The sequence below is a fragment of the Thamnophis elegans genome, chromosome 8 (assembly GCF_009769535.1).
Source record: "Thamnophis elegans isolate rThaEle1 chromosome 8, rThaEle1.pri, whole genome shotgun sequence".
NCBI lineage: Eukaryota > Metazoa > Chordata > Lepidosauria > Squamata > Colubridae > Thamnophis > Thamnophis elegans.
Window position 1 is genome coordinate 52,306,698 of NC_045548.1, and position 72,089 is coordinate 52,378,786.

At 39.0% G+C, this 72,089-nt stretch overlaps 1 protein-coding gene across 1 annotated transcript; it reads left to right on the forward strand.

The window, feature by feature from the left end:
- Positions 1-928: 928 nt before the first annotated feature.
- Positions 929-58,715, forward strand: SLC26A7 (solute carrier family 26 member 7). Its single transcript, XM_032222283.1, has 18 exons — positions 929-1,121; positions 10,620-10,730; positions 12,929-13,098; positions 17,244-17,408; positions 19,825-19,977; positions 22,646-22,728; positions 26,648-26,795; positions 27,277-27,390; positions 29,023-29,100; positions 31,885-31,980; positions 34,038-34,144; positions 36,299-36,365; positions 38,330-38,470; positions 46,269-46,321; positions 48,593-48,695; positions 53,481-53,535; positions 53,633-53,736; positions 58,680-58,715. Exons 1-18 carry the CDS (start codon positions 929-931, stop codon positions 58,713-58,715), a joined length of 1,977 nt encoding a protein of 658 aa, XP_032078174.1.
- The last annotated feature ends 13,374 nt before the right edge of the window (positions 58,716-72,089 follow it).

Below are 72,089 nucleotides of genomic sequence, written 5' to 3' on the forward strand. Positions count from 1 at the left end.
GGACTCAGATTCTGGCATAAGGTGACTTCTTGTCCTGGCAGCTTTTGAAGCAGCTTTTCAAGTTGTTCCTTTATTGATACTTTAATCAGTGGCAAATATAGATACATGACCATATTAATATTGAACTGGTCAAGATCAGAGCATCTGACAATTTCTTCATAACAAGACTTTTTTTAAATCCGCAGAAACAAGCCAGGTGAGAGTTCATCTTTTCAGACCAAATGACAACCCCAACATTTTACTTTTTCTTCCAATTTACCAGAGAAACTGCTGTGCCTTTTCAACAGGTATCAACTGTGCCAAGAACAAAGTAATCTCAACTCTTTTTTTCCAAAAGGGAATGCTTTAAGTAACCTATCATGTTGCAGGAAAGAAAGAAAAAAAACGAGAAAACAGAATCCAGCTAAAGTTGCAAAATATGTTTAGTAGCATTGGAATTTAATGCACTGATGAATCTTTGCCATGGGCAAATTTTTGCTTTTGTTTTTTCTCACAGTAACAGTTTTTTTTTTAAAATAATGGTTGGCAAGGAAACTCATGTCTAACTGGGCACTTCCTGATTACATTAGCATAGCTCATCCCACATGAACAAACGCCCAGCACAACTTCATTTTAATTCTGGATCCAGGCCAAAAGCATAAGCACTACAGTGAATATAAGGAGGAGAATGATTGCAAAGAAAGCCATAAACTGTAATAGCACTGGGAGTATTTCTGTTCTATGCTGTCTATAAGACTTTAGATACTTACACAGTTGAAAATATACTTAGCAAGCAAGCAAATGCTGTGTTTCTCTTGTGGTCTGAAACTATAATCTGATAGAAGCTTCACACAAATCTGGTGCAATTCCATAGAGGTGTGTTTTCCCTCCCCCCTTCTTCACAGAAAAAAGGAATATACCAAGGGAAGGAGGAAAGTGGAAATAAAGCATGACAGAAGCAAAGAGGAAACAGGAAAATGCCATATGGAGGAAGATCCATGCCTTTCGCTACAAAAACCTCAAACTCTGGTGTGTAAACAGGCTGCCTCTTTTGGAGTGGGCACCACACTATTGTTGGAAAATGGACCTGCTGCCTGATATAGTTTCTGGGATGATGTTGGCAGTTCAACAGGTGACACAAGGTACTGTGTTAAAAACTGTGTCAGTGACTTGTATTGTTTAAACTGAACTGCTCTAGCCTTGAAAGTAGAAGATCTGTTTGCTGACTTAATGGGGTTTTTAAAAATGGAGATGGGCACCTTTGCTTTTCCAAACCTCTGTTTCTCTTGAAGCATCTCGCATTATATTTATTGGGCCTTATTTTGGGCGATTTTAATTTTAAATGGGAATAATTACTTTTGATTCTGTTGACTTAAAACAGTTTTATGGACTGGCTATTGAACAACAGTGTACCTCTATAACTTGCAAACAATGTTCATCATACATTTCTGTGTACATACATGTACACGCATATGATCATTGTGGTGGTTTACATAATAGATGTAGCTTGTCTTTCAATTTCTTCTCTTCATATCTGTGCAAAGAGGTTTATCTTTGTTTTTATAAAAGAAAGGCTCACTTCAATAATAGTTTATTAGCCAGTTACATAATCTTATTACTTTTATTTTATTTGTGGTTGAAAAACTGCATTGTGCAACATCAAAAAGAGGATTGTAGATACCTAGCATTATGCCTTTGATCTAAACCTTAGTGAAAGGGCTTATGCTTTAGGTTGAAATTATACTGAAATAGTGTTTGTCTGTGTGTGTGTATGTGTGTGTGTGTGTGTGAGAGAGAGAGAATGTTGCAAAACACTGTTTTATGAATATTCAGCATTTCATTCTTAATGTAGTAGTTTTCCTTCTCTTCCTCAAACTATGAAAACAATAAAATAAAAAAGTATTACTTTGAGCATTATCTGGTATTCCTTTGAAAATGGTGACCTTCAAGCCATAAACTTTCTGGATATAAAAGGCCAAGGCTGTGATGCCTTATTTTTTCTAAATAACTACCCTATATCATCATCACAATGACATCTTTTCTTGTAGAACTAAACAAAGATAGCAGTCCAATTCAGTTAATCACCATTGATAAGAATAATCCTGGCCTATATATGCCATTTTGTGTGTGTGCAGGTGATAGATAAAAAAAAATACAATAGCTAAAGATTTCTCACATTATGGTATTTTGGGGCATTTCTGCCTGGGATCAAAAATTAAAATGGAATATAAATCATTCAGAAGCAAAAGCTTTCTGATGGCTGCTTTTTCAGATTCCCTAACAGCTTGGTCTAGTTTTCATTCATGTCTTGGAAATTATAAGCACTCCTTTAATTGAATTATTCTGCAGCTGGAATCATCTGGTTTGTGTACGTACTTGTACTTTTGGAATAATTAGTAACATCTGCATTGACATGATTTAAGTTGAAGACCTTAATACTGTAGTACTATAAAAAAAACTTGTTCTCTGATATATTGATACAAAGAATAGCATATTAAATGGTGCTAGTAATGATATTTTAGAAGCCAACTAAAATAATGAGCTTTAAAAAAAGGCAACATGGGTACTTATTTCTGTCCTTTCTGTGAACTTCCACAGAGCAGGATTTTTACTAGTTATGGCAGCTTTCCCCAATTTAATTCTTCCCAGATGTGCTGGGACTACAACTCCCAGAATTCTCAGCCAGTGAGAAAGGCACTATAGGAATGGAAGAGTTAAACTTTAAAAAAACATATCTGATACCTGAAAAAAGTGATTTCCTTAAAAACATAGAAACTGATTTATATACTTACATTTATCTAGTTCAGTGCTGTTTACTCTGAGTTTGTTTCCTAACCATGCCATAAACATTCCCCAATAAATGTTTTATATCATATGTCCTATGATTTTGTTATAAACCCAGCCTGTAGATAATGCAACCGAAAGTTATATTTAGCTGTCCAGTTAGGAAGTAGCATGGTCCTTTTTATCCCCAACATAGGTTTTGCTGTAAACCCAATTTAGAATAAATATGGTCATGGATTGGCATTTATCTAACCTTTGGCAACTGGGTTGCTATTTTGGATTATTGTAGGTATCAAAACATACACAGGTTCCTTATACAGGTAGTTCTTAACTTATGTCTGGTTCAGTGGGAGATCACAGTGGGTATTTCCTTCTAGCTTAATACAGAACCATGATCCAGAATGCAGGTTAATGAGCTCCTTTGGGATATGCTTTTTTTTTAACCCATTGTAAATCTATTAACCTGCAGTACCATATGCTGGTCTGTAATAACTACTTTATGCATCTTGCCCATCAGGGTATCATCAGAATTTTTTCATATGTTTTATTGCCATCAAGGAATATTATGTCCATATCATTATCTTAGTTTAGTAAACTAATCAGTCTCTTGTAAAAAGAGAAGAAAATCTGACATGACCTATTTTTGATAAACTCATGCTAATTCCTGATAGTAATAATTTTATCCTTTTCTAAATGTTCATGGATGTGATGCTTGACAATCTATCCTAGTAAATTGTCCTGTATAGATGCTTAAGGTAATTGATTTGTAGTTTTCAGGTCTTTTTTGAATATTAGGTTTATGTTTGTTCTCCAGTTTTCTGACATCTCACCTGTTATCTAGAGAATTCCAGCTGGTGATTATTAGATTACACCTTCTAGTTTCCCCGATGGCTGAAGTGTAATTTGTCTGCCTTTATAATTTGGATATGGTAGCAAGGCAGGTACATCTTTATCAGTCTTGGCTCAGAATATGTAATATGTAAAAGCTAATGAAGCACAATGAAAAGTTAATGTGGGAAGATGGAATTAAAATACCTCAGATGTTAATTCTCAAATCTGCAACATAAAACAAGTTGCAAGGACACTCTTTTTAAGAGACTGGTAGAAATGAATCCTCTCTCCAAAGAAAATTGGTAAAGTTCATGGGAGCAAGTAAAAAAAAAAACATGTACAAAAACAACTTATTCATTTTGCCCTTGTAATTAAATCTCAGTGCTTCAACTTTTCATATCTTTCCTGTCTCTCAAAGTATCCTCATCTGTTCTTGTTGACCACAGTCACTTATGTCTTAAGTAGTGTTTTCTCTGCTTGCCAGTATTTGCTCTCCCAAGTCCTTTTCTGTATTAAAACAGCTCCCTTTTAAGTATTTCTTACCTGATGAACCATTGATTGATATCATCCAAATTAGCTTCTGAACACAAAGAACCATAGCCATCCACTATGTTTCAAATCCTCTCGTTGTCTGCTGCAAATGTTGATAAGCAATCAAACGCATACAATAGTTACCATTCTCCTAGCCTAGGCATATGTTCTGCTAAGGTAATTGGTAAAGAATTGAGATTTAAGGCAGATATTAAAGATACTGTGAGGTCAGTTCTTTTGCTTTCCTGGCAGAACTATGGAATAGAATACAAAAATTAGTAGTACCTGAATGGATTTAATCTTTGGTTAGTTACAATAGTTTTGAAACAAATTAAAGTCTATTGGTGCATTCTTCCTTCAGCAAAATCATACATAATAAATGAAGCTATATGCCTCAAGAAAATATAACATGCTCTTTTGCATGATTACATTTCATCTCTTGAGTTAAGATTTTTTTTTAAAAAAATTCCCAACTAATATTCTTCCTCTGTCTCTGTCGCCAGCCCCAAAATCTTTGTGTCATTTTGAGAGCTATCAACATGCTTACATCATCAAAACTGTTTCATAAATACTATAAGAATAGTTGCTAAAATAATCTTGCTGCTTATCTTTTAACAGATAAATGATGCACTAGTCCATATTTTTTCAGTCTCTAAAGAACAAATTTTGATGCTGCTTGGTGACACTTTCCATAATCAGAGGATTAAATTAATTTGGATTTTGAACAAAATGATTAATTCATGGAATAGAGACCCAAGAAAGACTGTTTCCACCCATGAGAGGTATCTTTGAAAAGGATATGAACAGGGATATTTTAATTTGCAATGTGCAAGTAGTTGGGCTTAAATATTTTAAATGAATATATTATTTTAACTTTTTTATTATCATATATCATTTTATTCTTAACTAAGTAGATTTTTACAATTATACAGTTCTACAAATCTCTGAATCATTTTCTTATCCAAGAAAAATTATACAAACTGTTCCAATAGAATGGTGAAGGTAAATTGTTTGAGAGATTCATGTTGTGCATCATTGATTGACCTATGATTAGAAAAGTAATTAATTGTATATGTTAACTTGATTGGAGTTCACTAGATTCCCAAACACTTGTTTGACCAGATGTTCTGACTTGAGAATAAAATAGAATTGTTTTATATCTCTCTTTGATTTTTCTCTAAATCACTTTCTCCAAGATCATAGTCCAGTGATGGCGAACCTATGGCATACGTGCCACAGGTAGAACACAGAGGCCTCTCTAATGGCATGCGAGCCGTCACCCCAGCTGAGCTCCACCTCGCATGTACCTCCTGCCGGCCAGTTGATTTTCGGGTCTCTGCAGCAAGTGCTGTTTAATCAAAATACAGTTAAAACACTATACAAGCCATCGAGAATATAACCATATACGTCCAACAGGAACAAGAAGTGCCTCACAGGAGCAGATAGAGATAAATCCTAGAGAGGCAGGAAATGCACCACTGAACAATGGAGATGAATGCTAGAGAGGAATAAAGCTGCATACAAGGCGGACATAACACATGTAACAGTGTAGGCATGCAGGTGGGGACAGAGTGAGGCATCCCATTTTTGGTCCCAGGAGGCTTCAGGGAGGCCTGCTAGGCCCAAAACAGGGTGCGGGGGGTCATGCACACATGTGCGGGGTGGGGTGGGGAGCACTGAAGGTTGCATGTACATGTGCAGGTGGTGGGGAGCACAGTAGGGTGTTGCACACCCATGGTATTATGGGTGTGGGCACATGCACACATGCTGTTGTGCGCGCACATGCACTTTCAGCACCTGAGGACAACAAGGTTAGCCATCACTGTTATAGGCTATAGGTGCCAGAGACAAAGGTTTATTTTAATCCCCAGATTCCTTTGAAGCTGTTCATTTTAAGTAACATAGCGTATTTTTCAGAGTATAAGATGCACCTTTTTTCCTCTAAAAAAAGGCTGAAAATCTGGGTGTGTCTTATACACTGAATACAATATTTTTTGCCTCCTGAAGCCCCGTCCCCTTCATCAAAATGGCCATGCATAGCCTTATGGAGGCTTTCTGACAACTGGGGACTGGGGGGGGGGCAGAAATGAGCAAAAAACGGCCATCTTTTGCGCCCCCCCCCAGCCTCCAGCAGCACTCTATAAGCCTTCATAAGGCTATGCATGCAATTCTTTTGACCAAAAAATGACCCATTTTTGTGAAAAACGGGCTGTTTTTTGCTCGTTTTTGCCCCCCCCCACAGGAGCATTCTGCAAGCTCCCCAAAGGCTATTCATGCCTAAAAAAAAAACGGGCCTGTTTTTGCGAAAAACGGGCCATTTTGGGGAGGTTTGCAGAGTGCAACACCCCACCCCCCTTTTCGGAAAGCTGTTTAGTAAGAGTGGTTGATGAGAATTACATTGATCAAGTGCTGTCCCAGCAGGAACAAAGTTTTAGGTGCTACAGGTTGTCAGCTATTTCCTTCTCCAGCACATGGATAAATACACCTGGAAACATCTGCCTACCTACCTACCTACCTACCTACCTACCTACCTACCTACCTACTCTCTCTCTCCCTACCTACCTACTGTATTTCTCTCTCTCTCCCCTCTATCTACATATATACCTATCAACCTACCTACTCTCTCTCCCTCCCTCCCTCCCTCCCTATCTACTGTATTTCTCTCTCTCTCTCTCCCTCTACCTATCTACCTATCTACACACTCTCCCTCCCTCCCTACTGTATTTCTCTCTCTCTATTTCTCTCTCTCTCTCTATCCTTTTATCTACTTACCTACCTAAATACTCTCTCTCTCTCCCTATCTACCTACTCTATTTCTCTCTCTTTCTCTCCCTCTCTATCCCTCTATCTACCTACTTTTTTAAAAAAATGCCTCTTCAAAACTTGGCTACATCTTATACTCCGGTGCGTCTTATACTCTGAAAAATATGGTAGCTTATTAATATATATATTTAAAGTTTTCACTAGTTCCTATCCCTGCTCTTTAGTAATTTCCACTAAATTAAAAGCACCTAATCTGTGCTTTCACAATAGAATTTTCTAGCAAAGGATTTAGTCATAGCTACCTAATGAAGCTCACTTATCTTACCTTTGGATTATGGGTTTCTTAGAAAGTCAAATAATTTAAAGGCTTCATAAGTTGGCAAAGGCATTCTTTCTTGGGCCACTTGAAATGTGTACTTTAAAAAAAATCAGAGAAATGGATCACATGTATTCATGAGAGCTTCATTCAATCTATAAAAAAAATCAGAGAAATGGATCATATGTATCCATGAGAGCTTCATTCAATCTATAAATTGCCTTGTGCATTGGTCATCTGAAACATGTGTAACCAAATTGTCAGTTTAAGCACGGTACTAACATGTACGTCCATTTAAAAGAGAACTGCAGAACTCTGTATACAGAAAATGAAAGATGGCATATACCACTAAAACTCTTCAGTTTGTCAGCAAGGGGAGAAAGGATGCATTGTTGAAATTTTGAATTAAATTTCCTCAAATAGATTAATTTACAGCATGTGTCTAAATCTAGAACCCATGACTCGGCTGGAACTGAAATTTAACCAATTTTCTAAAATACTTTTTATAATACAAAATATCCTAAAACATTATGATCAACTCCTGATGTTTGATTGTGATAAACAGTTCACCGTGGGCTACTTTCAAGATAGATGCATCTCTGTAAATCTCCCTGAATTTTAAGGAATTTTTCCAGTGGAGGCAGTACATTAGAAATTCTGACATTGTTGAAAACATTGAGGAATATGGTAATTCAAATATCTCTGAAATGATGACTGAACAAGACATGGGTTGCCTAGAAACTTCTTGACATTTTAGAAGGTGAGGACTAAAAAGCTGGGGAATCATTTGAGTTAAAACTGGAGAGGAATATTCTTTGTAAATACTAGCATTTTTGTTAGCTGTGCTGGCTCTCTCATTCTTCAGTGCATCACCTGCAGGAAGTTAGGAATGTTTACATTTTTCTGAAATTGGTTGGATTAAATATTTAACAGTGCATTTCTATACTTGTCTAAGCAAACAAAAATCCCTGTTAAATTTAATTAGATATACTCCATTGGACTGAGCCCTAGCTTAAACCGAGCTTGGTTTTAACTGGATTTTTAAAAATGATGTCCTAAATGTGCATTAGGTTGTTCAAAGTTGTGGTGCCTCCCAGGTGAGTTTTTAATTTTTTTTTTAGAAAGTTAAATTGGCCAGGGCCAAAATCAAAGAGCCTGGGATCATATAAGCCCCTTATTTATTTCTGCATATCTCACATTTATTATTTTTTGTAAATAGCTCAATAATCCTGCTGAGATGCCCCCAAAACCATCCACCGACTCCCATCAAAGTTTACCCAAGTTCCAGCGGTAACAACTAGGTCTTTATGGCCTTCTAGGGATCCTGTTGAATCAATTGGGGGAAGGCGTTCCACAGGATGAGGCGACCGCAGAAAAAGTGTTTCAGGAATGGACCTGGCACATGTACCAATTAAGAATAGAATAGAATAACAGAGTTGGAAGGGAGATCTTCTAGTCCAACCCCCATCTTAGGCAGGAAACCCTACACCACTTCAGACAAATGGTTATCCAACATCTTCTTAAAAACTTCCAGTGTCGGAGCATTCACAACTTCTGGAGGCAAGTTGTTCCATTCTAGAGATTGAATGAAGTTTCTTGGATGAGAAACGAAACGTCTTCAAAGAAAAACCTCTTGAAACAACCATCACCTGCATAACTGAGAATCTCTATAGCAGTGACGTGCAGTCAGGGGAGGCAGGGGAGGCACAGCCTCACCACTGTCAGTCATGAAAAGGGAAAAAAATGTAAACAGGAAAAGGCGAGTGCTGAGGTTAGGCTAGCTAGCTGCTGCCACACCGTGAATAACTGCCTGTTTAAAAAAGCCTCTAAAAAGCGTCCTCTACTATGAGGCAGGAGAACTGCATGCCTCATCTAGTCTGATTTTTAGGCCCTTGAGCAGAGTTAAGCGAGGGTTAAAAGCCTAAAAAATCCCGAGGTAGTTGAGGCACGCAGTTCTCCTGCCTCATAGTAGAGGGCGCATTTTTAGAGGCTTCAACTCTGTCATTCTGTTTAAAATTGCAGCATCGCACTCACTCTTCCTCCACTCTTTCTCCGTTTCTGATGCCCACCACCCCACACTCCCTCTTTTCCTTCAAATTTCCTTTTTTCTTTTTTCTTTAATAAATGCAATGCTCAGGCATTCTCTCCTCTCCCCCGACACCCTACTGACTAAAGCACTTTCTTTCGCCCGCCTGTGCTTGCGGCAGAGCTCAGGCGGGCTGCCACGAGGTCAGGCGGGCAAAAGAAAGTGCTTTAGTCAGTGGGGTGTCAGTGGAGAGGACTGCCTCACCAGCCATAAACCTCACCACACGTCACTGCTCTATAGACATTAAGAGATTGAATGTAAATTTAAAACAAATTTAGAAGATTCCCCTTGCTCCTAAATTATACCTGGTTAAGCTTTTGATTTTTTTAAAAAATTATAGAATACAAGGCCAAATTCCAGATTATGAATGACTAATGTGCTCCTTAACCCTGGATGTTGTTCTAAGTACCGTAGATTTTTTGCCCTTGTAGTTATAACTTTGAATACGGACAACTTGGAAGTATTTTTCAGCAAATTGCATTGCAGTTTTGTTTGGCAAGTGTCCTGATTACCACAGCCTTTTTTTTTTCTATTGTTGCTTGTGTCCCAACTTCATGAAAGTTCATTACTTGGCATTTTCTGCAACTAGCAATAATACAGCCAGAGGTTATTTTCTTGTCAGGTATACTATGGTTAGTGGTTAGTGTTCTATCATATAGTACAGCAGTAAGTAGTAGCATTCTAAGTATTCCAAGATAACAAAGGAACATATACTGACTTCATTTTAGCGTGCTATTCTGGTGTACACTAATGGAACTTTTTATTTGTGAGTTACTTTCTATCTTTGCTTTTCCCTTATATGATTTATATAAACAATTTACATGCTTTTCCATTATGTAATTTAGAGTATTCATTCACGCATTTAAATCCTTACAGAATGAGTAACTTTGCATGTGTCTTTCTTTAGAGAGAATAAGGTGTAACTATAATTTCTTTTGCTTTTTCACATAACCTGCCCTTGTATTTTTAATATTGAATTTAGGATATTAGATCTGGGCTGCAAATATATGGTAAAAAATATAGGGCTAGTTTGAGAAATAGTGCAGCCTTATACATAAAAATATTGGAATCTGGAGTAAGTCATGGAATGTCTGTGTGCAATATCATGCAATGCCATTAATTATTCCAAATAGCAAAAGTTTTCAAGGGCCAAAAATGATCTTTTATTAGAAAAGGCCAGACTGCAGGAAATATGAATTCTCAGGGTTATAATATAGCTATTTATACCTCTTAAAATAGCCCTTGAAGGGAATTCTTCCCATCAGTTATGTTTATATTTTCCTAATGGCTTATACTATATCTTGTTCTCCCAATGTACCTTTTCTACAGGGCTGGCTTTTGCTATTCTATCATCAGTGCATCCAGTGTTTGGTTTATATGGATCATTCTTTCCTGCTATTATATATGCCATATTTGGAATGGGTCGTCATGTTGCCCCAGGTAAGTCCTAGTGGTTCAGTTTGAAAAACTTAGCAATCTTACCTCTTTCTTTCCTTTTGATATCTTAGTATGTAATGAAGACCAACAAGCACAGATCAGTTAGGTTTGTTGCACTATTCTGTATTTCATTTATTCTGAAACAATGACAGTCTTCAACTTCATAATTAAAGACATTGACTTCTTAGCATGTGAAGCAGGCTTATTTCATGGAAGAGGAAACCATCTGGTCTTAGTTGCAGAAAACAATGGATCTGGGTATGGGGTCATGTCTCCCATAATTTGATATGGGTTGAACATGATGGAGGAAGATAAAGAATTGTGTCTTTCTGATATTAGGGACCGTGTCTCTTCACTTAAAATGCCGAACTGTATGGAACCTCCCACAAAGCCAAACCCTCTGGGGCTGAAAAGCTCAACTACATGCACATTCTCTCTGGTTATTATTATGCTTTCTGAGAAGCAGTTGTGTTCTTTTGAGTAATTGTGTGGCTCTTTGCAAATAGCCTGTGTGCCAAAAGTGCATTCAGCATTACATTTAACAGCCCTGTGGGAGCCATGTGGTCTGCTAGGATAGCAACACCCCATCCAAAGTACATAGAATTTGCATCGGAATGTATCCAGAGCATTTTGTTAAAGGTCTCTTGCCACTCACTGGCAAGCTGGATTTGAATTTTGTGGCGAGTTCTTTGGAAGTGATGATAATGTTGAGTCAGCAGAATATGTTATATGTTCATATTTATATATGAATATATATATGTTTTTAACTGCTATGTTTTCTTAAGTATCTATTGGTTCATTAAGGATGTGCTTATTGTAAAAGTCTCAGATATATCAGAGATGAATAGCCCAAGGCCTCAGGGCTATACAGGGGCTTCAAAATCCTTGACTTTACTTCTCAAGATCTTTAAGAATTACCAAATTGTAATTGTCTGACTAGAGGAAGGAAGGAAGGAAGGAAGGAAGGAAGGACCATATTAATGATATTTGATTTTAAATGAAGCAAATATAAATTAAATTAAATCTTTATATGACTTTTTTTCCTATAGGTACCAACTTTCATAATTTTCAGTTAACATACTTGTTGGCCGTGCTATAAAAAATGTGCAGTTAATAGCTCCACCCATTACGAAGGGACCATATAAGAAGACATTCTTGCATCCATGATTGATGGATGCAAATTTAGTCTATAGAAAAGGGAAAGGTGTGTTTTGCAAGCTAAACTATTTGTCCACCTTGCTCTGCACTGTGTGCCTGAACCCTCTAAAAACTGAGATAGAAGTCTTTTCTGTTGCATGCTGTTTCTTTTATACACACAATCAGCAACTGATTTCTCATGCAAAGAATCAGCTTCTACCTATGACATTCTAAACTATTTCTTTTGTCCTTATTTTATGCTAATATTTATGCAGTCTAGACCACTGCTGGACATCCAACTATCCCTGGAAATTTTTTTTAAAAAAATTCAGATAAGCTTCAGCAGAAAGATTGCATATATATGCAGTCATATGACTCATGTACATACAAAAAAACAGTGAACAGTTTGTTGTCTAGAATTTGTATAACGTACAACGGAGTTCTCAATATGGAAATGAATGTCTATGGCAAGAGAACATGTATAAAGATGATGTTTGCAGAAAGCAAAATGATGATGATGTTATCCATTCAGTCTTGTCTGACTCTTGGCGATTCTCTGAGTCAGGTCTCTTCACATCTTCTGATCTTGGCCCTACTTCTATGCTCTGGCTGGCGTCAGCTCTGAGGGAGGAAAGAAAAATATGCCGGAAAGACATAGGATATGTGGATATAGCTATGGTGTACTGACAATAATTAGAATTCAGTCAATCAGTTAATAAATCAATATCACCAGATCTTACAACTTTCGGAAGTTCAAAATGGTTATAAAACATAACATGTTCAAAGAATTCAAGTGAGAATTAGCATTAGTTGGACATAGTCTGGAATCATATAGCTATGGTTTATTTAACCATGATTTTGTTAAATGTGCTATAAATGAGAAAAATCAAACATCATCATAATAAGACATATTTAAATGCAGAGGTTGGGTTCACACAACATGTCATCTCCAAACCAAGCAAACTGAATCATGGCTTAGCTGTAAAGATATTTCTTTCTTCCTAAGCAACTTAAAGTCATCTTATAGGAATTAAACAGATGAAAAATTCTTTCTTCTTTTGCAGGAACCTTTGCTCTGACCTCCTTGATTTCTGCAAATGCTGTTGAGCGTCTTGTTCCTCCCATAAGCAATTTCACTTCAGACAATACATCTGAAGTATTGGGCTTATCTGAGTTTGAGATGCAGAGGATTGGCGTTGCTGCAGCAGTTTCACTACTAGGAGGACTGATTCAAGTAAGTTTTTCAGAAAGCTGAATTTTATAAATAGAAAACTAGTTCTTGTACTAAAGTAGCAATAGCACTTATATACCACTTTACAGTACTTTGCAGCCCTCTCTAAGCAGTTTTACAGAGTCAGCATACTGCTCCCAACATATTGGGTCCTCATTTTACCAACCTCAGAAGGATGGAAGGCTGAATCAACTTTGAGCCAATGAGAATTGAATTGCTGGACTGCTGGCAGCAGTTAGCAGAAGTAACCTGCAGTACTGCATTCTAACCCCTGCACCACCACAGTTTCCATTAGAAACAGGCCACATAATTTGGGATTATATTCCACATATTATATTGAAACATTATTTAATCATGACTTGTAATTTAAATTTAAATTGATTTGTTTCATTTAACGCAATAAATATAAACATGGCACACAAATCACAGTACTTAGGCTTTCACAACACACTGATCTAAAATTGAACAAAGTCTGCTTGGTGGGAGTACAGTAGATAATCTGTGCATTCCAGAGGCTAATAAATGATATAGAGTATTTAGAGTATTTATTAATACTTATAGGCCGCCCTTTTCCCAGAGGGGACTCAGGGCGGCTTACATAAAATGAGGGGAAGGGATATACAAACAATAACACATACAATACATAAAGTAAAATAATAAGCAACATTCATTCATCATTCGGGTGGGGGCAGTTATCTTTGTCCCCAGGCCTGACGGGCTAGCCAGGTCTTAAGGGCTGTGCGGAAGGCCTGGACGGTGGTGAGGGTACGAATCTCCACGGGGAGATCATTCCAAAGGGTCGGAGCTACTACTGAGAAGGCTCTCCTCCTTGTAGTTGCCAGTCGGCACTGACTGGCAGATGGAACTCGGAGGAGGCCTAATCTATGTGATCTAATTGGTCGCAGGGAGGTAATTGGCAGAAGGCGGTCTCTGCCATTCTTAGGGAAGATAGCCAATGATGAGGTATGATGGAAGCTGTAATTCTCAATATCCTAAATGCCTCTGCTCTGTATACTTTTAAGCCAATTCTCTGGCTTAGCATGATTTATAACCCACCAATGGGGCGACTGTGTTTGAGAAGAAGTGCTGTATCAGCAATGTTAATTTGGATGACTTTTGTACATGAAATGAATGGAAAAGCCATCTTCTCTTTCACCTTGCATAGTAAACATTAGTGTAGTGTATGACTGCATGTTCCACACTTACCATGCACAGTTTCATAAAAAGAGGTTAATCATCTCAATAATTCTAGTGACGTTGCTTATATCATTTATAAATAACCTCAAATAATCAGTTGCATGTATGCTCTTATATCTGGAAATGATAATTATGCTTCTTCCATTTTCCTGGTACAGATTCAGTCTTTAAAAAATGTGAATATGTGAAAGATGAATGATTTGTGTTGCTGAATGTTATGTGTGCATGGATCATATCCATAATGAACTATTAGAGTATTCCAGTTTTGCAATGAAAACTATTTTTATCAAAATCTTATAATAAGTGAGTCTCAGAAGCTTCTATTTATATGCTTTCTTTTGGGTCAATTAGAGGCTTTGCAAATTATACAACGTCCAGCTCAAATCATCGATTGAATTATGAAATATTTAGAATTGATTGGAAAAGAAGTGTATTTGTGTAGGCGCATCTACATTGGTTTCAGAGGCACTCAGATTTTCTAATATGAGATTCAACTGAATCACCTTTGAATATAATATCTCAATGAAATGTTATTGTAATAGAAGTTGAAAATATATTAGCAGTTGAACTGGCTATCTTTTTTGTTTTCTATACTAGGTCCGGGTATGTTTAAAAGACTTATCATTACTTGCTGATAAATATTATCAGAAAGAAAACTTATTTTATTCTCACAAAAACTAATCAGCGTTTTTTGTTCTAATCTTTGTTTATCCAATGGAGAAATACTTTTGAATTGACCTACACTGGGTACGGAATTATGGAAATCTTTATTTCTTTTTTTATTCAATCTTTCTTCTCTCAGCATTTTGGTCTTTTTCTTTTTATCTTACTCTCTCTTTTTTCATCATCTACAGCACATCTTCCCAGAGATCTCCAAACGGTGATAAGCACACCATAGTTTTAAACACAGCAAAAGACAATTGTTAAACACATGTGATTGGAGAGGGATCATATTCACTAATCCCCGCTGATATTTGTTTTGGACATCATTTTCATGGTTAACCTTGTTATGCGAACCCGATCAACTGCGGCTTATATCACAAATCATGTTTTAACTTCTCATAGCCCAGATAGCGCAATGCACAAATGGTAAATGATGTTTTTGTTCTAAAGGAAGGCCAAAAGCCAAACTTGTCGAGATGTTCTGAATAGCTGCATTCATGCTCCGCTGAGAGTTTTTCTTTTAAAAAAGCATCAAATAATTCAAAGTCAGTATGGCAAGGATCTGGAACAAATCCAAGCTGCTAAAGCTCTTGACTTCCCAAAATATGATCTTCATATTTTAACTATGAACAGATAGATGTGTGTGTGTGTGTGTTTGTGTAAATGTATATTGCATGCAAATAAATTAATAAAATATTATCTCCTGAAAGATGTTTAATAAAATTCATATAAGCTTTCCATCCACCCTTGAATTCTGTTTAATGGGCCTTGATTTAGTAGACTTTGGGCCTAAGGGGCCATCTCAAAAATGGCTCCTTAATCCAAGCTCAGGAATAGATTGAAAATGTTTTTTAAAAAAAAAAAAAAAAAAAAAAACCTCTGCTTTAATGAACTCACTATCAAATTAGGATTGGAGGTTTCTAACACACATTTTAGGATTCTGTATTTTGGCTCTAATTATTGCCTTACCGAAGTCTGTGTGATTCTTCTTTCCTTGATGATACCCTTGGTGCAGGGCTTGATAAAAGTACTTACATCACAAGGCTGTTGTCGAGGAAAATGAGTGGAAGTTATCAGGGGTGGGTTCCTACTGGCATTGCTAATGGTTTGCTTCGCTTTCACACACAGTTCAAATTGTTCTGTGCAAGCATGAAGAATATGAAAAACTGCTAAAATACATGCTGGCAACGGCAGGGCAACTTCTCTTCTATCCCTCCAGTTGTGATATCTAGAAATCTAACCTTTTACATTTCAAATGGGTTAGTCTGAATTTTATAAATTGAATACAGTCAGTTCTTAACTTACAACCAATGGTGAGATTCAATTTTTTTTACTACCGGTTCTGTGGGCGTGGCTTGGTGGGCATGGGGTAGCTTGGTGGGCATGGCAGGGTAAGGATACTGTAAACCTCAATTCCCTCCCCACTCCAGGGGAAGGTTACTGCAAAATCCCCATTCCCTCCCGATCAGCTGGGACTTGGGAGGCAGAGAATAGATGAGGGCAGAGCCAGTCAGAGGTGGTATTTACTGGTTCTCTGAACTACGCAAAATTTCCATTACCAGTTCTCCAGAAGTGGTCAGAACCTGCTGAATACCACCTCTGCTTACAACCATTCGTTTAGTGACCTTTCAAAGTTACAAAAAAGTAATTTATGGCAAGTTTTTACACTTAGGACAATTGCAGCATCCCCACAATCACATTATCCTGTTATCCTTATCTATCAGATTATTTATGACAGTTGTACTGTCCTGTGTCATATGAGCACCATTTGTAACCTTTCCAGCTGGATTCTGACAAGCACAATTAATGGAGGAATCCAGATTCAATTAACAACCACATGATTCACTTAACAGTTCCAATGATTCATTTAACGACTGTGGCAAAAAAGATCATAAAATGGGGCACAGCTCATTTAACAATGGTCTTGCTTAGCAACAGAAACCTTGGGGCCATTGTGGTTGTAAATTGAGGATTATCTATATAGTAACTTTTAAGGTTAACGCGTTATATACATACATACATACATACATACATACATACATACATACATACATACATACATTTGTGTAAACACAAGAGAGATAGCATTTAATAAATGTATGGAAGTTAAAATGGATTGAAAGGCTATTCATGGGTGCAATGAGTAATGAACTAACTTCTACTTGACTGGCTCATGGAACTTTCTTACCTCCTTTTTAAATAAAAAATAAAAAATGCCAGTCTCATTTTTACATTAGAATCAGTAACTGTGTCTGAAGGCAATCTCTATTATATTTCTGGTTTCTCAGGTAGCAATGTTTATGCTACATTTGGGCAGTGCTACCTTCTTGCTAACAGAGCCAGTGATAAGTGCAATGACAACTGGGGCAGCTACGCACGTTGTGACTTCGCAAGTGAAGTATCTCCTGGGAATGAAAATGCCATATATCTCAGGGCCTCTGGGATTCTTTTACGTGAGTATATATTGATAAATGTTTGCTGTGCTGTTTTGCCTTTATTTGCATGCTTATTGAAGTTGCAGGATAAACTCTAAATACTATTGTGACCTTTTGGATCAGGCCTGACTCTGTTATCTCTAATTGAAGTCAATTCTGGATGCAGTTCTAGTTTTGCTATCTGATGCTATCTGGAACTTGCCATGAGTTCTGAAGCCCAGGTATAGGAAAAAAAGTGATATTTTTTTTGTAATCATAGAGTAGGAGATAATTTTAGGTATAATTGCTGTAAAGAAAATTGAAAGCAACTTATTTTTATTTCTTTTCATTCTCTAAGAGACATACAGGTGGTTAAGAAATATGAAATATAAATAAATAAAATTCTTATACTTTTGGCTTTCTATTTTTTTCTTTCTTTACTTTATGTTTGTTCCTATTAGTTTTTATCTTTGTCTCAAAAGACTTACTAAAAATTATATATATAAAAAAACAAAAATATGAGCTCATTAGCCTGGCAAGTATCTTCCAGAAAGATACCACACTTACATGGGAAAGGATCATGTCACATCCATTTTTCAAAGTAGCTTTTTCCAGCTGTACTTGGCTATGCAGAATGTTGAGATATGCAATATTAAAAATAAAGTATACAACTTCCAAACCAGCTTTTTCAAGACAAGGCATGGCAGGATTCCACTTGACAGCTGAAATGCTGCGTAGCACATTTTCTAAAAATAAGAACAAGCTAAATAATATATAAATAATTCTTTAAAAATGAATGTTCATATTTAGGACCTGATTTCTTATTTTTCCTAGGAACAAGTTTCTGAATTAGATGATTCAAGTCTTAGATTTAAATTATGTTTGTAAAGCAATTTCATTGTAAATCAGTGTTGCGTTTGGCTGCCAAATGTTGGAGAAAAGTACTTTTTAGCAATTTAATGGGGGCTTTCTGCATGTAAAATTGGATTTGTTAGTATAGGTTCCAATCTTCTGAATAAATCTGTTTGCTTTGATAGCTGTACCCATTTAGAACTTCAACCTTAATTGCTTTTCTTTGCAGTTATACTTTTTGGCATACTAACTCTATGATGTCATTTGTATGTCTTAGTATACACTATTCAATGATGTGGCTGAATTATAAAATTGTTGGATCTCTAGTATGCATCTCTGTTGGGGGGGTTACTCTGCCAATTCAGTCTTGCCATGTTCATCAGCCACAGATTTATCCTTTGTCTGTTCAGAAAATTTATTTGGGCATTACCATTCCAAAAATAAACTTTGATTTGAGGTCCTGAGATCAATTTGCTTTTCTTTGGATGAATATCACATGTCTGCATTAGTCTTGAAAATGTTATCTATGCAACAGGTGATTCTTTTTGTGTTGCTGTGACGATCTGTTGAATTGATTATGATTTAATTAAATGTCAACAAGGAACAAAAAATAACCTTGCTGTCCTTTGGTCTCACCAAGTATTGTCCTCAAGTGTCTTATTGCATTTTTGTTGAAAAGTCCAAAATTCTCCGCAACAACTTGCATGGGTTGACAAAGAGATTTTATCCCTCTATAATTCAGTTCTGGAAAACTAGAAATGACAGTCTCAGTTTCTTTGTGTTGTTGGACAAGAGCAATAGCTAATAAGAAGAGTAAGCAATTAAGCTTGATGGTAGAATTCACAGCAACCTAAAACCCACCAAATTACCTTTTTATTATCATTAGGATTCTATCTAGGTTCATTTTGCAGCCATTTGTCTGGAATGATATAGTGTCTTCTGCTTGAACAGTAGGTTGGACTAGAAGACTTCCAAGGTCCCTTCCAGCTCTGTTATTCTGTTTTGCTCTGAATTCCCATGGAGCTTTTGTCTTTGCTTAGATCCTATTTGTGTGTATGTTGAAGGTGAGCCTTAGAGCTTGATATTACTGCGTTTCTTAAACTAGGCATTCTTATTTCTCTGCCATTAATAGCAGATTCTTCTGTTGCTAGTTGGCTATTAGCCCTGCTATTCTATGTCATAATTATTGATGCTTTTAAAATTAATATTAATTTTGGAAACTGTTTCAAGCATAGTTGATTCAACTTACCATGTCAGTTATCTACCATATATCTTTCACCTATTAAATAGTATTTATTTGTGTTCATCTAAACTTCTATAGGCATATAAAGCAAATATCAAGGATTCATACTATATTCCAGAAGATTAAGGAGCCCTCTGGAAATTACAGGAAAGATAAAACATTTAGCAGAAGTTAAGCTCCTCTCTTTTCTCTAATAAAGATTTGAACTGAATATGCACCTCTTCAGAAAACAAAAGAAACTCTACTGTTTGTGGAGGGCATTGCTGGATCCAATTTGTCTCAGTATCAGTATCTTCTCCATACCTGAATGTATCTTTAAATATTGCTTGTTTATAAGGTATGATCTTTCTTTCTATTTAGATTTATGCCTACATTTTTGAAAACATCAGATCCATTCAGCTGGAAACTGTGCTATTGTCTATATCTAGTATTGCCATACTAGTTCTTGTTAAAGAGCTAAATGAAAAATTTAAAAAGAAAATTAAAATAGTGCTTCCTATTGATTTGGTTCTGGTAAGTATGACTTTTTAGGTACTGTATTGATAATTTGCTACAGTTCCTGATGCCTTCTGCTTATTTCATGAAACAAATATGTATAGATTTATTATTATAATGATGTAATAAATTTGCTGTGGATCAGTTCAAGTCTATTCTCAGCCATGGCAACTGCCAGAATGACCGACACGCATACATGCACATGGACATATATGAAGGTACTCAACAGGGCAGGAAGAAAGAAGGAGGGAATGCTATGCTATATATCATTTCTAAAAGGAAAGGCATGATTTAAAAAAATATCTAACAAATACACAAACCAGCTACAATTTTATTTTATAATATAATAAATCATGTTGCTGAATAGTAAAAAATTTAAATTCCCAGGAAGCACTGTAAGTAAAGAATTCTAGAAATCTTGACCATGAAAACAAATATTTTCCTTCTGCCTGTAATAATCAAATAAAATGATGTTGATAAGCAGCATGTCTCAAAGTCCACTGCCACAAGATTTGTATATTGTTTCTCATAAAACTTCTGAGAAAAATATTACATTCTTATGAAAGAAAAAGGTAATAAAGATTTAATCCATACTGTTTGTGCCCATTAATGTCAGTCAGGCAATGTTCTGATATATAAGCTAAGGTAATTAATTTGAAGAATGCCCCAATTTGTTTCTCTTAAAAATGTCAGATGAGCTAGCTACATTGATACTTTTTATTTAAATCAATATATATTGTGGTTCCAAAGTAAAGATGTATAAATTTATTGCCAAATCACCATCTTCAGGCAGGCTAGTCTAGGGCTGCCCAGGCAGAGATTTTACCATATCCTTCCCCTGGATTTTTACATATTTAGAAAGGATGACTGTACTATGACTATATGACTTTTACCTTTTGGAAGGTCCCACAACCACCTAGACTCCAGAAAGTGTCTCTGAAAGGCTAGAGATTCTCTTCAGTAATATGAGTATCAGTGATGTGCGGTGAAGCTTATGGTTGGTGAGGCACGGTGCTGGGCTGGCTGCAGGCCGGGGCAGCAGGCGGGCGGCGGCATCGGCATCGGCGTGAATATTGGCCTCGGCAGCGGTGGAGCACTTTGCATCGCGGGAGCCGCCAAGTGCCTTTGCTGCAGACCCGGGCCAGCCCAGCACCATACCCGGGTCTGCAGCAAAGGCGCTTGGCTGCTCCTGCGATGCAAAGTGCTCCACTGCCGCCGAGGCTGACATTCACGCCGCTGCCACTGCCGCCGCCCACTCGCAGCATCAGCGGCGGCGTGAATGTCAGCTTTGGTGGCGGTGGAGCACTTTGCATTGCAGGAGCCACCAAGCGCCTTTGCTGCAGACCCGGGTCTTGGCGGCTCCCGCGATGCAAAGTGCCCCGCCGGACAATTATTTGGAATACATTCTAACATCTTATCATTTTCCATAGCCATAGCTGTATGAATACTTTGAGAATCATTCTCTGCAAATATTAATTTAAACTAAAATAGATATTGATATATAAAAAATCTTGTAAAACAAATATTTCAGTACAAATTTAAATGTATATTAAATGTTAGCTAGTTAAAGATATTGCAGGTTAATGGGGAAATAAGGGACCTCTAAGTCTTCTGATGGTTCTGCTCCCGCAATGCAAAGTGGAGAGTTGAACTTGCTCACACAGGCACATTTTACAAGCACGGCTCCTGCTGCTAGATTGCGCAGTCGCTTAAGTGCAAGGCATGATTCGCTGCTCCCAGATCAGGAGGCGGGAGAATCAGTGCCTCCTTTTCATATGAAATTTTTCACTTTTTAACCCTTGCTTAACTTTTAAAAGGCAAAAAATTCCTTATGCAAAGGAGGCCCCTAGTTCTCTTGCCTCCTCCTATAGTTAACACTAAGCAGACTCCAAACCACTGTGACTTGGAGTCTGGTAGCAACTACCTTGGCTTTAATTATTTTAAAAAAATTCTTTAAAATTCTTTCCTTTTCCTGAGGAGACTGGTGAGGCCCCGCCTCCCCTGCCTCTAGTGACTGCATGTCCCTGTATGAGTTATAGGTTCCCTTCACACATATTAGTCATTCCTGACTCTAGGGCGCAATGCTCATCTCCGTTTCAAAGCCGAAGAGCCAGCACTGCCCAAACATGTCTCCATGGTCGTGGCTGGCATGACTAAATGCCAAAGGCGCATGGAACACTGTTACCTTCCCACCAAAGGTGGTTCCTACTTTTCTACTTGCATTTTACATGTTTTCAAACTGCTAGGCAGAAGCTGGGACAAGTAATGGGAGCTCACTCCGCTAAGTGGCTCAATGGCTAAGACACTGAGCTTGTTAATCAGAAAGGTCGGCAGTTCAGCGGTTTAAATGAGTTATGTAAAATGCTGATGAATATGGAGGGAACACCTTTGGAATTCTAAAACATATTAAGACATGTCACTGAAGGAAGTATGGCTACAAGGCTCCCATTGTTTTTTTACAAGAAACCATATGGCCTTTGGATCAAAGAACATTCCTTTATGTCACCCCTGAACCTATAACCTGAGTTGATCATTATGGTATTCAACAAGTGATCCCATCTCATAGTTGGTCTTAATCCATATTTCAAAGAAAGTAGAAAAACAGTTATGCTACTTCTTGTACTTTAAAATATATATATATAACCTTGTTTCAAATCAATTAATCTTTATTGTTGCTTGACAATAGGTAATTGCTACCTCTTTCATCTGCTATTCTGCTGACATGGAGCGCAGTTTTGGCCTGGAAGTTGTGGGACATATTCCAAAAGGGTAATGAGTCTTCTTTAAATAGGTTTTTGTGTTTATATACATGTATCGGCATATGGAAATATAGTTATTTCTTACCCACATTTTATACAGTAGGTTTAAGTTGTTAATGTGAACTAAGCAACAAAACAATTGAAGAATTAAAATAAAAGTGCACAGTTTGTCTTAATACAAATGATAACATCTCAGGAGAAGAAATGAAATCAGAATCTGGTACCTAATAATTTTGTTTTTAATAACATATCACTATTGGCAAATGTTTTCTGCATCTTTTCGAGTGTACTTTCTGTAATTCATACAGAGAGTTTTCAAAGGGATAAATCAAATGTTTTTAAATTTATACATTCAATAATAAAATAATCTGTCCTTTGTTTTTCACTTATAGACTATTCTCTTTCTGGTCACAGATGGGGCTTAATCTTGGGTGGAGAAATTTGACATTAGATCTACCTCTTGTGCCTCTCTTCTTTTACAGTAATTTATTTCAGTGGTGGGAAATTTGAAGGCTATGGAATGTTCCCTGCCCCCGCACATACCCAGTACCTGAAATGCATTGAAATAAGCTCAGGAGTCGCTATAAATATATTTCCTTTCATTGCATCTTGTGGGGGCAGGAATGTTTTTTGAAAGAAGAAAAACATAACCAGACAAGGGATTGGATTTATCAGAACATTTTGTTTTCCTAGCACCCACATTTAGGTTTTATTAAATGACACTTTAAATTTAAAAATATTTGACAAAGAATAAGATAAGAATACAATTTTTATTAAAACTTGTGTGCAGCATTTGAAAGAGACGAGTTAAAGCTTTGGCTTCTTAAAAACTTTGTGTCCTTTGCGTGGCTTGCTTGGCCACTTTATTTAAAATTACATACATTCTCTGTGTATATACAGGTAGTCCTTGAGTTACAATAATTCATTTAGTGACTGTTTGACGTTTTAATGGCACTGAAAAAGTAACATGACTGTTTTTCAAACGTACAACCATGTGATTACCTTTTGCGACCTTCTGACCAGCAAAGTCAATGGGGAAGCCAGATTCACTTAACAGCCGTGTTACTAACTTAACAACGTGGTTCACTTAACAACTGTGGCAAATAAAGATGGTAAAATGGGGCAGTTGGAATTGGAATTGGAAAGTTTATTTATAGGCCGCCCTTTTCCTTGGGGGGACTCAGGGCGGCTTACAATTCATGGGGAGGGGAATACAAACAGTGAGACATAAAACAATACATAATTAAAAATAGAACACAACATTCATCATTCGGGTGGGGACGGATTACAATCTAACCCCAGGCCTGACGGGATAGCCAGATCTTAAGGGCTGTGCGGAAGGTCTGGAGGGTGGTGAGGGTACGGATCTCCACGGGGAGATCGTTCCAAAGGGTCGGAGCTACTACCGAGAAGGCTCTCCTCCGCATAGTCGCCAGTTGACACTGACTGGCAGATGGAATTCGGAGGAGGCCTAATCTGTGTGATCTAATTGGTCACGAGGAGGTGATTGGCAGGAGGCGGTCTCTCAAGTACCCAGATCCACTACCATGAAGGGCTTTATGGGTGGTAAGTAGCACCTTGAAGCGCACTCGGAGATCAACAGGTAGCCAGCGCAGCTCGCGGAGGATAGGTGTTATGTGGGTGAACCGAGGTGCACCCACAATCGCTTGTGCGGCCGCATTCTGGACTAGCTGAAGTCGCCGGATGCTCTTCAAGGGCAGCCCCATGTAGAGCACGTTGCAGTATTCCAGCCTTGAGGTCACAAGGGCACGAGTGACTGTTGTGAGAGCCTCCCGGTTCAGGTAGGGTCGCAACTGGTGCACCAGGCGAACCTGGGCAAATGCCCCCCTGGTCACAGCCGACAGGTGGTAATCAAAGGTCAGCTGTGGGTCCAGGAGGACTCCCAAGTTGCGGACCCTGTCTGAGGGGTATAGTGTTTGACCCCCCAGCCTGAGTGATGGAACACTTGCCAAATTATTGGGAGGGAAACACAACAGCCACTCGGTCTTATCCGGGTTGAGTACCAGTTTGTTAGCCCTCATCCAGTCCCTAATGGCTTCAAGGCCCCGGCTCATCACGTCCACCGCTTCATTGAGTTGGCACGGGGCGGATAGATACAACTGGGTATCGTCCGCGTATTGATGGTATCTTATCCCGTGCCTCCGAATGATCTCGCCCAGTGGTTTCATGTAGATGTTGAATAGTAGGAGGGATAAGACCGAACCCTGTGGCACCCCATATGTTAGGGGCCTAGGGGTCGATCTCTGCCCTCCAACTAACACCGACTGTGACCTGTCCGAGAGGTAGGAGGAGAACCACTGCAAAACAGTGCCTCCCACCCCCACCTCCCGCAGTCGTCGCAGAAGGATACCATGGTCGATGGTATCAAAAGCCGCCGAGAGGTCAAGGAGAACCAGGATGGAGGCATGGCCTCCATCCCTGGCTCTCCAGAGGTCATCGGTCAATGCGACCAAAGCGGTTTCTGTGCTATAACCAGGCCTGAAGCCGGACTGAAATGGGTCAAGGTAACTAGTTTCCTCCAAGGTCCGCTGAAGCTGGGAGGCCACCACCTTCTCAACAACCTTCCCCACAAAGGGGAGGTTGGAGACTGGATGATAATTGTTGAGAATGGCTGGATCCAAGGATGGTTTCTTCAGGAGGGGTCTCACCACCGCCGCTTTAAGTGCGGAGGGGAAGAGTCCCTCCCGAAGAGAGGCGGTAACAACCGCCTGGATCCAGCCCCGTGTCACCTCTCTGCTGTTGGCAACCAGCCAGGAGGGGCATGGGTCCAGTACACAAGTGGAGGCACTCACAGCTCTCATGGCCTTGTCCACATCCCCAGGGGCAACATCCTGAAACTCAACCCAGCGATGGTCTGCCAGATTATCCTCCTGTGCCTCGGCTGGATCTGCAAAGTCGGAGTCCAAATCCGATCGAAACCGAGCAACTTTGTCCACTAAGAACTGGACATAGTCCTCAGCCCTACCCTGCAAGGGGTCCCCCGTATCCCTCCTATTTAGGAGGGAGCGGGTTATCCTAAACAGGGCGGCTGGGCGCGACAGTTGAACCCAAAATTTATGTTGTGAAGTGAGACATTTGTTAAGTGAGTTTTGCCCCATTTTATGAGCTTTCATGCCACAATTGTTAAGTGAATCTAATGCAGTTGTTAAGTTAGTAATACGATTATTACCTGAATTTGGTTTCCCCATTGACTGTGCTTGTCAGAAGGTTGCAAAAGGTGATGACATGATCCCGAGACACTGCAGCCATTGTAAAGATGAGTCAGTTACCAAGTGTCTGAATTTTGATCATGTGACCATGGGGATGCTGCAACGGTCATAAATGTGAAAAACGGTCATGTCATCTTTTTCATTGCCTTTGTAATTTCGATTTTCGAAATAACTGTTGTAGGTTAAAGATTATCTGTACTAATCGCATACTTCGTTCACACAGAAATACTATGGAGACACCAATGAAACAGAGCAAAACTAAACAATCAACAAAAAAGCAAGCTGCAAGATACACCAGTTAAATTATTTTAACATTAGAAAAAACATGGTGGCATTTGACGTTGAGACTTGCATACAGTTATCAACAAATTAAACTGTTGACTGAGTTCAAATTTAAACTGCATAATCCAGATCATGATCTTTAGCCATGCTAATGTTTTAACAGTTTTAAAGAGTACAGAACTGAGCAGATAACTGATAAATAGAGTCAGTTTTGAGAATTGGACATGATTGAACAGAAGAAAAAAATGCAGTACCTGTAATGCATGGCGCTTTGCAGGTTCTAATGATATTTGTAATAGTAGAATAATGTACAGTACATCTGATTAATCTGGGATATCCATTTAATATTCACAACAGTTTTGCCACATTCTTCAGTGGGACATTTTCTGCCACCTAAAAGTGTCCTTACTTTTGCAGGATACCAGCACCAAGATCGCCACCTTTGAAGATCCTCCCTGAAGTAGTGACAGAGGCTTTTGGAGTTGCATTAGTCGGTTATGTGGCATCTCTAGCTCTGGCCCATGACTCTGCACAAAGATTTCATTACTCTGTGGATGATAACCAGGTTAAAAAAAATAGTAGCCTTAAAATTTGCCTTCAGGATGCATTTTTTTGGAGATGATGGTATAAGACAGGGGTGTCAAACTCGATTTCATTGAGGGCCGCATCAGGATGGTGTTTGACCTCGGGAGGCTGGGTTGGGAGTGGCCAGGGTGGGCATGGCCAGCCTGACATCAGTCGTGTTGGGGATGGCTATGGTGGGCCAAGCGCTATGTCAATGAAATCGGGCTCCCAAACTGCAGCCTTCTGCCAGTGAAAATGGAACTCCCCCCGAGCTCCACTTTCATTGGCAGAGGGCTGTAGGACGCCATTGTGGCCGAAAATGGAGCCTGGGATCTAAGCAACCCGGAGGCTGGATCCGGCCCATGGGCCTTAACTTTGACACCCTGGTATAAGAGATGGGAAGGCAAGTTGATTTCAGTTGAGGATATTTGATTGCACTTTGACCTAGCCCCTTCCTTATTTTTTTGAAACAACTTTTTTAGGAGTTCTTGGCTCATGGCTTCAGCAATGTGATCCCTTCATTTTTCTTTTGCATACCAAGTGCAGCAGCCATGGGACGAACCGTACTTCTGTACAACACTGGAGCAAAAACACAGGTATTCCTACTGCCATGATAAATGGGTAGGGACAGTGGCCTATATACAATGATTATTCAACTCAGAGAGAAGTATTAGCTTTTAATACATCATCTTTAAAAATCCTGCAAATCATAGTGTAGAACCAAATCAGCATGACAAAGAAACTTTAAAATTTATAGTACTTATTCATTTGGCATTTAGAGCAGAGTCACATTTATGAAAAGGGTGTATAGCTATAAAAAATAGAAATTCCTTTCCTTTCCTTACTTCTTTGCCAAAATAATACTCTATATGTTGGAGAAACATTTGACACAAAAATCATCACATAGTCCTTTTTTAATATCAAAAAGAAGAAAAAAGAGGAAAAAAATGACAAGAGCTACTTGTTTTTGATGACAGTCATATATCTTCCATAATGTGTCATCCAATGTAAAATTCTTAAAGTCAAAACAAAGTTTACTTAAAATGAAGAGTGAGTTGGTCATATCAAAGTACTCTACAGTCTGCATGGTCCTTGGTGCTCTCTGATCTTGGTTGTCTTCTTGCAGGCATTTCACTATCAAACTAGGGATTATCATACTCCACCGCTTGGTATACAGCTTGATCATGATTTCTCACTTGTGGCTTGTATGTACACTGAGAGCTTATGATGCACTGGAGACAAATTCCTTGTGTGTCCCATGACATTTGGCCAAATAAAGAATTCTATTCTATTCGTAGACAGAGTAAAACAAAGCAAAAGGGAAACTTCTTTAAGAAAATGTAAATTATGCTCATACAAATCAAATCTGAAGCATATTTTTTTTAAAGTAAAGATTTAATTCACTAACATCAGAGGTGGGTTCCTATTGGTTCGGCCAAGTAGGTAGTAATTCAGCCGGCCATGTCCCCAACCAGTTGTATCGGTGGCACCTATGGTGCTGCCATTTTGTTTTTTCCTTGTGCTCATGCGCATGCGCACATCCCTGAATGAACCGGCAGTTACAGAAGCAAGAAGCCACCCCTGACTAACATATAGAAACATTGTATAGCTCCGGCATTAGTTTGCTGGGATAACTAGAGGTGGGTTCTCTATCTGAAGACTTCCAGATAGATATATTAGAACAATATTTCCCAGATTTTCCACCACAGTCAAAAGCCATGGTAGCTTCCAAGAGATGGTTTTGTTACGTTTGCATCTGTACAAATGCAAATCCACCCTACATGATTTAAATGAAATGGGGGTATAGACCAATATCTGTGGATTTCAACATTTATACAGATGCAAGTAGACAGTGAACACATTGTTATTTTTTTAAAATACAACTTTACATCCTTGAGTTTTCTCCTTTAAAGCTCTTATTTGGTAAGGTATCCGAAATAACATGTGCCGCTTTTAAATTTATGTTGTATATCCTGTTATTTGATACAAGCATTTTCTTCTTGCGTAATGTAGGGATAACCTATAACAAGAAAAATATTAATTTATTCTCAAATGTTTCCAATTCTAGATTGTGAGAGAGCCAAAAGTCCCTTTCTCATCTCTGTTAATTTTTATATGTCTGCAGTGGTTTGTTATGCTCAGCAACTTTGAGAAAACCAAGAACTTTTATTTGTAGGAGTTTTGGAATCTGAATAATATGATACTTTTTTCTTTCCAACTCTTTTTAGGTGGCTTGTCTGATATCTTGTATATTGGTTCTTGTGGTTATCTATGCAATAGGACCAATGTTATACTGGCTACCAATGGTACAATTCTTTTTTTTTCCTTTTAACTATTATTATGTGCTTATTATTTAATTACTATTCTACTTTTATTACTATAGTTCTTTACTATTATTATTTGGATTGCATAGCTACTTAGCTGAAATTATTATTTCTGAAAATGATCATTCCACTTTTCTTTAGGATTCCATGAAAGGACATTCTATTGCTGCATACCAAGAACAAAAAACATGTGCAAAAGTACTTTTTATTTTGCTTGGATAAGAAGCTCAGATATTGTGCGCCTACTATATAAGATTAAAATAGGCTGTAAGGCTGAGCTGGGGTTTTTGGCCTCAGCCCAAGAATACAATTTATTCTTCCAGTGTATAAACCGTGAAGCATTTTTTTCTTTTTTTGCTTAAGAAAGAAAATGGTTTTTGTGTAAGAAAAATGCTTGCAAAGAGATTTAGGTGAACAGGAGAAATGAAAGCAACTGTAGGATAATTTACTTCAGCTATTTTCTGGTTTAGGTTGGATTTGCTTAGAACTTTGATGAGAGATCACTAAAAATCCCCGAGCTATAGGCTACATTGGGAAGTTTTTAAAAACAATAATCCCAGAAGCAACCACTTCCATATGGCCATTTGTCATATGTTGTTTTAAGTTTCTGGTGGAAAGATGGGACATCATTGTAGGGAAATAATAAATATTGTTGCACTGAACAATCAGAAATCAAGGTGCACTGAATATAGTCACCAAGAGCCAGCTTTGATTCAAAGGAATTAATACTCTTTATAATATGCAGAAGAAAATCCCTCTGCATTCGATGGAGCTTATTTTTACCTATATAAGTACACATAGATTGCAAATTCATTCAATAACAATCATAAAATTCAAGAAGGCTGTTGTGCACAGGTGGAAGATATGATTGCCAACAGGTCATTCATTATTTTAATCATGAATTGCTTTTGGTTGTCCACCACTGAAGAAAGGAAATAGCTGGAGCTTATAAAACATTTGATTAATTAATCAAATTTATCTAGCTGCTGATCTCACTGCAGAAAGTCAGCACCTACCCGTCCTAGAAGAATGAAATATTTTGGGAAATATTTTTAAAAAGCAGAATATTATATTTCCCCAAAGGGAGAAATGGAGAAACATATTTTTAGAGGCAGAAAGCAGCCCCAATCTCCCTGCCCCAAAGCAGAAACTGAGGAAGCAACTTTTAGAAATACAGACCCATTTAAAGACAGGATATTTAGAAACTCCCTGCAGCAAAGTCTGAACAAAGGCAGAATGGTAGGATTAGCCCTCACTCAAGATCCAACACAGGACAAAGCCATTAAGCCAGAATAGGAATTGCCCAACACCCTTTCAGAACACAAGCCCGTTCATTGCACCATTCCCACGGCAGTCCAAGCCTCAACCAAACTTAGCTCAGACAAACACCTAGGATTTGCATTTCCTCTTTTACCTAGCTATGACCCCTACATGACCTCATAGGAATCTAACAGCAAATAATATACACATTCTTGCACAGGAACAGGAAGCTCAAATGCAAAGCCCAAATAAACTATAAAACCCATCCACTCTCAATTCCATTTTGTCAACTGCCCAGAACCACAAACCCATGTGGTTCTGCTTCATCAATAAACCATCTTTTCAATCAGCCTCCATGTTTCCAGTGTCTTTCTCCCAGCTTGGAACTGAACAAGATGGATATTTCTGACTAACATCACCAAAAGCAGCACAGAAAATTGGATAAAAACAAACATTGATCCAATTTTAGTTGTAAAAACCTATGAAAATTCATCATTCATTGGGAGAATTGTGATTAACCAGCTGAATGGAGCTAGACTGGGTTCACCTATCACATTGAACATAACCTCAATTTCATTAAAGTGTCTAGACATTCGATACTGCCCTGTGGAAATTGTTGCTTGCTGGAAATTGGCATGCAGGGGCCAGGAATGTTCATCCAACCTGTTTTTCCCCCTATGTATTAGAAGTATTAAACTTTTTGTATTTCTACTTTGGTCCTGAAAGTCCAGACAGAGAAAAGGAAGCTATAGTTCAGATACTGTATCCTATAATAGTACCAAAAAAAAAAAAAAAAAAAAAAAAAAGGAAAATAGGTGAACCTGAATGTAAGACCAATCTCTTTCTGATGAAAACCTTTAAAAAAAAGTTCAAACAGAGTTCTGGGGCAGAGCAGAAATAGGGACATGTGGTAGATACAAGTGTAACAATTGCATTCAGCTAAATATATTTAGTTATTTGGTTAATTTTTAATTTTGCATTATGTATATTTGGGGAAAGGGAAAGATACATGTATGAACAATATCTGCGCCTGCCTTGTGATTTGCCAGTCCTTTTTCCAAAATACTTCTGTTGGAGTTTGTTGCAAAAATCAAATCCATAAAGCACATATTGATAACTTATTCAGCAGGTTTCATTAACTTCTTTATATTCATAATAACACATGAATAAATGTACAATACCAACAGCAGATTCTTCCAACATAGTAGAGAGGAGAGATTGTAAGCATGTTCAAACACAGACAGGGTATACAGAGAATGAGTTCTTTGTAGTTTCAGTTCAGAGCTAAGCCACACCCAGACTCCAGACTGTTTCAGCTCCCATTGTTACAATACCAACAGCAGATTCTTCCAATGTGGTAGAGAGGAGAGATTGTAAGCATGTTCAAGAGTCCAGACTGTTTTATCACCATTATTACCATGTCTCTGCCAGTTCATGAATATTCTGACAAATAACTCCTTCAGAATAATGAACTTCATCTTGTAATAAATGTCTCTTTCATCCCAGGGTGTGCTAGCAAGTATTATTGTGGTGGGCCTGAAGGGAATGCTGATGCAGTTCCGAGATTTAAAAAAATACTGGAGTGTGGATAAAACTGAATGGGTAAGTAAAGCTGAACTTTACTGCACAATCTTTTCAGGATATGGAGTAATCTTAAAAGTTTCATCTCCTTATCTTTATAGCTGCCCTGAGTTGCTTGACAGTGAGATGGAAGGCATATAAATTTAATAAATAAATCCTCCCTTTTGTGTCCCATGGTGCTTTATCAAAAGACAACTGGACTTTTCTTTGTTTTTTTCCCTTGAAGACATTTTGCTTCTCATCCAAGAAGATTCTTCAGTTCTAACAGTTAGAATGAAAGAAGCTTCTTGGATAGGAAGCGAAACATCTTCAAGAAAAACAAAGTCCAATTGCCTTTTGAAAAATCAGCTTTGGGACATTACTGGGAGGCCTCAAAAGTTGCTTTTTTGATCATTTTTTCAACATCAGGTAGCAACTATTACAGATCCCATCCTGTATATACCACTTAGAATATTGTTGCAAAATTAACTTTCTCCTATGGTTCATCTTTAGAGTGTTTAGCCAGGGTTCTTGTTTCAAACTGGGATTTTTATTTTTTTGCTCTTCACAATTTGTATAAAGTTTTCCTGAGCCTCTGTTTGTTGTCTCCTTGTCTTCTACTTGAAATTCATAGTCATCATTTTAATATGTAAGTGCTGAGCCAGTCATTTTCCCAAGTTCTATGCTTCAGTGTTTTTGCAAAGAAATGACTTCACTCCAGATGTGATTATAATTTCAATTTGGCAAATTTGCTCTAAGGACTATGCATTGTGATATGATTTATATATGAATTAATCCACAATATGACATTGAAAATAATCAGACTGCCTCATTCAAATGTCAATTATTCACCAGAGGATAATTTCCCATCATTTTGATTTCCTTAAAATTCCATATGTTAGGGATGAAGTAGATCTTCGTCATAATTCCTGACTATTCCAGCTTCTGTTTTGTTTCTAAACACAAATAGCTGGTTTTTCTGATTAGAATCTAATGTTTTACTCAGTGTTCCCTCTGACTTTATAGTAAAATTTTGACAATTTATGCTTTGAAATGAAAAGCAAGGATTTTGAAATACAGTAGCATTAAAATAAGAAATATATGAACATGTCCAAGCAAATAAAAAATTAATATGGCTTAACTCCAGATTTGTTAAAAGGCACTTTTAATTTTACATTCGTGATTTTGCCTTCTTTTCTATGCTATGACATTTTTGTTTCATAAGAAATCAAAAGGATGTCAGAATGTTATATAGTCTTTGAGTACAAGCAGTCAACCTTATACGGACATGATCTAAGAAAGCAGAAGAGGCATGCATAAAAATATATTGTGAATATATAAAATCATGCTTTCTCTGGTTGTTTCCACATGTATGTGGATCCACATTTGCTTTTCTAATTTTCAGAGGATGCAATTGCTTCAGTGCTTTGAGAAAGAGGGCTGGAGGGCTTCATTAACTTGGTTTGCAAAGCACCCCATTATGAATGCTTTGCACAGCCTTAATTTCATATATGCTTTAGCAGATACTCAGTGTTCTATAGCAGGGGTATCAAACTCAAGGCCCGCAGGCCAGATCCAGCCATGGAGGCAGTGAAAGAGGAGCTCACAATGCCTCTGCCAACAAAAATGGAGCTTGGGAGGGGCTCTCTTTTCACTGGCAGAGGGGTGCAGGAAGCTGTCGCAGCCAAAAACGGAGCTCAGGAGCCCGTTTTTGCTGGCAGAGTGCTCGGGCCACCACAGGTGTCCCTGACACAAGTGACATCAAGCTGGCCATGTCCACCCTGGCCACACCCATCCCATCCCTCTGAGGTCAAACACAACCCTGATGCAGCCCTCAATGAAATTGAGTTTGACACCCCTGTTCTAGAGAATGAAATATTCTTCATTTACCAATTTAGAAGGCCAACATCTTCTGAGGTAAATTATTGTTAAATTATTTAAACTTAAAATACATATCTTGCAAAATATCTTTTCAGCTTTTACATTTGTTTGTTTCTAATTAAAGTAATGAAAAATGTTAATTATATAATAAAACCACCAGCACAAAGAATTGTGTCTATCTAATTATGAAATATGTTTTCCTCTTTTGTATCTTTCAGAGTATTTGGGTCAGCACTTACGTGTTTACAGTTTGCTTTGCTGCTAATGTAGGGTTATTGTATGGTGTCGTCTGCACAATACTGATAGTGGTTTTCCGTTTTTCAAGGTCAGGACTTTTAAAATGTTTTTAGAAGCAAATGATCTCTGGAAATGCTCAATGATTTGTCTTCTGCTCATGACAAATGTATACTACAAATTGCTTTTGTTATGTATAAGTGTTCAGTTTTCTTTTTTCTTTTTACCTCCTACAAATAATCCTGGAAGTTTTAATGAGTTGGAAGTATAATTATTCTGCTATTTCAGTCAGATTTATTCTTGACAGGTTTGATTAGAACAGATAAATAGGCCCATAAGGACCCAAGAGTCTCTGATTTATTGTACCAAAGTCAAGAAGGTATTAAAGAAGAATTTCAGTGACTGCTGTATTTCAAGAGCCAGTTCTATGTATACTGCATTAAGGGTTCAAATTCTTGTGCCTCATTCTCCTACCTGCTCTGTAAAAGAGGTTAGAAATTCCAGCTCTGTATTTGTACATATATAAACACAGGGATGTGGTGGCTCAGTGGGTAAGATGCTGAGCTTGTCGATCAGAATGGTTGGCAGTTCAGCGGTTCAAATCCCTAGCGCCGAGTAACGGAGTGAGCTCCCGTTACTTGTCCAAGCTTCTGCCAACCTAGCAGTTCAAAAGCATATAAAATGCAAGTAGAAAAATAGGAACCATCTTTAGTGGGAAGGTAACAGCTTTCTGGGTCCCTTTGGCATTTAGTCATGTTGGCCACATGACCACAGAGACGTCTTCAGACAGCGCTGGCTCTTCAGCTTTGAAACGGACATGAGCACCGCCTCCTAGAGTTGGGAACAACTAGCACATATGTGCGAGGGGAACCTTCACCTTTACCTATTTTTACATAAGTCCTTAACTTATGACTGTTCAAGCAGAACGGCTCAAAGATATCATGGCCTCGGAAAAAGTGACTTGCCTCACACAATTTGCAATTTAAGGCTTGCTAATCAGCTTGCATTTATGACAGTTGCCATGTCTTGCAGTCAGGTGATCATAATTTGCAACCTTCCCATCTGGCTTCCAACAATCAGTCAATTGTGTAAGCCACATTCACTTAATCACCATGAGATTCACTTAACAGCCACATGATTTGCTTAAGGACTTGCAATAAAAATGGTTGTAAAACTGAGTCTGGTCACACGATGACTCACTTAATGACTGCACCAATTAGCACCAAAATTCTGGTTCCAATTGTGATTGTAAGTCAAGGACTACTTATACTTGTTGTGGGGTGTGAGTGAAACCATATCCATCTTTCCTTGCTTTGGTAACAGACAGACCTGATCCCACATCTTTTACTTTTGATCACATGAGAACTAATTCCCACATTTACTTGTGTGACTTTAGCTACAATGACTAAGAATTATGAGTTGAGTAGGCATTAGTTGGCCCTTGACTCTTTTTCAGAAGGTCAGTTTTCAAAGTGGAGGACCATTGCAAGGATCGAAGTAAGCATTGCAAATGAAATTTGAGATTCCCAAGCAAACACAGACTCAAACATGATCATGGTAATCAAGGAAAAGGTTAAACATCTGCCTGTTGCTCATGTAATCTCCCATCACCAGTTCATATTTACAATTCTTCTCTTTTGAACAGTGTTTTTTATAGTCCAGTGTTAGGCCAACTTTCCAGATTCATGATCTCAGGATGGCCAATTCAGACATCTGTGTAGTGCTAATGCACTATAGTACTAAAGTAAATAGTGATTCTAAATAGCTCTTTAACATCTTAAATTTTTATTACTCCAAGGAGCCATGGTGGCACAGGGTTAGAATGCAGTCATTGCTTAAGGAATGGAGTCATTAAATTATGGGGGTGGGCATGCAAGGGTGCATGCTTTTGGCACCTGAGACGAAAAAGGTTTGTCATCACTGAAGTGCTATTGCTATTGGTAGTACCCTAACAATTGCACGGAAATATAAAAAAGTTATATAAAATCTACCGGGAGACTGCTTATCTTTCATGACCAGCAAGACAACTTAAATAAATATACCACTTCTATGATTAGCTTAAATATTAAGCATTCTTAGAGTATAATATGAATGCTATGGTTTAAACATGCAAGCACCTTGTGCTAGGAAGTAATTTACAGCGTCTGGGATACTTGGAAAAGGACCACAAGAAAAAAACACTTGATTTTAAAAAGATTTTCTGTTTTATGTATTTGTTTCACATTCTTCTATATGTTTGTCATAGAGCAACAACACTGAGCTTGAAGCACATGAATGAAACAGAATGCAGATTCAAAACAGAAGCAGACTTTGTAAGCTTATTTTTTTGTTATATTTTTTTTCCTTTGGAAAAAATTCTTTGCTCCTCTTCCTCCTCTGAAGTTGTATATAGAAATGTAAAGGTTTCAGTTCTTTTTCTAGATGGCCAAATATGCAAGGGCTGTATGTGTTCAGGCTTTGCTCATCCTGTATGTACTCCAAAGTGATGAGAGAAATGTGACTTTATTCATCTCACCTGTTCACTCACAACTTAGTGACAATCCTATTTCATGGCAATTCAAGGCATATCCATGCCATTCCCTCAACTTAAAAGTATGACAAAATTATTGGGGATAAGTCTGGAATCTCTTAACTTGTGGCTGCCAACTTGCTGTGAATTGATATCTCTGCTTCATTTCCTTTGAGTTTGGATGATAATATTTTATATTGTATAGTCTATTGAACTTTATGATAAACAGTAATTTCCATAAATAAAACAGCAAATCTAACTATGAAATTAAAGGAGCTGTACAAAAATGTAGAATTGCAAGCACAAATTCTGAGAGAATAACAATATTATTGAGGAATTTATGTATCTAGAACAATTGCTCAGTCAATAAATGTAGGGATATCAGATTTTGCAAGGCTGCAAAAATCCAGATTTCCAAGAGATATAAAAACTTCTCCACGAAAGGATCAAAAATTGGCTGGAGGCAATAACAGGGGTTAAAATAGAATGGAAACCTGAAGTTTTTTTTATTCTTTTATTAAGAATAATTTCTGCGAAATATAAAAAAGAAATCCAGTATTTAATACTACATATAATTACAGCGGCAAGGATTGCCTTTGCCCAGAAATGGAAAAACAAATTAATTCCAAGCGAATATGAAATAATAAGAAAGGTTATGGATTGTGCTGAAATGGACAAACTAACTAAAAAAATCCAGGGAAAAGAAGAATCAGAATTCTACCAAATATGGGATAAATGGTATAGGTGGATGGAGGAAAGAAACAAGAATCAATGAAGGAATATAACAAAACTTAAAAAATAATAGTTATGAGTAAAATAAGAGGGTTAAGAATGGTGAAATCCAAATGAAATACAATAGAAAGGGAAATAATATAAGGTGAGCGGTATCGATTGATAAATTGCTATTAGAAAGAACAGGAAGCTCCTGTTCGTATTGTATTGTGTACATGTGGTGTACGTCTAGGTTTTGTGTGTGTGTATTTTACATGTTTGTTAATTAATTATATATATATATATATATATATATATATATATATATATATATATGTATGTATGTATGTATGTATGTGTGTGTGTATGTGTATATGTATGTAAGTAAGTATGTATGTATGTATGTATGTGTATGTATGTATGTATGTGTATGTATGTATGTATGTATGTATGTATGTATGTGTGTATATATATATATATATATTTGTTATATTTATGTGACGAGCCTAATGACAGAGAGTGGAAGTGTGACCTTCCTCCCATACTTGGGCATACCAGGGGTTGTGACTTTAAGTATATATATATATATATATATATACATATACATATACATATACATATACATATACATATACATATACATATACATATACATATACATATACATATTTATATTTATATTTATATTTATATTTATATTTATATTATTTATATTTATATTTATATTTATATTTATATTTATATTTATATTTATATTTATATTTATATTTATATTTATATTTATATTTATATTTATATTTATATTTATATTTATATTTATATTTATATTTATATTTATATTTATATTTATCTCCACTTTGGTTTAGTAGTTACCCATTATTGTAGCTCAGATCTCTTAGATCAACCAGTACTAACCTAAATCATGTTGTCATTGGCCTATTTGAAAATGCGTTTGATTGTGCTCCTAATATCCATGTGGATAATGCAGGGGTTGTATGTTATAAAGCATTTAAAATATTTTATTTTCTAAAGTTTGGGGGTTTTTTTATTCTAAAGGAATCTTCACAACCAGTGAAAATAGTGTCAGTGAATAACCCATTAGTCTTTCTGAATGCTAAGAAGTTTTACGCCAATATATTAGAAATAATCTATAAGGAGTGGACATGTGCAAGAGAACTGTCGGAAGATATGAACAAGGTAAGATGCACTTAATAAAGGGAAGGGAAAAGTGAAAATTAATTTGGCCTTTAGAGTTGCATTTAAATGATTGTATTTGGTATTGCTGGGAAGAGGTAATGATTAAAAATTTCACACAAGGTCAAAAGGGTGCCTACAATGCTGAGTTGGACTTATCTTCTGCCCCAGCTCACTTTTGCTTACAGTGACCTATAGCAGGTTCCAAGTTTCTGAAAAGAGTCCTACATGAATCTGTCTGAGATTGCACCTAGACTCATTTGTTGCCAGGCATTTTCTGTCCTTCTATTCACTCTATCCTACTTTCACATTTTATTTCTCAAATATCTGACTAAAGGAGATGTGAGGGGTGCATTGGCTCAGCAGTTAAGATGATGGGCTTGTCAACTGGAAAACTGACAGTCCAGGTTCAAGACCTGAATGCCGTGTGACAAAGTGAGCTCCCGTTACTTGTCCCAGCTCCTGCCCACCTAGCAGAGGTGGTATTCAGCAGGTTCTGACCAGTTCTGGAGAACTGGTAGCAGAAATTTTGAGTAGTTTGGAGAACCGATAAATACCACCTCTGATTTGCCCCACTCCCACCTATTCTCTACCTCCTGAGTCCCAGCTGATTGGGAGGAAATGGGGATTTTGCAGTAACCTTCCCCTGGAGTGGGGAGGGAATTTATACTATCCTTGCCTGCCATGCCCACCAAGCCACACCCACCATTCTACGCCATGCCCATCAAGCCAGGCCCACAGAACCGGTAGTAAAAAGTTTTGAATCCCACCACTGCCACCTAGCAATTTGAAAGCATGCAGATGCAAGTAGATAAATAGGTACCATTTCAGTAGGAAGATACAGCATTCCATGCGCTTTTCGCGTATAGCCATACTGGCCAAATGACCACAGAAATGTCTTGGACAATGCTGGCTCTGTAGTCTAAGAAATTAAGATGAGCACTATCCCCTAGTGTCGGACACGATTGGGCAGGAAAAATCTTTACTTTTAAAGGAGGTATAAATATGGGAGGAGATATAAATAGATAATTATTCGCGGAGCAATGCTGGCTATTACAGAAAAGCATTGGCCTCTTTGCCCTTCTCCAATGAATTCTGTTCTTGTGAAACAGTTCTGGATCTGCATTTAATTCTATTGCTACAGAAATGTTTCTGCTGATTTCACTTAAATATGGTTGAAAAAAAAATAAGATGGATTTTTCAAACCAGCAGATCATCATCATAAGCAAAGACTTTGATTATATAGTACAAATGCCCTCTATCCCTAAAAATAATTTTTGAGGATATGAAATTAAATCAATTAAGATTTGAAATGGCCCTAAAACAGTAATCTGATTAGAACTAGCAGCTAGGATCCAATCGGGCAAGAAATTAAGATAGATAATTCTGATACTCAGCAAGAATACCCATACACAGACACATGCAGATTGATAAGGCCTCTGTTGAAATTGTCCAAATTGAGATGAGTTGTAAAGCTTGTAAAGTCAAGAATTCTATTAAACATGAGGGATGCTGTGAGTGGGTTGTTAATGGGCAGAATTTATCCTCTGAAAATTATTAGGCAAATTCATAGAACGAGAAGCTGTCAGTGTCATTTTCCTCAGGCATAATACCAGTGGATGTTATCTACTGAAGAGACAACAATAAGTGCTTTATAACCTTTCAGAGATTCCAGAAATGATTTAGCTGTTTTCTAAAACTTAATGGATTTGGCATTTAATGTAGTAGATAGCTATAGAAATAGAAGTGAGAGAATCAAATGGAAGCAAGTTCCTTTCTATTTAAAGCTTGAGAACGTAAGCATATTTTGCTGTAACAGTTTTAAATGTGGGTTTTCAATTGTCCAATTATTACCAAAGAAAGCATATTGTACTCCAAAAAGAGACCGAGGGGCAAAATATGAATCCACAAATGGAGATATCTGCCTGCACAACTCCTTTTTGTCTAGAAAAGAGTGCCCTTGAAATGCAATTAGTATTGATGCAAGATACATGTCTTGTCAAATAGGGCATACTTTCAAGGCATATTTGAAAGACCAGGTCTACACATGAAGGTTTAATTAAACATATTTATTATTAAAACCTATATACCCTTCATATATATTCCTTTCCCCCTGGCACGGCATCCTTTTTGTGTTTTGCCGTTGCTTCCACTGGGCTCTGCAACGTTTTATTTATCATCTATCCACCTGGACTGTGATCCCAGGATTTCAACGACAGGCTCTTTGTTGTGTTGGGTATCATCTGTTGCTGCTGCTGCCTCAGGAGGGCCACGTTAGGCAAAATCGTCCACCGGACCATTCTGTATTGGACGCCATTGCTCCGGAAAGGCAGCGTATGTGGACCTCAGACTCCCCCCAGTGGCCATTACTGGCACTTCCTCCATCCTTTGGCTGGTCTCATCATTTTTACCATCTTTATCATCTTTACCGCCTCTTTAATTACCATCTACCCACCCCTCCTATAATTACATCTACAATTACATCTGTTGGGCTTCTTCACGTACGAACAAATTGTACCCATCTGGTTAATATTGCCCCTCGTCGTCCCAGGGAAACCATCTCAACTACCCAGACTCTGCCTTCACTGACATTATTGACAAACCGGACTTTAACATCTTTGACGATTTCTTTTAATCGCCTGGACTTTTGGGACCTTCCCAACTACGTAAGAAGGGAAGAAATGCTACCTCCCCTTCTATATATATTCTTTTATAAGATCTACGCACGCTGCGCAAATTTTTAAATGGTATGGTGAGTGCATGTGACTGTATGTGTGAACTGGATGATCCCACTTTTATTATTCCATGATTGTTGTATTTTTTATGTGTTTTTAATTATTACGTGGGGATTGCTTGAGTGTATAAATGAGTGTGCTTGATTCGGAGGACCTGCCGGGAATTGCGGGGGCTATGGGGGTGGTTGAGGGGACTAAAGACACGGGAGAGGGTCGGGGTATTGCGGTCGTAACAGGGAGGGGCAGATACGGCGGGGACTTTAGGGCAGGCCATTACCGGGGAAGGAGGGTTCGCTACATCACAGAGATCCCTCCTTCCGGCCCTAGGAGTCCCACTCCAAGACCAGATGGCGCAAGTAGTCAGGACCCTGGTCTCAGGCTGTTGTCGCTAAATGCCAGGTCTGTTGTACATAAAGCACCTCTCGTCCGGGACTTAATTTTAGACGAGAGGGCAGACCTGGCATGTATTACTGAGACCTGGCTGGGCCCAGAGGGAGGAGTCCCCCTTGTAGAACTGTGCCCAGAAGGATTTCAGGTGCTACATCAGCCGAGAGCCCAGGGAAGGGGTGGGGGTGTGGCCGTTGTTATCCGGGAGTCGTTAGTTCCTCGTAGGGTCCCTGCTCCGGAGATTGTCGGGTGTGAGTCCTTGCTGTTAAAGTTGGACCTCAAGGGTCAAGTGGGTTTGCTGCTAACGTACCTGCCTCCCAACAGCGTTGCAGCAGCCCTCCCCTCGCTCCTCGAGTCGGTAGCCGAGCTGGCAATTGAGTTCCCTAGGTTGATGGTCCTGGGGGACTTTAATTTGCCGTCGCTCGGTGAAAACTCTGATGGGGCGCAGGAGTTCATGGCTTCCATGACAGCCATGGGCTTGGCTCAAGTAATCCGAGGCCCAACCCATTCAGCGGGACACATGCTTGACCTCGTATTTCTCTCGGAGCAGTGGATGTGTGATCTTGGTCTGAGGGGGAGTGACATCATACCCCTGTCGTGGTCAGACCATTGCCTACTGAGGCTCGACTTCCGGAGGCCAAACCCCCACTGTAGGGAGGAGGAACCGACCAGGTGGTTCCGCCCCAGGCGTCTTATGGAGCCAGCAAGGTTCCAGACAGAGCTTGGGGTTATTCCTGACACTTTCGCCCACAGTCCGGCAGAGACTCTGGCTGCTGCGTGGCACTTGGCAGCGTCAGAGGCCCTCGACCGGATTGCGCCACTGCGGCCCCTCCGAGGCGGCGGATCCCGGAGACCCCCTTGGTTCACCGAGGAGCTCCGGGAGATGAAGCGCCGGAGGAGATGCCTAGAGCACCGTTGGAGGTCCGATAAGTCCGCATCGAACCGAGCAATGGTAACCACCTGCACCAGGGAATATACTAGGGCACTTAGGGCAGCTAAAAGATCACACATAGCCTCCCTGGTCGCATCCGCTGAGTCCCATCCAGCCGCCCTGTTTAGGATAACCCGCTCCCTATTGAACAAAAGGGAGACGTGGGAACCCTTGCAGGGCAGAGCTGAAGAATATGCCCAATTCTTAGCGGACAAAATTGCTCGGTTTCGGACGGACTTGGACTCCACACCTGCAGTTCCAGCCGAGGCACAGGGGGACCAAGTAGAACAGCTCTGGGTTGAGTTTCAGGAGGTTACCCCCGGGGATGTGGACAAGGCCATGAGAGCTGTGAGTTCCTCCACCTGTGTCCTGGATCCGTGTCCCTCATGGCTGGTTTCTAACTGCAGTGAGGTGACACGAGGCTGGATCCAGGCGGTTGTAACCGCCTCCCTTCGGGAGGGGAACTTCCCCGCCGCACTGAAAGCGGCGGTGGTGAGACCCCTCCTGAAGAAACCATCCTTGGATCCAGCTGTCCTTAACAACTATCGCCCGGTCTCCAACCTCCCCTTTCTGGGGAAGGTTGTTGAGAAGGTGGTGGCCTTCCAGCTCCAACGGTCCTTGGAGGAAGCAGACTATCTAGACCCCTTCCAGTCAGGCTTCAGACCCGGTTACAGCACGGAAACCGCTTTGGTCGCATTGATGGATGATCTTTGGAGAGCCAGAGATGAAGGACATCCCTCCATCCTGGTCCTCCTTGACCTCTCAGCGGCTTTCGATACCATCGACCATGGTATCCTTCTGCGACGACTGCGGGAGGTGGGAGTGGGGGGCACCGTGTTACGGTGGTTCTCCTCCTACCTCTCGGACAGGTCGCAGTCGGTGTTAGTGGGAGGGCAGAGATCGTCCCCAAGGCCCCTAAAATATGGGGTGCCGCAGGGTTCGGTCTTATCCCCCCTACTATTTAACATCTACATGAAACCGCTGGGAGAGATCATCCGTAGGCACGGGATCAGATACCATCAATATGCGGACGATACTCAATTGTATCTGTCCGCCCCGTGCCAAATCAATGAAGCGGTTGACGTGATGGACCGGGGGCTTGAAGCCGTCATGGACTGGATGAGGATTAACAAGCTTGTGCTCAACCCGGAAAAGACCGAGTGGCTGTTGTGTTTTCCTCCCAAAGATTTGGCCAATAATCCAACACTCAGGCTGGGGGGTCAAATTTTATACCCCTCAGAGAGGGTCCGCAACTTGGGAGTCCTCCTGGATCCACAGCTGTCATTCGACCATCATATAGCGGCTGTGACCAGGGGGGCATTCGCCCAGGTACGCCTGGTGCGCCAGTTGCGACCCTACCTGAACCGGGAGGCCCTCACAACAGTCACTCGGGCCCTTGTGACCTCTAGGCTGGAATACTGCAACGTGCTCTACATGGGGCTGCCCTTGAGGAGCATCCGGCGACTTCAGCTAGTACAGAACGCAGCCGCGCGAGTGATTGCGGGTGCACCCCGATTCACCCGCATTACACCTATCCTCCGCGAGTTGCGCTGGCTACCTGTCGATCTCCGGATGCGCTTCAAGGTGCTATTGATCACCCATAAAGCCCTACATGGCAGTGGATCTGGATACTTGAGAGACCGCCTTCTGCCAATTACCTCCCTACGACCTATAAGATCCCATAGATTAGGCCTCCTCCGCATTCCATCGGCCAGCCAGTGTTGGCTGGCAACCACAAGGAGGAGGGCCTTCTCAGCAGTAGCCCCGACCCTTTGGAACGAGCTCCCCGTGGAGATTCGTACCCTCACCACCGTCCAGGCCTTCCGCACTGCCCTGAAGAACTGGCTCGCCCGTCAGGCCTGGGGATAAGGATTTCTACCCCGCCCGAATGTTGTATGCATGTTGCTCATTATTTTATTATGTGTTGTTGTCTCAATGTTGTATTTCCCCTTTCCCTGGTTTTCTGTGAGCCGCCCTGAGTCCCCTCAGGGAAAAGGGCGGCCTACAAATGCAAATAAAACCTCTAAACCTCTAAACCACAGGAATATTCTCAACTAAAGGTCAGCACTTGCTTGGAGTTCAATGGTATTCAAGTGGAGAGGGGGTTGGACTTTGGCTTAGTTCATTTGTGGCTATATAAGGATTCTAGGATGATCCCGCTTTTAACTCCGCACCCAGGTTCTCCTACTCCTTTTTCTACACATACAGCTAGTGCTCGCTTACTAACTGTCCTGTTTAGTGACTAAAGTTATGGCAGCACTGAAAAATTAATTTTACAACTGGTCTCCTACAGGGGTGGGTTCTGGCAGAGACTACTGCTGGTTTGTTCAGGGACGCGCCACACACGCATGCACAATATAACTAAAATTGCTCTGCGCATGCACAGAAGCAAAAAACCAAGATGGCGCTGCCGGGGGGAGAACCGTTTTAGGGGGCCGTGCCAGGCCTGGCTTGCTGCCAGTTCCAGAAACCCAGGCCGCCAAGCTACTACCAGTTCAGCCGAACTTGTCCAAACTGTCTCCCACTTACAATTATTGCAGCATCCTGAGAACCATATTTTATCATGTGCATGTTTCCTAGGCCTCTGACAAGCAGAGTTGGCAGTAAAATCACATGGTCATATGATCTCTCTCTCTCTCTCTCTCTCTCTCTCTCTCTCTCTCTCTCTCTCCCTCCCTCCCTCCCTCCCTCCCTCCCTCCCTCCCTCCCCCCTCCCCCTCTCTCTCCCCCTCTTCCTGCTTGCCTGCCTACCTTCAAATGCCTCCTCAGCTTATGCACACCTTCTGTCTTTCATTTTTCTTCTCAAATATTACCAATATCTCCTTTCCTGGTTTAAAGCAAATAATACTTTTCTGTTTGTTCTAATCTGATAAACTATGGTTTAAATGTACCTGCGCACAATGATTAAACACTAGAATAAAAACTTACTTCCTTTGCAAAGGAAACACATCAAGCATTGTGTCTCAAAGCAAGAATGGAGCTAGGGAATCAGTGTTGCTGGAAAGTGGGATATATAAACATGAGACTTTTTGATCTAGAAACAGTGGCATGATTTTACTTATAAATCAATCAGGCATGTGTGTGTATGCCTGAATGCTGATAGATCTACATCTGGAGGGAAGCATATTGCTTATTTCATGCACAGTCTCTTAGTCAACTTTAAAATTAATCAATACATTCCATCCATGTTGCTACTGTGAATGAAAGAAATCAGATAAAAATGATTGGGTTTTGCCTCTGTTTCAACACTGCTGCCAGTAATAATAATAATAATAATAATAATAATAATAATAACAACAACAACAACAACAACAACAATAACAACAACAACAACAAATAAACAAACCCTGGGAAGTATGCAGCTTTCCTGTTGTTATTTTTCATTATGGGTTACATTTTGCATCCCAGGTAATAACAATGCTGTAAATTTTCCCCATAGCCTTAGCAATTCTTGGAAACCTGTTCCTGTAAACATGCTTCCAGGGAAACTGTATTCAAATTGTCTTTTTGTTTTTGTTTGATCTGTATATAATATGCCCTTTTAAATGACAATATTGTTGCTCTGGCAGCCAAGTTCTTGAAGGTCTATCATAAAGAAACTCGATGGATTCAAAAATAGTGGAAAAATAACTGACGGGGTTGTTCGCAAGGCAAATACACACTGTATTCATAACAGAATAACCATTTTTGAAGCAGAAAATAAGAAATAGCATTGCAATCAACTATGCTGTTGTGCTTTTTGTTTCAGTATGAACAGAACATATTGCTCACTTCATTATCCAATGGAAACTGCCATGGTGAGTGAATAAGTCAAGAAATAATCAGTTAATTTTCCTGTTAATTTGTTTATTTATATTTCATGTTTTTAGATTGCCCCTTTCCATCAAGGAGACTGTCAGGTTGTTGTATCATAGGAAAGAATCCAATTTACTGCTGTCCACATATCTTCCATCGGGCATAGGAAGGAAAAGGGCTAGAAAAGGGTTTCTCAACTTTGGCAGCTTGAAGATTTGTGGACTTCAGCTCCCAGAATTCCCCAGACAGCAATGTTGGAAGTTTAGTTGAAATCCACAGAACCTAAATTTACCAAGGTTGGGAAACAGTGGCATAGAAGGCATGCCTGTGTGGTATGAATTTTTTTTAAAAGGTGGATATCAGATTGTTCCAGTGGTGAAATTCAATTTTTTTTTACTACCAGTTCTGTGGGAGTGGCATGGCGGCATCGCAGGGGAAGTATACTGCAAAATCCCTATTCCCACCCCACTCTGGGGCCAGCCAGAGGTGGTATATGCCGGTTCTCCAAACTACTCAAAATTTCCCCTACCGGTTCTCCAGAACCTGTCAGAACCTGCTGAATTTCATTCCTGGATTGTTCCCTGTAGTGTAATTCATGTACCCTCAGTTGAGGGAAGGGATTGTGCTGATCATTCAATTTAAAGAGCCTTTTATTTATTAATTTATGTGGAAGTCATAGGAGACAAGGAATGCAAGGGTGAGCATACTGTAGCAGAGTAACATAAGGGCCGTGATGGCGCAGTGCTAAAAATGCATTATTGCAGGCTAATTTGGCTGACGGCTGACTGCCAGCAGTTCGAATCTCACTGCCTCAAGGTTGACTCAGTCTTCCATCCTTTTGAGGTGGGTAAAATGAGGACACAGATTGTTGGGGGCAATATGCTGACTCTGTAAACCACTTAGAGTGTGCCGTAAAGCACAGTGAAGTGGTATATAATTCTATTGCTATTGCTTAATGATAATATTCATTCTTCCATTGTGTGCAGTCCAGAATCCAAATAGACTGTTATGGATAGGAAAAACTCTCCTTAACACACAGCATAGGAATTTAATGGAGTTCTATAAAAGAATATAAAGTTTTCTGTCTCTCCTATGCCAACTCTCAGGAGGCCGATCAACATTCTTCCAGGAAAATATCTTTGTGTGCTTATTTACAAGGTTGGCTCAAAGTTTTTCCAAGTGCAACATAGGAAATTTTCAAAGTATAAATGTACAAGATTTTCAAAAATGCTTCCTTCTGTAATTTATTGGATTTTATATGCTAAAGTAAAGTATGCTTTCTTCCTAGTTTATCTTAGAAGTATTGTCACATTGTGTTCTCATTGAGACCCCCCACCCTAGTACTGTAGACCTATAGCTGATATCCCTATTGTATCTGAGGAAAAAGTTGTGGTGGAAGAAGAGCTTGACTTTTCTTAAAGTTTTTCTTAAATGATAAAAACTAAAGAATCCTGAGACTGAGTGAAAGAGCAACAAACATGTATGAGAAGTCCCAAAAGTGCTTTTTAAAAGGCAACTGGACTTCCTTGCTTTTTTCCCTTGAAAATGTTTTGTTTTTCATCCAAGAAGCTTCTACGATTCTGAAGTGGGGACTTCAATAAGATGTAACCCACAGACTAGCATGTCCTCCAGAGTAATTTCAGAAGTATTTCCTTTTTTAGTGGAACAATCCTACTGCTTAGAATAATCTAATAGTATCAGTATCTGACGTTCTTGGACTACTACCGAGGTGGCTCAGTGGTTAGAATGCAGTACTGCTGCTAATTCTGCCAACAACCAGCAGTTCAATTCAAAGGTTGCCTTAGCCTTCTACCCTTCTGAAGTGGGTAAAATGAGGAACCATACTGTTGGGGGCAATATGCTGACTCTGTAAACCATTTAGAGAGGCATATAAAGCACCATGAAGCAGTATATAAGAGCTATTGCTGTTGCTATGCATCCACACTTAAAGCAGATATTTGCCTGGATATTGTTTATTTTCATGGGTTACACTTCTAGGAGCAATGGGTTGCTTGTTCATCCTTCAGTTCTTCTATGTCACTGATCTTGTGGAGAATTAGAAAAACGGCTTATGTCTGCAACTTTGTTCTCACTGCGGCCTCTGCAGCTTAACAAACATACAGAGTCTGCGACCTGGAAGAAAACCCAAAGTAACACAGGTTGGATTCATTTTGGAAAGAAAAGCAGATATTTTTCAATTTCTAGAAAAGGTTTATTCATTTGGAAATTTCTACTTCTTCTAGAAGGGAATATAGATCCTGCATTTGCTGATCTAAGATGTTCATCTTTACAACAGCATTCCAGTGAAAGGCACCATCTAATATTTGACTGCAGTGGCTTGACTTTCTTTGACTACACTGGTATCTCTGTACTTATTCAGGTATTTATGATCTTCTATGTCTTCACTTTCATCTAGTTTTTAAATAAACCCCATTCTACATTACATTTAGTTGGTTGAAGCTGCCACCGAAGTCAGAAGACTGGTATTTAAAACGAAGTGCCCTAATACACTTGCTTCCCTTTTTTATTGAAAGATTCATCTTTACTTCAAGAATATTGCAACTCCACATATTTCTTGATGTTTCTGAAATAGTCATAGAACTATTGTGATATTTCTTATTATTGGATTTTAGAGAAAGTCTGATTCATTTCTTGATGATCACAATATTAAACTACCTCTTCCGTGTAAAATATGCTTCAAGAGAATAATTTACTCTTCAGGCTATGAGTCATTTTATGGCATAAATTGACAAAGGTATACATGGAAATGAAATCTTAATCTTAAAGGTATAATTGCATATTGAGCTACATTTGATTGACCAGAGCAGTTGGAAAACCACTGAGAAGTCAAGAAGATATGAGATGGATGCACTAGGCCAAAATAGCTTCCACTAGAGGTCATTCAAAAGTGTGACCAATGTCATTTCTGTCCCATATGTAGGCCTGAAATTCACTGGAGGATCTGGGTAATCCATCTCATTCCAGGATTCTCTGGAGCTGCAGTGCAGCTGGTTCTCGACCACCTTCTCTAGAAAGTGGTATTAGAGTGAATCCAAGTAAATCTGCACCAGAGGTGGTATTCAGCAGGTTCTGACCAGTTCTGGAGAACCAGTAGCGGAAATTTTGAGTAGTTTGGAGAACCAGTAAATATGACTTCTGACTGATCCTGCCCCCATCTATTCTCTGCCTCCTGAGTCCCAGCTGATTGGGAGGAAATGGGGATTTTGCAGTATCCTTCCCTTGGAGTGGGGTGGGAATGGAGACTTTACAGTACCAAGCCACCCCCCACAGAACTGGTAGTAAATTTTTTTGAATCCCACCACTGTTCTAAGCATCGTAAAATTAATAGGCATACCAGAACTTTTTTTCTTTTAAACTCCACATTGTACCAAATTTTGAAGTTACCAACTGATATAATTTATACTATAATATAGTGTGAATAGAATATGTTTTGTGTTTTATCCAAACACATTATCAGATACATATTTTATTTTATTTTCAAATTCACAATCTAAAACAGAAATGGATGAACATGAAACTGATCGCAGAAATAACCTATCAATAGGTTATCTCTTCATTGTTTCTGAATGATGATGACTTCTACTTTTTGACAAAATCTGTTTTTGCCCTCCCCCTCCCCAGTTTCTGCTCCAGTAATTCCCTTTCTCCTTGGGTTGGATTTATAGCTGCTGGGAAATTTACATAATAAAATCTGAGGAGTGAGACATGCTATTTTTTGGTCCTTGTTATTGCTTTGTAATTGAGTGAGAGAAAAGCAGTCAAAGATTCATGCCATATGACATGTTTTATTTGTATTTTATTTGTTTTTGTGGAGAACTTTATATGGGGTGGGTGTTTCTGAAAACTTTTGCCAGTCTAAAGATGGTAAAGTTTCCCCTTAAGCAACCTTTGCCTGAGCAGTTTCACTCTCCCCGAAAATATCAGCAATGATAATAATAAGAGCCATACACATTTCCTTGAAAACTTACAATTAGCCTTCAAAATGATAATTTGAATATTTGTCTGTTCCCATCCATTGGAGATATTCAAGAATATATTGTCCCAGCAGAAGCTCTCTAATATTTAATTTTAGGCTTGGTTTTAACTCGGGGAAGAAAAGTAGAGGGAATTCTTGGTATACCATTGGAATAGGTGTAATCTGTTTTCAGTCCCCATCCCCCAATTGTATTCTCATGTATCAGCACAGCTACCAACAACTTATGCCAGCATTTAAAGTCACTCAATAGAGAAGTCACATTTTGAATATTAACTGCAGATTAGGTAGGGAACAACTGCAGGTTAATTATTAATGACACACTCTTTTTGGCTTTCCGAGAAAGGTAGAACAGACCTTCCTCCATCAAACCATTTACTGTACTGTTGCATTTTTTTAAATCTGAGTTTTAAAAAACCATGCTGTATTTTAGAGAATGTTTATATTATAGAACACCTCCCCCTAGTGGCTATTTGGAATACAGCTTGTGACCCCCTCAACCTACAATGTATTTGGTAAGACCTTCGAATAAGTCCAGAACAAATGTTAATTGTTTTCAATATTTATATACAAATTAGTGGACCATATAACCATTGAATCAAATACTGCATCCTTTTTTAGTTTGTAAACTACCATTCAAATTACTCTTTCATATTCTTAATATTTTGCTAGATTTTGTCTCCGGATTTCATTTAGTAGCTACATATTTGGCATTCTATTAATCCTTCCCAATGCTGGTATGCCTTTCTTTCTTCTGCACCTAAGAACTGATTTCAAAATAGATTATTTCTTGATTTTTTTTGTTCTTTGACTCCTGAACTTAAAGCAGGTGATACGGTCAGTGGTGGGATATGATGGGTACACCCAGGTACGGGCGTACCAGTGCCTGTTGGGAGCACCAGGTACCGTTCCGGTATGGTGCTATGGAGGGCCCACACTCTAGCTCTCCTTACCTCTACCTGAACCGACCGGGGTATTTACGCACACGTATGGGGCATATGGCACCTGTGCAACGCTCTGCCAAGCAGCTGGAACGTCGTGGGTATGCATGTGCGCGCTGCACGCGTGCACATGGTGAACGCCCGGCCCCATTGTAGCATACCGATTGCAATGGGAGCCAGAACCCACCACTGGACACAGTATACTATAGATGCTATTATGACTTTCGACCGTGTGCCTGTTCAGCTCATTGCTTTGAAATTCATGGGCATTTGTTGAATAAATCATTGCTAAACAAACAAACAAACAAGAAAGATTCTGTAAAGCAAATACAGCAAGGAATAGCAGAGTTGTCATGATAGGAAACATAGATTATGTTAGACATATGAGAGACTGCTGAAACATTTATTCAGAGTCTCATTATGGAATAAACTTCATGCAGAATGAGGTACTCATTTGCCAAAATGTAACTTTGAGAGGCGGACATTAAAAAGAATTATTATTGCTTTATGCATCCCATCCATCTCATATAATTGACACTTCATTCACTCCTCACTGATTCTCTCCATGTGACCAGACAATTCAATGATTTTTTTGGGGGGGAGGGTACTGATCAGTTAGTTTTGCATTTAATTCACATACATTCAGCACCCATTCCTTCTTGAGCATCGGTGTTGTTCACCATTTACACTTCTTAAGCATCTGTTTCCCACAGCATCAACCTCTACACTTTTCTTGTTATACCCAATTGTCATTTCATATAACAAGGGGCCAAGCTACAGTCATACTTTATACATAGCCATTTTTAATGTACAAAAATTCTTTCCTAACAACAGGCCACCTACTACCTGTACTTTTCTGTAAGAATATCCATATATTAAAATTAGTCTACATTCTACTGTTGGAAGAAATGTCCATCTGGGTTCAGTTCCAATTGGGAAGAAAGAGACTGGAAACATGGTGGCCGCTTGGAATGGTGGTTTAATGGTGGAGAGGACCACACGGTTTTGAGGTCCTGAGCAAAAAAAGGCACATGGTTGAGAGAGATTTATACCCTCTGCTTTGAATTTGAGCTTGTATTCTGATTGGTTGTCAGACTCCCATGGGGCCATGCAGGGGTGACTTGTAGGTTGTCTTTTGAGTCCCAGGCTTGGTTGAGCCTTGCTGGGTGATGCAATCTCCCCAGGTGCCATGTAGTGAGTTCTGTTGCTAGATGGGTAGAGGGCTAATCCTACCTTTGTTGAATCTTAGGTGAGGGCACTTGCTTATGAATAGACCTAGCTCTCTCTTTATCTCTTAAGTGCTGACATCTGCTGTGGGCTACTGAGGAGGGTGGGGGCTATTAACAGTGAGTCTGCTTCCTGCCTAAAAAATGTTTCTCCATTTTTCATCCAGGGAAATATAATATTCTGCCTTTTTAATATTTCCTAGAATATTTCATTCTAGGAGAGGGTTGAATGCTAACTTCCTACACTATTAAAAATACTGTGATTACTTTGCATGTAAGTATAACCTGTAATTGTTCATTTCATTTTCCCTCTCAAACACACCTATTCATTGTATTATACAATTTGGATGACTTGGGGGAAGTCACTCTCACTCTCTCAGGCCTAGGTAGAAAGCCATGGCAAAGCACTTCTGAATGTGTCAAGAAAATGTGTGGACTTGTCCAGGCAATTGGTATGAAAAGAAAAAAAAATCCTGTATTAGCCCTTAGGCAACAGAACAAAATTTATCTTAAGTCTTAACAAATGTTCTGAAAGAAAATGATGCAAAGCAAATGAGATAGGAGGCTATGGAAGCAAGTAGTATGAGGAGAATGAATAAACCAGCTAAATGTAATTAAAAAGAAACCCTCACAATTAGCAAGAAAATTAGATTTAGAAATCAAGCACTTATCGCCAAAATAAAACAAGGCAGACACCTAAAGAATGCGTAAACAACAACAAAAAAAGAGCTGAATGTTTTAGAAACTAGTAAAATCTGAAGAGCTTTTTATCTATAGCAAGAATATTATGAATCTTGGGAAAAAGATTGCTAATAATACCATTGAAAAATGAAGGGTAAATAATAATTTAGAAAAATAGAAAGATTGGTGTTTTGAGATGTGTTTTCATTCCTTTGTCTACTTGGTGTAAGAATTAATTCTATTAATGTTTTTATTTACATAAAACAGTTTTAAAAATGCTTAATAAACCTCAATAATATATATCAATATTTCTTCTCTTTTAGATTTATACGGATGCTCAAAAAAATAATATAAATGTTTATCTGGCAAATTGCAAAGGCAGGTATCAATTTCCAGTGAAGATAATTTTTATGAATTATGTTTAACTTGTGGTGTTCCTGCTCCTCTTTTACAAAGCCATCTTCTCTTACTGCAGCTTCTTTGAAAAAAGCACTGAAATTCAACGGAAAGTTAGAATTAGAGAATACTGTCTTCTCTGAATCGGTTTCTTCAGCTGTTGCGTCCATTCAGTTTAATAGGGTAAGTCTCAGTCTATGAGAAAAACAAATGCTTAGGAAGTTAACAGAGGTTACCTCGAGTCCCTCTTTCTAAACTGAACATCCAATTTACAGATAGGGAAAAAGGAAATGCTCAGCCCTTATTGTTTCTGTGTATGTGTTTATATGTGTTTACTTGTTTATTTTCATCCTATAATATTCAGGAACTTTAAGAAAACAGATCTGTTTCTAACTTGCATAGTTTATTGCCCCTGATAGCATCTTTTAATCTCTCATTAGACTGTTGACAGTGGGACTGTAGCGGGGGTGAAAATTCAGCAGGTTATGACAGGTTCTGGAGAACTGGTAGTGGAAATTTTGAATAGTTCGAAGAACCGGCAAATACCACTTCTGGCTGGCCCCAAGAGTCGGGTGGGAATAGAGATTTTGCAGTATCCTTCCTCTGCCATGCCCATAGAACCAATAATAAAAAAATTGAATTTCCCCACTGGACTGTAGTTATCTGCAATAGTGAAGTTCAGACATGAATTAAAGATTATGTGAACTTAAAAAAAAACATTTTCCTGCTAATTTCATTGGGTGTCTTGAGAGTTTATGAGTTGAGAAGGGTGAGTTATGGCTTTCCAATTCACTCTGTCCTGCCACCTTCTGAATCTATGAGCTCCACTTAAAAGACATTGTGTTGAAGAATATGGCACCCCCTTTGTCTCATTTCAGGCTCCCGTAGAAGCAGCTTATCTTTCTGATGATAGGTAGAGATTCCCCTCGCACATATGTGATAGTTGTTCCTGATTCTAGGGGGTGGTGCTCATCTCTGTTTCAAAGCCGAAGAGCTAGCGCTATCCGAAGATGTCTCCATGGTCATGTGGCCTTCATGACTAAACGTCGAAGGCGCACGGAACACTGCTACCTTCCCACCAAAGTGGTCCCTATTTTTCTACTTGCATTTTTACATGCTATCGAACTGCTAAGTTGGCAGAAGCTGGGACAAGTAACGGGAGCTCACTCCATTATGTGGCACTAGGGATTCGAACTGCCAAACTGCTGTCCTTTCTGATCGACAAGCTCAGCGTCTTAGCCCCTAAGCCTTTTCTTCCTCTCCTGCCACTTACCTTGCTGTACAAATTATCTTCATTTCATCAATGATAGGCTGAGAACCACTCATCTCCCATTGGCCAGGATAGGTAGCTGTGGATATGCCTCTCTTATCTGGTTCCTGGGCACAGTTTTTCAGCTCTGTTTGCTTTTGGAATCGGCAGAGAACAGTTCTATCTAACAAGGATTTTCCCCTATACAAAACAGCCACCTCTCACCACCTTACCTCCACTCCTGTAAGAGCTGGAACCAGGTTTCTTTTTCTTTTTCATAAATTCTTCGGTTACCAGGAAGTACACTATGGTATTGGCGAGTTAGTGGGTATTTTCCAATTCCATTCCTTTTTTTCCCTTTTTCCCAGTCTAGGAAGGATGGCAAGAATAGTGTGGTTATCAGAGACCATCTCCTTCCATCTGCTTCTTTTGGCATCTCACCCAACACTGGAGCTATGATTGGAGGAGCTGACAGTTTTGCTGTCAGTTCTGATTGCATAGGGTTAAACCATACAATTCTCTAATGAAATAGGGCTAAACCATACAATTCTCTAATGAAGTAGGGCTAAACCATACAATTCTCTAGCAATGAAATACAGGGTTCCTTACAGCCAGCACCACTCATCTGGCTCTAGAACTGATCAGAAGGATACAGGTAATCCTCAACTTAACAACTCTTTGTTTAGTGATTGTTTGAAGTTATTATGGCCTTTGAAATAGTGACCTATGATTCCTCCTCCTCATCCAAGTTATGACTGTTGCACCATCCCCAGGATCACATGGTCTCAATTTGGATGCTTGGGCCTATCATCTCCTTCACTTTGCCCTTTCATTCATTAATGTTTCAATTTCATCCACCAAATGATAAAAGTAGTTTACAACTTCTGTGCGGTGGGGGGAGCATTATGCATATTTCTGTTGTAACCCTATAATTGGACATAAAGTATGCTTTTCAGTTTGCAGTTTTACAAGGGGTAAATTTACCTTGAAATGTAAACTCCTATAAGCTCATTTTCTGTAACTAAACCACATCTCTAGGCTATGAAGAGCATTTCCATTTTTATTGTTTTAGATATACGAGTTGGTCTGAGCTTAAGACAGAGTCCCCTCCAAAAGAAAAATGCAAAACTAATTAATGATGTTTTACTTTCTTTTTCTCCATCCTATTACCATAAACATTCCTGTTATCTAAAACAAACAAACCCAACTATTATGCCTTTCCCATTGAAGTTACCATACTTGATCAACCAAAGTTAAGAAATTAAGTGACATTTGTTTAGATGTATTACAGAAGGAAGGACATATCAAACTTAACCATCCAATCATTCTGACCTCTGCTTTTCCTTACATAAACATAAGAATTTTTTGAATATTCCCTTAGTAGCAAAAAATAAGAACAGATAATACTGCAGCTGTTATTTACAGTATATCCATTTAATAATATTGGAATTAACTATATGGTTTATCCCTTCCTTTCGAAATCACAATTATGATTATTGTGAATTGTTGTTAGGGACTCTAAAGATCTATACCTAATTCAATGAACAGGCCCAGTGCCAATCAAATGCTAGGGCCCACTGCAACTGATGTGAATACTGTACATCTGCCAAGTTGGATTTCACTCAATTTCTCATTTTTGCAGTGTTATATTTATTCTATCTTGTTTCTCCATCAATTTCAGTGGAAAAAAATAAACAAACATGAAAATGTCTATTGATTTATGTGCTCATTTCCTGATTATATATATTTTATAGACATTTCCTTGTGCGCTATTTTTGAAAAAAATTATTATGCCTTTTTCTGTGTATCGTTAGCAAATGGAGTGTAAAATCTGAGAAAGGGTTGTTGTCAACACAAAACAGGCCTGGAATAGGTTTGAAAAGTGTGAATGAATTAACTCAATAGCACAGTTGGCTACTGGTAGGTAACGAGATGATGGGAATGAAAAGTAAAACTTACTAAGGATGGATTTCTTAACGAATAAATAGATCAGTGAAGTTTGGGGTTTGCAGCTTGAAGATTTGAAATGTAGGAACCAGCTTCATTGATGTCATGAATTTGAGCTGCAAGATGGGTGGCAAATAAATAATATATAAAATAATAAAATAAATAAAATAAAATATAAAATAAGATATTCTTGATTTGGGTTTAGTTATCCATGATGCATGGCTGATTCTGATAGCTGTTCACAAAATACAAGATCTTACTGCCTTTTCCCCAGATTTGTGGCTTTCAAATCTTAGCTATCAGCAGTCAGCGGAGCCAATGCTGAGAATTCTGGGAATTGAAATTCTCAAATCTGTTAGGAAACCCCCAAGAGTGGCCTCAGTAACACCACTGGTCCACAAGCTGCATTGGCTGTCAGTCTGCTTCCAGGTGCAATTCAAGGTGTTGAATTAAAGCCCTTCATGGTATGGGGCCAGGTTACTTGAGGTACCCTCTCACCCTACTGGGATTGGCCTTCCCCACTTGTGCCAGCAGAGGAGGCATGCTGTGGGTCAGATCAGCCCAATGGAAAGTGTGGAGCTCTACTCCCCGAAGGGAGGAGCTCAGACAGGGACATCCTTTACCAGATCCGCCTGCAGTACAACTGCGGCGGTCGGGGCGTGCCCGCCGTTCACCAGCGTATCTCAATGATTATGCGTGCGCAAGTCTAACGCATGCGCACAGCTGGGGGGGAAGAAGTGTTGAATAGCCTCGTAAGTCCTCGCACTTATGAATGACAGCTCGGCAGCAGCCAGGCGCGTCTTAACCAATCAGACGCGCCTGCTGGTTGCCGGGCTGTCATACGAGAGGCGATTGGCTAAACGGTTTGACAGCCGAGTATAAAAGGCTGCACAACTCCGGAGGCTATCCGATCTACCACACACAACTCCAGAGACTATCCGGTCTACTGTTAGTTACTGTTGCAAACGTTCTTGTTACAATAAATGGTTACTGTTACCTCAGACGCCTCTGATTCTTCATACAGCCGATCTAACAGAAAGCTGGCGGGGTCAAGGGGAAGGGCCTTCTCTGCTGCTACTCTGTCCCCTGGAACATCTTGTCCCTGGTGTGAGGTTGGCTCCAAACTTCCTATCCATTTGTAAGGGCCTAAAGACCTGGTTCTGCCAATTGGCCTGGGGCCCCAATGGGGGAACAGCATAGTGGAGGTGGTTGATTGATTAACAGCAGATCCCACCTCCCCCCCCACTCTGCCCCCTCCCATTCTCCCCATGTTATTCTTCTATGAGAGGATAGAATGTTCTGGAACAGCATTGACAGACTTCTGGAAGAGATACTGCAACTACTGTTCTCTTCTACCACTGGGAAGTTATAAACCAAAACCTACTGCCTTTCCCATCTCTGGAACTTCAGCTGAGAATAAAGAAGTAGCAGCATCTGGGGAAAGTGCCCGCATAATACTAGAAATCTTGATGTTAAGGGAAAGTAACCGAGTGTAGTCGAATACTTATTGTGGAAATTGAAGCCCTGTAGTGGATTTTAATAATGTCTAAGCAGTTATAGATAAGTTCTAATGACAGGAGAAGCTGATGGCAAGTTCCCAAGATGGCTGGAATTTCCAAAAAGAGAGACTAAAAACATAGTTGCAAACAATTTCAGTTGGGGGGAGGGAGAGAGACAGAGAAAAAGAGAGACAGAGAGAAGATAGATGATAGATAGATAGATGATAGATAGATAGATAGATAGATAGATAGATAGATAGATAGATAGATAGATAGATGATAGATAGATAGATAGATAGATAGATAGATAGATAGATAGATAGATAGATAGAAAGAAATATGCATGCACATCTGAGGGAGATCAATGGTTAAGAAATACGAAATATAAATAAATATGCACATGATAAAATGTTTTTTTTTTTACATTTCAGAACTTTTGCAAGCTTAATGAACATACTGAGATTTGATGCCAGTCTGATTCGTCTGTCTATCAAATTGCTCACTTGCAGAAGGAATCGTGCCAAAGAATTTCTTCAGATGTTTAAACATGGGATTTTGTTGGTGATAATTGCCAAGCATATTTAACAAATTCAACAGCAGCAGTGTTTTCTGCCTATATTTCCTGAAGGGTATATTTTTATAAACTTAAATTCTTCTTCAATGATCACATATTTTTCTATGCATGAAGAGCTAAGAAATAGAAAGCAATTTAAGATACTACTGTGGTGTATGCTGTTTTAGCTGTCTTGTTACAATTTAAAAATATAAGTTTGTGCAGAAGAGAATGCAACATCATTGAATTTTGTAGTGCAATGTATGTAATCCAAAATCTGTCCTTTTTATGTGCAATTGCAAACTTCAATAAAAGGCCATTTTTTCCTGTTAAATGCCTAGAATTAACAATCATATCTTGCCACTTCCACATTCTGCTAAATACACTGAAGTTATTATTTTGATTTTTGTCTCTTTACTGCAATGTTTTAAAGCGGGATATAAAAGAATTTTATTATATATTCATTTGAGAATAATTTTTAAGTTTCTATATAATAGAATCCTGGCAAGGAAAACCATTGCAATAAACAAAGTCTAACTAGCATTTGTTCTTCTATCAAAAATACATGAAAGGTTATAAAGATTGCTCTTATTTTTACATGCACAAAGTTGTGAAGGGATTGTTGCAACCTTTAAAGGCCAAATGTAGCTATAGTGAAGCATCTAGCACTTCATGCATCTAAAACTTCCTCATCAAAAACTGCTGTCCTTACCGAAGCAAGCAATAAAAACAGTACACTTTTAGTGTGCACAGAGCAGTGGTGGATTCCGGATCCCGTTCCAACCGGTACGGTTGGAAAGGGCCCGGCGGCGTCCACATGGATGCGCACAGTGTGTGCATGCATCTTAGCACCTCCGTGACGCTACAGCTGCTCAGCGGAGCATCGTGCAGGTGCTGTACCTGCCATGTGCATGCACGGAAGTGCCAAAGACTTAAAAGACCGCTAAGGAGCTCAGACAGGCAGGTGGGCCCTCCGGAGCACCGTACCAGAATGGTATCCGGTGTTCCGGGCAGGCTCTGGTAAGCCTGTACCGGGGCGTACCGTCTGCAACCCACCATTGGTACAGAGCCATGCCTTATTTATCTTTATTTTACTTTACTTTCTTCCCCATAATTATGTATTTCTCCTTTCCCCAAAATTATGTACTGCTCCTTTTTAATTTTGGGCTGTTGTGAATGTAAATTAAATTAGCACCATTACGTTCATCGGAATGTACAAATAAAAAGTGGGAGGATCTAAATGAGACTTATTTTAAAACTATATTGTAAAGGAAAGCATCTGTATTTTCATATCAATATATTTGCATGAGAAGAGCTAAAGTGATCTGCTACACAGGGAGAATTTTTATAACCGTAAGACCTTCCCTTCAATAGAAAAACTGTGAAAAAGTAATCAAAAGGTTGTGGTTTAGCTTTAAGTTTGAATGAAACCATGGTTTGTTTGAAACAGGAGATGTGCTTTTGATCTACCCTGATGATCAGATGTGGTGAATATGCAGACAATATAAAACTAAATACATGTATATATCAACATTTTCTGTGTGTAGTCAAGACAAAAGTACTTTGTTCTCCATCCTTGGGAAAACCTGAAAAATGCCTCATTTAGTAGTGTCTTCATTTAATTAAATGTTATTGTCTGGTCCCCCATTGGGTTGCATTACTTTTCATCAGCAAGGAGTGGGGGGGCAGTGATTCCCAAGAGCCTGCAGGTGTCCACCAATTAAATCTTTTACATTGTTTTTTTTTAAGGCTGAAGCTACCGAAGATGAAGTTCAGTTAAACCCAGTACAGAAGAAAGGGTTCAGCTGCAATGAATCCAAGATTTCTGTTTGCTGTTTTGAAAACAGTTGTGTACTTGTAAAAGTAGTGGTATAATATTGATTAAAATACTATCTGGAAAATATGTATCTATATCGGGTGTGGAGGGCTAGCTCATTCAATTTCCTCCCTGTCTCAGAATTCTGGACTTTGCGTTATCCCCAAGCCGTAGTTTTCTTGCTCTTCTGCATAAAATACATTCATCAAGAATCATAAGTTACAACACTTAGTGATAGTCATAGGTTACTAATAAGCAATCAAATCATATTAGAAAACAAACAATATCAGTTGTAAAGATACAAGCAACATGGTTATAGTCATAAGTGGGAAGAGATAGGTACTAGGAAGGAAGAGAATAATAATAGTAATACAGTCTTAATAAATAATTTGACAGTATTGTGGGAATTAGTTGTTTAGCAGAGTGATGGCATTTGGGGAAAAACTGTCCTTGTGTCTAGTTGTGCAGTGTTGTGTCTGGTGTGCAGTGCCCTATAGCGTCGTTTTGAGGGAAGGAGTTGAAACAATTTATATCCAGGATGTGAGGGGTCTGTAGATATTTTCACAGCCCTCTTTTTGACTCGTGCAGTATACAGGTCCTCAATGGAAGGCAAGTTGGTTGCAATTGTTTTTTCTGCAGTTCTAATTATCCATTGAAGTCTGTATCTGTCTTATTTATATGCCGTAACCCAGTCTGGGTTCCATTATGGCAGTGTTTCTCAACCTCATCAGCTTTAAGATATGTGGACTCCAACTCCCCAAATTGCCCATCCAGTATTCCAGAAGTAGAAGTCCACACGTTTTAAAGTTGCTGATGGTGAGAAACTCTGCACTAAAGTATGCAGGTAAGGAAGGACTTAGAAACTGAGGTCCCATTGTCCCTTAGGCTTCTTTTTTCCAAACCTTCAATTTGTCTTATTACAATTCCTATAACAGAGGAGATACTCTGGATAACTTGTAAGTCGGTTGAAGGGGTCTCTCAAGGAAATAATCAAACTCCAGTACAATGTCAGACTCTAACTTGCATGCTTGCTATCAGCTGCCATAGTAACGGGAAAGGTGGGGGTTTATGGTATTTGAGAGGTGAAATGTGATGGTGGAGACATCTCAGAAAAGGGAGTTTTGTTCTCACCATCTTCTGCGCATGCTAATGGCTCGTGTTTGGGTTTGATCAAGGCCAACTGTCTTTGCATACCAGCTGAATGAGGCCACCTGAAGATGCGCCTCGCATGACACCTCTGGGAGACCCAGATTGGACTGGGTCGGGTTAACTCAGGGTGGGTGGGTGGGTAAATGTTTGATATGTACAAGTTGGCCCTTTTTTGCTTCAGATCTTGCTTTACTTTCGCTGTTTTCATTTCATATCCAGTAAAAGTACCTCTTCTCTAACTAAATGGAGTTGGGGGTTTTCTTTCACGGATGTTGAATGAGGCACGTCTGACATACAGGTACAATTAGAGCTGTAATATAATCCAAACTGGACATGAAATAATTTGAACTATTGTCCATATCAGAAATTTAGTTTATCTTCTGAAGCTCATTCAGAATTGGTGAGCTTCTCACATCAGTTTTCATTATGGATCTATAATCAGTAACAGCTGTTAGCAATAAAAAGTACATGTGTTGAAGTGTCCAATTTCTGCCAATTCCCCAATTGTAGCCTTCTACCAACATCCCATATTTTTGAAACCAATCCAGAGTTCTGCAGGCATAATGGGAAAGGGTTAGCAAAAAAAAACAAAAAAACAATTATGTGTACATTATGATATTTAAGCACTGATGATGTAACCATTGCTATGGTGTTAACTTAAAAACTGTGTTCTTGATATTAATTTTCTTTCCCTCCCATTATTACAAGGAACAAAACAGTCATGGATTTATTTTTATTTTTACTTAAATATTTTGCACATCAGTTTGAACATTGTTTTTCTAATTAGGAACAAATGTACTGTAACAGCTCTTTACTTTCCAAAGAAAAATCAGAGTACTACTTCATTACTAACCAGATCTAAACAAGCTTTGATGTAGTAAAATAGAATGGATGCTTTTTTTACCAGGCTAATTTCATATAATCACATTTTTGCAAACAAAGAGTATTTAGTTTATGATTAATTTTATTACAGTATGATTATCTTCCCTTTTAAAAACTTCCCTTTTCAAATAAAGAGAGATTTGGGTTTATCGCATGAAATCAATAAACTTTAGATTGCACTGTATTAAAAATGCATTGAAAATGTAGCAAGTAGAAATTTCAGTCTTTATTGCATTGGCAATATATGTCTGAGATACTTATCCACAGTAGAATTTTTTGTAATCATTGCAACTCCATTTCATTTGATGCAGTAAAACAACATGTTTTCTATTTGTATGGTACAGTTTTAAATAACTATTGCATGATTTGTTTTATTAGTATTTGTATCCAGGAATACAATTTGAATTAAGTATATATGTATTCCTGCACCATTTATCATTGGTTTTATCTCCAACTTAAAAGAAAGCAAAGTAAAATTTAGCTATCATCGCTGACATAATTATAGTCTTTTATTCCTGCAATCTTTTCATAGATATTTGGACATGCAGTAATTGGTGGATTTGTACAGTGTGTTCAGTCATCATTCATTTTGACATGTCCCAAAGGTGCTTTTTCAAGAGGCAACTGGACTTTTCTGGTTTTTCTTTGAAGACATTTCACTTCTCATACAAGGTGCTACTTATCACCTATAAAGCCCTTCATGGTAGTGGGCCTGGGTATTTGAGAGACCGCCTACTGCCAATTACCTCCACTAGACCGATACGATCGCATCGATTAGGCCTCCTCCGAATTCCATCTACTAGCCAGTGCAAACTGGCAACTACTCGGAGGAGAGCCTTCTCGGTGACTGCTCCGACCCTCTGGAACGAACTCCCCATGGAGATTCGGACCCTCACCACCCTCCAATCCTTCCGCGCCGCTTTGAAGATCTGGCTGTCCCGGCTGGCCTGGGGTTAAGATTCCAACCCCACCCGAATTGTGTGACTGTTGTGCTCTCTTTTAATATGTTGTATTGTTTCCATATTGGAATACTGTTTGTCTTCCCCCCCTCCCTTTTTGAATTGTGAGCCGCCCTGAGTCCCCCCAGGGAAAAGGGCGGCATACAAATAAAGGAAATTAAGCTTCTTCAGCTCTGCCTGGATGGTGGGGAATGGAAGGATTTATACTCCTTGCAGACAGCTGGTCATTTGCATCCTTTTAATGGGTCATTAAGGTCACCTGGAGGTTTATCTGTGTCATCAGGGTCACCTGAGTGGTGTAAATTGGTGTGGGACAGTTCCTTCTTGGAATTGTTGAAAGGATTGTATTGTAGATTGGAGATAGATGATGTCGTATCCGTCCCCCCTCTGTTGAGAGAGGGTTGTTCAGTTTTGACATAGATGGCCTCTTAACTCCTCTTTCAAATCAGTGATCCTCTGTCTAAAATATGGACTTTGTTGTCTTTAAAAGAGTGGCCTGTGTCTTTTAAATGCAGATGGGCTGCTGAATCTAGTCCTGATGTGTTTGTTCTCCTATTTTGGACCTTAACGATGGGCGCTTATTATGAGTGGAATAGTGTGTTATTCAGAGGTGGGTTCTTACCGGTTCGGACTGGTTCGGCCTATAAAGTAATAGCTTGGCCTGCCACGCCCCCAAACTGGTTCTATCAGCGGTGGTGTCATCTTGATTTTTAGTTCTGACTATGCGCAGAACAATCTTCATTGAAAAAAAATATTTTTCCCTTTTCTAATGTGCGCATGCGCAGACCCTTTCAGATGCACACTTTTTGCACGCCGAACTGGCATTAATGCCATCAGCAACCCATCCCTGGTGTTATTATACTTTTTAGTTATAAAACAATTGATATAAGAAGCTTTTTAAGGTTGGCAGTCTCTATATTTTCCACACTTCTATGACATCCGAAGGAAAGAGTTTACGAGAGAAGACTCAGTAGCAGTTCTGGTATCATTACAAAGAGGAAATTATCCCCTTGAGAAAATTATTGATGATTTTTCCCTTCTCCTGTAGTAATTCAGAACAGTAGTCCAGCCAGTTTCACTCCCTGCAATTAAGGGGAGAATGTTGTCAATCTCTAGTTTCTTTTATTGTTATAGTATCAAATAATTGAATAACTAAATTGATATGATTTATTTATCAATCCCCTGCCCCAAAATAAATAAGTAATAGCCTTCAGTTTTACTGCTTTTGCAAATAAGCTGTCAGAGGAATGCTGCTTTGGTACACTGAAACAATCCTTTAACATTATTCTAACATAGATTTTTCTATGTAAATTATCAACTAAGTTCATTATGAAAACTGAGTTACCAAAGGGGTTGATACTGAATAAACTGAATGCTGCTACAAATCCCTAGGACACAACATCTGCTCCATAAAATTTAACTCAGCCATTTCAACCATTTATCTATACGACGTTACTTTATTGTTTCTCAAAAGACCCATATTCTCCTCGGGACACACAAGTTTTCAGACAGCCTCTTCCAGAGGCCAAATGTCTTTTTCAATTCTCTAAGCAAAGTAAGTTTGAGGCAGGCGACAGAAGCACCATAGTAACATGTGAAGGAAAGACTACTTGCTCATTAAAAAGAGGAAATATAAATATTTTGGTATCTTCCTTTACCCAAGACTTGGAAAGATCTCTTCCCATTTTTGCATTGGGCTGATTTCTGTGTAGGTTTTCTGCCCACACAATGAGTTTAGATATTTTGGGTGTGCTGGTTAGCAGTTTACCTAATGTGCAAATCATCTCCATTCTAATTGCAGATTCTTCCCTGGCATTTCAGAGACTGGCATATGTTGCTATTGCTTCTGCTGATCATCCACAGCACCAGGATTCATAGGCTGAAAGTTCCATTAGTCTAAATCTCAAAACTTATGCTTTCCTTCTTAAGAAAAGGAAGAAAATAATGGAACCAGCAGCCATTTTCTCCATAACTTGAGGCTGTGCTATCCCGCTCACTCGCATGCACATATAATGGTGGTTCAGTGGGTTTCTTAATGTTCCCCACAATTCTCTTTGCCAAAACCCTAGAACTGTCCCAATTAAGTCCAGCCAAAAGCAGACCAATGCTCGTCCACAGAGCAATGGCCAATGAGTCTTTCAAGGCACTTGAAATTTTCCCAATCAAGATAGGCAAAATTAAATTCACAGCACAAGTGGATTCACAAGGCCAGAAAAGTCCAGAGTTCACAAGGCACAATCCAAAGTCAAGGCACGGTGTCAATCCAAAGCGAGGCAGGAATCATAAAAACCAGAAACACAGTTAGGAAATGAACTTCGTCTCTATCTGTATGCTGTGCTAAATAGCCAGCTTTTGGTGCAACCCATCAAGAAGAAGGAAGCTGCTTCTTTGCAAGCAATTGGAATGATCTTCGCTGTTCCTGCTTTTTCTCTGCCCTACATGTTCTTGAATCAAGTACAGAAGGCAGTTCCTCCTCATCAATAACCAGTTGCAGCTGTATGCTTTCCCCAACTGAAGCCTCAGGCTGTCCTGCTGCAGCTGTGCTTCAGCTAAATCACTCTCAGCTGGCTGCTTAGAGCCATTGACCAACTCCCATCCTGATGTGCTTGGGACTGGTTCATCCTCCTCTGAACTGTCATCTGGAGAGGTATATGGGGACACGTCTGGGGGAGTCATCACAGAGGCTTTCTTTTTGCCTTTGCTTCAAGGATTCTTCAGGTTAGCGTTCACAAGTAAATGATTCTTTACAGAAGTTTATATCTGATTGTCCAGAAGATTAAGCAGGATCCTGATTGAAATTATTCTAGTGCAAATGCATATACTGCTCAATTGCAAAGACTCCCAACAACTTACAGCAAAAAAATACCGATACATAAAAACATACAAATCAAATCATCACTCAATTGTACCAGAGTTTCAGATACAGTAGTCCTCAACAAATAACTGCAGTGGAGCCTACCCAGTTACTGCCAGGTTTTGGCAAAATAGCGATAAAATGTGATTGCATAATTCCTTCCCAAGACAGCTGCTGAATAGGAAGAGATTTTCTCTCTCTTGCTGATGAACTGCTGATTGCGCTGCCAAAGCTGATTTGGTCCAAGATAAGTTTTGGATGATCTAAGATGGCTTTTGGATGACAGTGGACCCACCTGGGAGGAGGAATCTTGAAGATTGCATTTGCCTGTGAGAGTGGTCAGAAAGTCACTGGTCACCCATCTTTCCTCTCAGCAGTTCATTTTCTTAAGCATGCCTGGATTTTAACTTCATTTTTTAAAGTTTCTTTTTTTTTTTTTAATCTTTAAAAGTTGACTGGCTGGTTGAATGCTGATTTATTATAATCCCCTGATGGACTGTAGTTCTCTGAAGAAACTTTTTGGATGAGAAGTGAAACATATGAAGAATGGTTGCAGGAACTGGATATGTTTAGTTTAAGAGAAAGAAGGACTAGGGGAGACATGATAGCAGTGTTCCAATATCTCAGGGATTGCCACAAAGAAGTGGGAATCAAACTATTCTCCAAGGCATCTGAGGGTAGAACAAGAAGCAATGGGTGGAAACTAATCAAGGAGAGAAGCAACTTAGAACTGAGGAGAAATTTCCTGACAGTTAGAACAATTAATCAGTGGAACAGCTTGCCTCCAGAAGTTGTGAATGCCCCAACACTGGAAGTCTTTAAGAAGATGTTGGATAGCCATTTGTCTGAAATAGTATAGGGTTTCCTACCTAGGCAGGAGTTTGGACTAGAAGACCTCCAAGGACCAAGGTCCCTTCCAACTCTGCTATTATATTGTATTGTATTATTGTATTTTCAAGGAACCCCCCCCCCCCCAGTCACCTTTTGGAAAAGCACCTTTAGGGCTTTCTAAAAAGATGGTAAGAATTTGTCTGCTGTTGGATCAGAGTACTGGACAGATATACTTACCGTAATTCTTGCTGTGAATAGACTTTGCATCCTCAATGTTTTGTAATTTAGCATTGTTTTTGTTACTTTTCTTTTATTTTTTTGGTCTATAGTTATACTTTTTTAAAATAAATAAATATATTTGATGCCTAACCATGAATGTCCCATTTTCATATAATATATTGTGAAGGAAATATATAATGCATCAATACTAATATATAATGAATATAATACTAATGGTGCATTGGAATATCTACAAGAAAGCATCTGACTGTGATGAAACATAACAACAACAACAACAACAACAACAATGATACCCATTGTCATCAGGGCACTTGATACCATGTCCAAGAATTTTATAAAACTCATTAAGAAATTGCAGCTTCTGCAATAACACCAGCAGAACTGCAAAAAACTGTGCTTGCTCGGAACATCATACATCTTAAGAAGGTACTTGATTGATACTTAGGATGCTGGCAGCAACCCGTATCAACCATTAGCACCATTCAATGGTTGATACGTGATAAATGAAATGCGTTTGTAATTCATTTTTGAATGTTCAGTTGTCTGAGTTTCATATTTAATGAATAATAATAATATAATATACAAAAAGCCCACAACACATATTCTCAAACTGCTTTTTCAGTAAAATAATTTTGAGGAAGATAAATATAAAATTCAGGGTAGTTTTGGGATAGGTTCTGAAAGAAATGTAGCAATGATTTAGTTAATATATAACAGACATGTCAAAACCAGATGGGAAAGCATTTGACACCATAGAGACCAAACTCATAGCTGTCATTACCATGTTTCAAAGTTACTGTCTGCAATTTATATTAAAAAGAAACATGTAAACAGGAAGTAAATATGACTTCTTGTTGCAGTTGGTACCTATTAACATGGCATCTGATCTTAATCAAAGAAAATAAACACAAGCAGATATGTGCATATTGTCTAACCTTTGAAAGTAAAACAAATTCCCACCATCAGGATCTAATAACCATTCATGTCTCTGTGGGCCATGTTGCTTGCAGCCAAGGAAATGCCTGGCTAACACAAACATGTCCAACACATCATGAATGATGATCAAGGAAGATTCTAAAGAATAAAACACACACAGAGAGAAAGAACTTTTCAGGATATGGTAGAATATGTTTCCAGTGACGAACAGCTTCATATCTATACCTGAAACTGAGATGGATAAGCAGGGCCTCTTATCCATTTACTTCATGATGTCCCTATATTTGCATGAAGGACTTAGAGGACTACAACCCATTTATCACCCTCCTCCCTTTGTTTCCTTTGAACAGTCATATTCCCACTTAGGTAGTTTATAAAGCCAAAATATTATGCAAGCTAGATATCTTGCCAAAATCTCTAGCAACAATAGTAGATAATTGATTTGTCTGGTCATAGTAGTTTGTTTTTTTTACCCATCAAACGTACTGCTATTGTATGTTAAATCACAAAATGCTGAATATTCTCTTTGGATATTTGCACATAACTTCCAATGAAATTGGTTAGTGTTATTCTGATGTGAGGCAGCATGCCTCAGGACTTTTTAAATTTCAAACTTTCTCAGTTACTTTGTTCTTCCAATATTTCAGTACAAAAAAAATTGTGGGCCTGATATTTTGTGATTTTTTTAAAAAAAAATCTTATTGCAATGTGAATCCTTTAAATTAGTTTTCAGACATGTCTATGTGAAGTTGAGAAAATATGAGACACTATAATCCATGATTTTGCAGGGGAAGTAGAACAAATTGACAATTTTCTTAAACAACAGCTTTGTCCACGTTTAATTAGCGAGTCCAATGAATATGAATAGAAACACTTCAATTACATATTTGACACCTCATATGATCCTTTATCATAATACAGGCACAACTATTGAAGCTGTACATCATTAGTTAACAATGGAGACTGTGCTTGGCAAGATATTGCAATCTGTTTATCAGAATTCATAGGAAAATGTATATTCAAGTAGAACCAAAAAGCTTCCTTACAGGGTGCTTTAATTATGTAAGAGCTGATGGCCTAAATGCCCTAACCCTAACTTTTTCCAAATTTTGGATTCTTTGAACTACAATAATATCAGAATAAACAACTGGAAGTTCTTATCCCAATATATTTGAAAGTTTCAAAGCCAGAGAAAGCAATTTTGAGACAAAAGAAAATAAGTCTCCTTGCCCTTAAAAGAAAGTGAAATCCCATCCTTAGCAAAGCCCACCCTATTTCCTGCCTTTCTACTGTGTTTCCTTTTTGCAAGGGCTGACTTTAGTCCCAGATGTTTCTTGTTCTTGCTGGGAAGTCATAATCAATGGCACATGGATTTCTAACTTTGGTGTCTGGCAGCTCTGTTATCGTCAGTGGGCTACAGATTCTTCCAGTTCTTCATTCTACAGTACTCCGGAAAGGATCCCGGCAGGCTCCATATGGCCCACATGTGCCTCAAAAAATCTTCTTTTCCCAAACACACTTAGGAAAGGACATTTTGTAGTTATTTTCTTCTTCACTGAAGTCTCCAAACATTTGGAGACTTCAGATCCCTTGAATAGAGCAGTTTTGCCCTTAATTTGAATGAAAGGGCCATTCAAAACATTCAAGTCAGTGCTGGGTTTTAGGCGGTATGCCCCGGTATGGGTGTACCGGAGCCTGCCCGGAGCACCAGATCCCGTTCTGTTCCAGTGTTCCGGAGGGTTCACCCACCCGCCCGAGCTCCTTACCGGTCTTTTAAGTCTTTGGTGCTTCTGCACACGCACATGGTGCGTACAGTGCCTGTGCGATGCTCCGCTGAGCAGCTGGAGTGTTGCAGACGGTTGCAGAGGTACTAAGATGCATGTGCGTGCTGCACATGTCCATGTGAACACCACCGGGCCTGTTCCAACCGTACTGATTGGAACGGGATCCGGAACCACCACTGATTCAAGTCATCTATTAACAAACTTACATTTTGATTTGTATTCCTGGATAACTAAGGCCTCATTTAATAGTGTCTTTCTTTTTTTTCTTGTTATCATTGATCAGTTCACAACTACCCACTGTTATTAGGCTTGCCAATAAAGACATAGACCACACGTTGAAAGTGTACTTATATCCTTTAGAAAGGTGAAAATAATCTCGTGTTTTTCCTCATGAAATTGTACGCCTAAAGTGTTGGTTTTGTATGCGTGTTTATGGATCTCATATGACTCAACTGGCACCATTAAATCTCATATATTAAAGCTAAATTCCCCTGTTAAAATTGAACAACTTGATTGCATGTGGGTGAGTGTACATTTGAGGGATATTTTTTTACTTCAAAACACAACACAACGATCTTCCATCAAATTTTGATATGTTGTAAGAGAAAGGTTAATGGAAAAAATGTAACTGTATGTTGTGTTGGTGATGGGACTGCAGATTATTGTGGAATTGATTCTTGTATGACCATGTAATGGTAAGCATCCTATTGCTTTATCATTGTACTGCTTTTTTCCGTTCTCTTGAGCTGCTCTTCAAAAACGGAGTTCTTATTGACAGACAGTGTAAATGTTGCTGTGGAAATGACAGCAATTTGGTATTGTGGTACACAAAATGCTTTTAATAACCACTTGGGGAAGACACTTGACCTGCCTTGCTTCTCAATTCAGCAACGTAGGTGGCTTGGTTTGCCACCATCATGGGCACGTTATTGTTTTTTAAAAAAAATAAATCCCTGTTGTGGAAATCTATTTTCAGCATTCAACTTTTAAGAGAGTGGACTTCCACTCCCAGAATTGCATGAGTTGGGAGTGGAAGTTCACACTTCTTAAAATTGCCAAAGGGGCGATACACCGCAGTGCAGTTACTACATTTGGCACGTCTGATGGAAGTTCAACATCTGTACAAGCTGCGTAAAACAGGCGTGGTGCTCTTATGCCCTGCCCTGGTTCCCAGAGACCAGACGCAATATCAGATTCACAAAAATAGGCAAGCGATTGTTTCTTTGCACTGCAGGAAAACGCACTGGGCATGCACCCCAATTCTTTTTTATAAAGTTTTTTATTTTTCCCTTTCAATTCATTCATAGATATACATTCTTATAGTTGCTATTTAATACTTGTCTGTTCATCTTTAGTCTCTATAATCATTTTTGCACACACATATATAATACAGTTTGGGTCACTTTCTTGCCACCCCATCTTATTTTGCAACAATCTTACTCCTTCCATCTTCTCAACCTCCCTTCTCTGCCTTCTTCTTTCCTTCTCTCCTTTCTCCTTCCCCCCTCTTTCCCTTCTCCTCCTCCCTCCTCCTCTTTCTTACCCTCTCTCCTACTCTCTCTCCTACTCTTAATTTTCCACCCTTACTTTCTCTGCTTTACCTTTTCTTCCTTTCCCACCCATCCCCTCTCCTTTCCGTTGCTGCCCATACTTATTTATTTTCTCTGATAAATAAGAGAATTGGGGGGGGGGCTATACCCCAATTCAAAGGTGCATTTAGTCCCGACCCCCACCCCTTGCCTTTTTCAATCTCTGGGCTCTTGACTTGAGGCGTTTGGGGGGAAAAAACACGTACTCCACGCGCGCGACTAGTATTATCAGCTTGTCAACGAGACCT

Excerpts from the sequence above, each read along its gene's own strand:
- SLC26A7 (XM_032222283.1), top strand. The coding sequence starts at position 929 with ATGACAGAAGCAAAGAGGAAACAGGAAAATGCCATATGGAGGAAGATC. Across the intron at positions 17,409-19,824 it reads GGCCTCTGGGATTCTTTTAC|ATTTATGCCTACATTTTTGA; the intron begins GTGAGTATATAT and ends CTTTCTATTTAG. Across the intron at positions 19,978-22,645 it reads TTCCTATTGATTTGGTTCTG|GTAATTGCTACCTCTTTCAT; the intron begins GTAAGTATGACT and ends GCTTGACAATAG.